This window comes from Hakea prostrata, chromosome 6 (assembly GCF_041222555.1).
Source record: "Hakea prostrata isolate BN-2017 chromosome 6, UWA_Hpros_2, whole genome shotgun sequence".
Lineage (NCBI taxonomy): Eukaryota > Viridiplantae > Streptophyta > Magnoliopsida > Proteales > Proteaceae > Hakea > Hakea prostrata.
Window position 1 is genome coordinate 3,718,503 of NC_142605.1, and position 72,089 is coordinate 3,790,591.

At 39.0% G+C, this 72,089-nt stretch overlaps 1 protein-coding gene across 1 annotated transcript; it reads right to left on the minus strand.

The window, feature by feature from the left end:
- Positions 1-11,402: 11,402 nt before the first annotated feature.
- Positions 11,403-39,163, minus strand: LOC149012125 (beta-casein (DUF760)). Its single transcript, XM_089160069.1, has 3 exons — positions 38,873-39,163; positions 37,805-38,082; positions 11,403-12,669 (listed from the first exon to the last, which is right to left on the minus strand). The coding sequence occupies exons 1-3, from the start codon at positions 39,011-39,013 to the stop codon at positions 11,853-11,855; spliced, it is 1,236 nt and encodes a 411-aa protein (XP_089016195.1). The 5' UTR covers positions 39,014-39,163; the 3' UTR covers positions 11,403-11,852.
- Between the last annotated feature and the right edge of the window lie 32,926 nt (positions 39,164-72,089).

Here is a 72,089-nt window from a genome sequence, read left to right on the forward strand (position 1 = left end):
TGCCTTGTCAAAATCGTCTGTCACCAAGTCAGACCTCTTCAGCGACCAAGAAGGGTGGAACACATCATCGTCCAACTTAGGGCGCTTCCTAGTGGCAAAATCCTCCAGCTCTAGGGAAGGAGTGGAGGAGGATGCCAAACAAGCACTAGAGTTGGAAATAGGAGTAGCACCTGCAGGGACCATGATGAGCACATTTATGTGTGAAATCTTAGGGCATAAAGCATGCATTTTATACACTTAGAGTAGAGTTACCTTGGGTTTTATGTTGTTTTTGCATATTTTAGGACTTTTCAAGATTTAAGCAAATATTTGGAGTTTTGGGCTTTAATTATGCTATTTTACACGTCAAGAAGTTCATTCAAATTCTCAAATGCGAAAATGGGCCTGATCTGGAGCATAATGGGCTAGAGATGTGTGATTATGAGCCAACTCCGAAATATTGAAGAGATAAAGAAGGCAAATCTGATCTACGGTTGAGGTTTTAAATCAAATCTACAGAGATATTATTCAGAGAGTCCAAATGGAAAAGATTCCTTGCATACCTCAATATCTTATTTCCTATCTTGGATTTAATTAAAGAAAGAAAAAGAGGAAAAAGAATTATATTCAGAAAGAAAAAGAGGAAAAATCCCGTTTTTGAATGCCTCTGTCCAGTTTCGATCAAACCCTTCATCGAACGGTCATCCGATGTCTGATCGTGCTGATTTTTTGAGGAGAGCTTCACGACTACTTAAACCTCAAATCCAACGGTGGAATTATGCATCTGATCTCTCTAAGTTGGCGCGATTACTACGTCAAAACCCTAATTGGCTGAGTCAGATAGAAACCCTAAGTTTTATTCAAATTCAGTCGTGCTTCATATCTCATGTAAACTCTATAAAAGAAGATCATATTCCATCAAAGGAGAACATGTGCTAGAGCTTAGTAGAACATTCTTTCTTCTCTCTTTAGTTTATTAAGGTTTTCTCTAGTTTTCTTTGCTTGCATTAGTGAGATTTAAATTTCTAGATTCAATGTTTAGGTTTAATCTTTTTATGTAATGCAATTCAAGTTCAAGCTTCAAGTTCAAGTTTCAATTTTTTTAGATTCGTTTTTCTCTGGGTCTAGCAATTGCAGATTTAGATCATTATAGATCTAGATTTAGTTGTTAAGGTTGGTTGAGATTCGAATCGTTTGTTCAATTCGCAAGTAAGTAACCTTCTTTATTAATCTTCTCTCCTCCCTCCATTCTCGCTTCTATCTACCCCTCCATATTCTTAATTTAGGATTTACTTTCAGCATTATTTATTGTTCTCCCTTCCCCTGGATCCTTGATCAGAGATGCCTACAGTCGTGCCTCTCTTTGGTTAAGGCTTCCTTTTCCTTTTATTTCTTTGTTTATTGCTTTGTTATTTACTTTCTGTTATTTACTTTCTGCCTATTCATTCATTATCTCGGACCACATAACCGGAGCAAGCCTACAGTCGTGCCTCTGCTTCTGGTGATGGGTGGTGTTGCATCTGCTTTTTAGCTATGAACTAAATTTTACTGACTGCTTTAACATACTAACTGGTTTTACTTTTTTTTTTCCTTTTTTTTTTATTGTTCGCAATTTCAATTCCTGTCTTTTATTTATGCATTGATGGTGTTTAATTTATTTTTCGTTTCAATTTGATTGCATTAGACATATAGATTAGGATCATTTAGTTTAGTTAATTAGTTAACAAAAATTGAATCATTCCACTCTCGCATTACTATTAAGAAGTTGAATTATAAGTGGCATATCTCCTTGAGATCGACCCGTTAGCTACACGATACCGTGCGCTTGTGGTTACTTTTAAAATTCACAAACAGACCACATCTTCCACAAATGCCCGAATGGTCTTTATCATGGAAGAAGACTTCAGCGTAGTGCCAGCAGGGGCGTCAACAGTACAAGCAACAACGGAGGGAGCCACGTCCTCCTTGGAAGACCGAACGGTCTCTTCAAGCAGAGGAAGTGGGGGAGAAACACCAGCAGACCTGGTAGGTTGTTTGGACTGCCCAGAAGATTCGGTGGTAACCTTCGCAGTCATGGACGGTCCAGACTCAGGAAGGGAGAAGAAGTCCCAGCTTCTTCTTCTACTTTTCTCTGTTGGCTAACTTCTGCGAAGTCGCGCCAGAGGGCAGTTAGGGTTTTCTTGTCGCTATTTGACTGGTCAGAGGGGACTGAGGAAAAGGCCTCATCACCACTATCGCCTTTACCAGCGCTATGCACAAGGGAAATTTCAGAAGAAACCCTACCGCCTTCCATTATTGTAAAGTCTAATTGTGGTTCTAGAGAAAAAAGAAACTTAGAGATGAAAGTAAGTTGTGCAAAGGAGTCAGTAAACTTACTAAATCACTGAGGCAGAAAGCTCGAGAACTAGAGGATCATGAAGGCGCGAAGAAGATGATGAGGTTTCAAAATTCCAGACAAGGAGAATGAAACCTACGGAGACATCGAACCGCTTTTCAGCACCCGCACGAGTGTTCGAGAACTTGTATGATCTAGATGAATCCAACATCAACGATTGAGATTTGGAGACGGTTCGAAAGTTTGAACTCACGAATCCAAAACAGACGTTTAGAAACCGTCGTTTTGATTGCGTGAGCAATGATAGTTTCGGCTATAAAGGACACATGGCATCACCCCCACAAAAAGTGAGAATATTCACAATGCTCGAGGAAAAAGCGACACAGCCGCATTAAATGTGATATGACATTTAATGGGTTGAGAATTATGCAAAAACTATCATTCGACGAAGAACCCAGTTAAAAACCAAGCCCTCAGGATCGACAGAATGCTTGGTCTGGGGGGCTCGTGATATAGAGAAAATATAACCGAACCTGGTTCAGACCTGGTTCGACCCTCGACCCCGGTCGGGACGAAAGGAATCGACTCGCTTTCAAGCGAGCCGGGTCCAGGAGATAGCTTGCTGAGGAAGAATACTAACTCAGCCACAAGCACGCCCTAATCCGATACGATCGGAATAGGTCAATCAACCTAAAGGCGGCTATCAGTATTCGACGGCTGTCACTCATCGCTATTATATGGATAACTACCATATAATGATCGTATTATGAAAGGAGTCATCTACTAGTCCAACCTAGTAGAGATTTATCACTCAATGGATCTATCTGTTGAGATCCAACAACTATCCGAAGAAGGCTCAACAACATCCAATGAAGAAGATTCAAAGGTACACTCTATATAAGACATCACCTACCCCCAAGGTAGGGACGGACGAAAACACATAGATACATACAATCTAAATCGTATTCTCGTTATTCATTCCTTAGCTCTGTGCTCTAGCAGAGCCATTTGTGATTAAGTTCATCAACTGACTTAGCCTTCGGAGGTGGACTCCCGATCCTAGCGGTCGGGCCACATCTGACGCTTTATTTTGCAGGTTACTCTTAGGAGATCTAAGGGCTGAGCAGATTTTGGACGCATCAGAAACCCAACAACATTTTGGCGTGCTAATGGCTATTAATGATAACTGTTCATGAAATAATAGTTTGCCTCCATTGAAATTCTTCCTTCGGCCTTCAACTTTTCCATAAATTTGGGAAGCATAGCCTCAATTTCAACCATTCCATCAAACCATTTGTTGTCAATGGTCTCTTATTGCAACATGTATGACTTTTTCTCTTGACTAACATACTCATAGGTCACGGAGGGCATTGCAACACGTTCTTCATCCATTCTACCATAATACCTGTTTGTGAAATTAAAAGTAACCGCAAGCGCACGGTATCGTGTAGCTAATGGGTTGATCTCAAGGAGATGCCATTTTAGAATTAACTTCTTAATGAAAATGCGAGAGTGCAATGATTAAAATTTGTTCATTACTTAAATAAACTATAAACAAATGGTCCTAATCCATACATCTAATAGGATCGAATTGAAACGAAAATTAAAGCAAACATAATCAACGCATAATTAATAAAGGCAAGAAAAAATGCGAATAATAAATAAATAAATAAATAAGGGAAGTGATCCGAGTTTCAGCTCTGGATCTAGGGAAGGGGAGTATAATTATAATGACTTTGACCATGGACCCTTTGCCGTAGCTTACAGTCCACCGATCGGGGGAACGGATATTAGAGAAAAAGAAATTGCAGAAAAGAAATAATTAAAGTAATAAAAGGAAAGTGAAACCTTAACCAAAGAGAAGCACGACTGTAGGCATCTATGATCAAGGACCCAGGGGAAGGGAGAACAATAAATAAATGCTAAAAGTAAATTGCAAAAGTAAATAACAGAGTAATAAAAGGAAAGGGAAACCTTAACCAAAGAGAGGCACGACTGTAGGCATCTATGATCAAGGACCCAGGGGAAGGGAGAACAATAAATAAATGCTAAAAGTAAATTGCAAAAGTAAATAACAGAGTAATAAAAGGAAAGGGAAACCTTAACCAAAGAGAGGCACGACTGTAGGCATCTCTGATCAAGGACCCAGGGGAAGGGAAAACAATAAATAAATGTTGAAAATAAATCCTAAATTAAGAATATGGAGGGGAAGATAGAAATGGGAATGGAGGGAGGAGAGAAGATCATTGAAGAAGGTTACTTACTTGCGAATTAAACAAACGATTCGAATCTCAACCAACCCTAACAACCAGATCTAGATCTAGAATGATTTAGATCTGCAATTGCTAGACCCAGAGAGAAATGAATCTTAAAACTTGAAACTTGAACTTGAATTGCATTACATAGAAAAATTAAACCTAAACATTCAATCTAGAAATTTAAATCTCACAAATGCAAGCAAGGAAAACTAGAGAAAGCCTAATAAACTAAAGAGAGAAGAAAGAGTGCTTCTACTCAAGGTTCAACATGTTGGCCCATGTCGCCGTGTTGGACCCTGGCAACTCGGGCGACTTTTGGTTGGGGTTCGATGAAAAATCGAACCCTTGTTTCGAAGGGTATTTCAGGTCATTTTGACCTGAAATTTGACGTGTAGCCTAATTTGAGGCCAATAAACACATCAGGAGTGTTATTTTGACCTAAAACATCACCTAAACTAATGTTCTTAATCGACCCATGTCCTACTGTACGCGGACGAAAGCCCCGAAACTAAAAATCTAAAAACTCATAAAAACCAAATCATATAAAGTCTACAATTCATTGTACAAATACATAGAGTCATCCAACCATATAAAATCTGGAACTCTCAATACCAAGTACTGTGCCTAGGTGGATCGAACTCCTGTGACTCAGACTATCTCCAGTGACGACCCCAACAAATTCACATACTCATCCCATCTCATACGATATTGAAAGTTGTCTAGATAATCATTAACTGCAGTTCTATAGCGGTCATCTTCCGCCGCCATGAGAAATCCAATTTGAGGGAAGTGAGAATAGGGCCAAGGAACGTTCTGCATGCCATCAGATGCTCTTGTTGGTACGAATGACTCTGAATGTGAATGCATGACCTCATCTATAGACAATGGCCTCCTCTCAATACCATAGTCAAAGTAAGTATTCCGACTATCGGCTTGCGAGTGCCCATGATACGAAGAACTAGAGCGGATACTAATTCCCATATCATACTGTCCACGTGAAGGAGGGAGAGGGACACCATAATTACCCATAGGCCAATAACCTGTTGTGGAGCCTACAGACTCATCCAAGCTCATGGACCCCATTGACTCAATCGCCACATCCCAAGGATTAACATAATCATAACCACCTCTATGCTGTTGCTGGCCGTCATGGCCAGCCCCCATCTGATGGTGGCTCAGCCTTGTATCAGGATATTGACGACCACGTTGATAATCACCACCATGATCATAATCCTAGGTGGCATGATCGAAAAGACTCTCCCCAGTGTATCTGAGTGGGGGCTGCTGTGTCTCTGGTAGTGGAACATGTAGACGCTCTCCAATGCCTCCACCACCACCACCATCATAATCATCATCATCTCGACCAATCTGACTAGGCAGGAGTGTGTCATCTGGATCGTCATCTTCCTGCTCCTCTGTGCCTGGTGCCATGATCCAATCCTCATCAGTAGTGGCAGCTGCCTCTGCATGTGCCTGGCCCTCTTGAGTGGCCATAAACTCATCCACATTAACCTCTGCAGCTTGAGCTAGGTCTGGGTCAGGCCTCCCTCCAGGTTGGTCCAATATCGGCTCACCCCTGTCCAACATCCACTAAGTGAGGGGATCTTGCTCATCTTTGCCCACATCAAATATATCATCGAGATTGATGTATTGCCTATCATTCTGAGCCTACTCCCTGACATATTGCAGCTTCAACCTCATATTATGAATAAATACAAGATCATTTAGACACTGGCTTCCCAACCGGTTCCTCCTCTTGGAGTGGATCATGTTGAATGTACTCCAATTCCTCTCACATCCAGAGATAGAGCAAGTCTGAGACAAGATCCTGATCGCCAATCTCCGAAGGTTTGATGCACTGTTGCCATAGAGATACCACCATTCAGTTGCATTATCACAAAAACATTAAGTTAGAAACTTATAACTTTAATACTTAACATCAAATTAACTTATCTATAAATTATAATAATAATAATAACAATAATAATGCATTTATGCATCTAAGGATCTAACTATATAAGTATCTAACCTGGATCACTGGTTTCACTGCCTCGTACAGCAGCATCTCCACTAAAAGACCCAAATGCATCCCTAAACAACTTGATCTGCAATAATACAATCATTAGTATTGATTGGTTAGCTAATTTATTTAAACAATAAATACAACCCACTAATCGTTTGAAATTCCCAATGTCTCACCTCATTGTGGCAAAATGATTGGAGCATCACATCTGGCTCCAACTTCATTATCACCTATAATAGGGCATCCAACAGGTTTGTATCCAACCCTAAATGTTGACTATATTGATATTTAGGGTTTAGAAAATAGGCTGTATAATTAAAAAAGCTTAAAATTAGTACCAACTACCAATACCTACAATGCTACAAGCCCACAAGTCAACAACCCAGAATATTTACTTACTGGCCCTATGCAGAGGATGCATTAGATGTGTTGTCCATCGTGCATCGACAATATCTAAGAAAGCCCGATGTCCTCTAGCTTTTGCTGCCTTTATAGCATCCTTCATACGCTCAAGGGATGCATACAAGTGGGGCATAGTGGGTCCCCTCAAGGAAGAGTCTACCATACGCAAGACCTTTACAATAGGATCTATGGTCTGCAACACCAGAGTAACACATCTCCAGAAATCATCAAATGATATTGTGTACTGTGCCTCGCGCTCGTTGGACATGCTAAATTATCACAAACCCATTAAGTCAATAGACAATAGATATCATACAAGATAATAAAAAACTCACAATATAAATATAATAATTTATACGATGAAATAGTAGATAGTTATCTTACTTGGATCCAGCCCAATCAAACCACTCCTGCGATGCAAACATGGATCTGAGGCCTGACTTCTTATCTTGCATGCTGCTCAAGGCGACGAAATTCATCGCAAATCGTGTTGGACCAGGTCGCACCAACTCACCTCCACATGATCTCCTCATCATTGCCAAAGCAACGTTATGATTGTAGATGAAGTTGGTTTCCTATCTTGCCCTCTCAATGGTGTTGTGGACAATGCTGATTTTTCCAATGTCCTTCAGCATTAGGTCAATTGAATGTGCTGCACAAGGCATCCACAAAAGAAGATAATCAAGTGAAGCCATCAACACTTCACCGGCCTTCTTAAAGTTGGAGCCATTGTCAATGACAATTTGCACCACATTTTTCCTACCAACCTCCTCGATCACATCCTGTAGGAGACCCATGTATATCTGTGGTCTTTCATATGACCAGTAGCACCCACTGATTTCAAGAAGATAGTTCTCCAGTCACAGTATACCATGAAGTTGATGATGGACTTTCTCGTCGGGCCGGTCCATCCATCAAACATGATGGTGCATCCATAGGTATCCCAAAAGGGTTTCATACTGATGCGTCCAAAATCTGCTCAGCCCTTAGATCTCCTGAGAATGACCTGCAAAAACAAACATCAGATGTGGCCCGACCGCTGGGATCGGGAGTCCACCTCCAAAGGCTAAGTCAATTGATGAACTTAATCACAAACGGCTCTGCTTGAGCACAGAGCTAAGGAATGAATAACGAGAATACGATTCAGATTGTATATATCCCTCTATCTTTTGAGTAGGTGATGTCTTATATAGAGTGTACCTTCGAATCTCCTTCGTTGGATGTATTTGAGCCTTCTTCGGATAGTCGTTAGATCTTAACGGATAGATCCGTTGAGTGATAGATCCCTACTAGGTTGGACTAGTAGATGACTCCTTTGATAATACGATCGTTGAATCATGGAAATGCATATACAAGAATCAAAATGAGAGCATGGCATAGGTAAGAATGGAAAGAGCTTATGCATTAGGAAGGAATGAACACATGAAGTGGTGTTTGCAAGGTTGCAGCACCAACTCCAAGGTTACAACAGCAAGAAGAATAAGAGAATAGAGTAGGGTAGAGAGTAAGAGAGAGAAATCATACCTTAGAGATGATAATGGAGGTAAGAGACAATGATTGGCAATGATTGAATGCAATATTCCTTCACCACTACCAAGAGAGTGCCTTGGGAAGCTCTCCCCTCGTTCTTAGCAAGCTAAATGAGTAAAATAAGGTTCAAGACACGAGGCTCACTTAAATAGAGAAGAGAATATCCAAAAAGCATCAAATTCTTGGATTTAGGAATCCTTTGGTTGATTGGCTTGGTCGACTAGCCCAGTCGACCAAACAAGAATAGCAAGCTTGATCCAGGGAATTGAAGGTCTAGAACAACTCAAATTGAGGTTGGTTTTCTCCTACAAGTTAATCAACAAGTCTAAATTAGAGAAATACCTTCAAAACAAGACCGGAAGCGCATCAAGTACTTCAACTAAGCTTCCACTCTTCTAGGTGCAATTTCTCATTGAACACTGACAATGCATCCAAGTAAGGGGCATCACTATCAATATTCATGGGCTCGAAATCATACACCAAGTCTTCAACTAAGAGAGCCCACAAATCTCTCATTCTTCCACTCTGGGTCTTCGGACCTACAAACATCAAAGGTTCCGGGTCAGGGTCAGGGTTAGGATAGGGCTGGATTTCACATAAAACCTGCACCCTCAGGTAGAAAAGTGAGAGAAATCAAAAAATTATCACGAAGGAATAAGAGAAAAGAGGAACTTACTTCTGCAAGTCTTCAACCGAAAGAAATACTGAAATGAAGAGAATCGCGAAGAAGAGCTCTAGAACTTCAAACACAGGTAAGTTCGCAAAAGGAGGAATCAAGAGCTGAAGATCAGCAAATGGGTTTAAATAACCTCAAGAAGAAAGGCATCGCAACATGACCCAATCGAATCAAGGGCAAAGGATGAGTGACGGTTTGAATACCGATCATTCAATCCAAGATCAAAGGCTAACAATCAACAACCCTTCGGATTTGATAGAAGGAAAAATTGAAGCCATCATATACATCCACGTGGAAGTTCAGGTGCCTGTTACGAAGATGCGCAACTCGAGAAGTGAACCATCACCCAAAGCAATAAATGTGAAGGGACATTTTATTTTCTTTGGAGGATTAACCTAGAAATAAATGCGAAAGGATAGCATGTTGAGAAAGAAACCTCGCACGTCCAAAAGGCAAGCACGCTCTCAGGAAACTCTGGATGGATAATCCATCAAAGGGCGGTTATTAACCCTCACAGAAGTGGACGATCGTGCAAGATGGGATAACTACCACGCCCTCAGCAAAGGATCTTGTGATTAAGGGAAGTTACCCACTACTCCACGAAAGAGGTCTAACCATAAAGATCCGACGGCTACCAAGAGAAGGCTCGAAAGAGTCCAACGCACGAGATTAGAAGGTACCACAATCTACGTACAAGGAAGGTAAATGAATCGTATTCCCAATAATCGTATTCAAATTTCTGCTCTGCAATTAGCCAGAGCTTTTGTGATCAGTTCCTTAACTAACTCAGCCTTTGGAGGTGGCCTCCCAACCCCCACGGTCGGGCCACATCTGACAATTGTTTTGTAGGTCATTCATCAGTGATCTAAGGGCTGAGTAGATTTTGAATGCATCAACATCTTATCTCTATATTGGAGGAATTGTAGGATCACTCCTCCCTTATCCTTTCTTGGAGCAGTTGATCAATACAAATATCTTTGAGTTGGCTGTGGTCGAACCGTAAGGTCAATCCATGGTCGAACCTCAAGGTCAAATCATTGGTCGGATAAGTGCTATGAACCATTTATTCATAACATTATGGTTAATTGTAAAGGTTCCCGTTTTGTCCCGTTAGCTTAGACAAGTCTTTTCCCGATTCTATTTTACCACAATACCTTCTTATTTGGGTAGTCATGGTATAGATCTTACATAGACCACTCTTGTTAGCATAATACCTTTTATCCCAATTTAGTGTGCATTTGTTACTTTTTCATAGGATAGTTTATTCATCCATCTTTGTTGGAAACAAATAAATTTTAACTGGAAGGACAGGCGTCATGGTCAATGTATAAGTGAAGTAATCTATTACACTTTTTTTTGGGTGAAAGTAATCTATTACACTATTATACTATTTAAGTCGTAAAAAGGACTCTACAATACTTCTATTCAGTCACTGATCACATTTCATATCAACAATTCCATCATAGATGAATTAATCCAATGCAAAATACATACACTCGTATAACATACATAACAAATTGCCAATAACCATCAACCGAATTATAATTCACCATTACAAACATATTTTTGGTAAAAAATATTCACCATTCATTTCGGCCCTTTCCTTTTACTTTGTATCCTAGCTCATAATGTGTTTTCTTTGCAATTTTAACATACAAGGATAATTCTTCATAGTTTGTAACTGTTATAGCTCAATTTAGTGGTCCAAACCTAGTTAACTTGAGTTGGCTTAGGGATTTTAAGGACTCGACTGAGGAATAGAGATTAGAATTTCAAAACTTAAGTATGATAAATTATCCTCTAATTAAGATGCTCAACTTAATATTTTAACACTTCTACATGTGTGACCCCCTGACTTCGGAAGAATGGGTGCTCTCCAAACTTTTGATTAGGAAAGTGGCACAGACTAAGGGGTAGCGATTGTTTCTTAAAATTACAGGACTCTACTAAGTGGTAACACGATGTATAGAATCTGACACCTGCCTGATGTTGGAAGATCGAAAGAAAAAGTGTCATAAGCTTTGAACGAAAGCCCCCAATAAACGGCGGCAATGTGATATGATCCTCAATTTCCGAATAGGGGAAAAATAAGAGCAAGCTGCTTTGAGGCAACAGACCTCCTAAAAATAAAGAGAAGAGAAGAGAAGAGATTGATTGTCTTTTCCTTCTCCCTCAAAATGCCTTGCCCTATTAGATTTATAGACTAGAGTTACTCCTCTACGTTTATGACTATTCTGACTATGATATTTCCAAACCCTTGACCCATTTATTAAAATGACATTCCAATCCCACCATTCTCTTACAATTCGCTTTCCTATTGACGATACTTGTATCATCAGTGTGTTCATTAATCAAGGTCTCGAGTAGGCCTCCTCTTAAAATATTTTTCTCATTATTTGTTTTTAATATTTTTACAGCATCAGTCTTTAAAAGAAAAATGAAACAGTGTCCACCCCGAGCGATAGGACACAAGCAAATCTAAAGAAAAAGGGTGGATCCATAGGAAAACAGCTAACAGTAGAACTATGAAATAAAGGTACTCTCTCTTAAAAATTGGAACCAGATCTTAAACAGAAGACTCAACTACCACTCTTATCATATTTACTTACAAGCTGATCTATTCATATATATAGGACATATTCATGCGTTTCAGTTTGTGACAAAGTGATATTTTGATTCTACATAACCTTCTGCATCCCATAAAAATGACCCAAATGCGACCGCCTCCAGCACCAGCATGGTCAGACCTGAAAAGGTAATAGCGACCACCTCGTCGTTTGTTGTATCAAGAGAACCATCCTCCTTAATTCTAATGTCAGGCCTACCAAACAGGGCCTGTGTTTGCTTCTCAATCAGGGAAATAGCCTCCTTCGATCTTATGGTTGCATATCTCTGCAATGTCTCTGAATCCAAGTACATGACATAGGACTTCAATTTGTACGATCTGGATTCACCTGAATCGGACAAACTTCTTTCATAACCGCCATCATCATCTGGTAACACCCGGATCAATGAATCAGGGTCCCAGAGCTGATACTTAGGTGATGGATCCCTAAAGGTTTCCTGGTCTTTATCCATACCTTTTGGAAGAGTTTTCATGGTTCTTTCCAATTGGAATCTCTCATCAACTCTTTTGAGGAAATAACCATACATCATAGAAGCAGCATAAAGCTTCCCAAGTTTAAGTTTGCTGATCTGGACACTGGTATCAAGGGGGCCCACAAGCCTCTCCCCAAGAACAAGAGATAAGTGGCTCTCTATCATCTCAAAGGCTTCAGGGGAGTGAACAGATTCTAGTTTCTCTTCTTGGTTTGGCCAGTAATCCACCCTAACTCCCGGATCTGCTTGCACTGATATTGTAGGGATCATCAAGATGTCATTATCCAAGAACTTATGCACAACCATGGAGTATATTATCTCCTCTAATGCCTTCTGTCTCTCTTTCTCCCGGACTTCAGCAATTCTCCTGCAGCATAAATGTTAGTTATGCCGGTTCAATGCTCACCAAGAAAAAAACATAAGCACAACTCATTGCATTTTTTTTTTTCTCTCTCTCTCTTTTTCATGCCATCAGTTAAATATACTGTTAAAACAAACAAAAATTATAGACGAACAAAAACAAAAACAGAGCAAGATGACAGATCTAACATGGTTCACACTCCGACATGATCTTCACAGCAAAACAGACAACGATCTATTATGTAACTGAAGAAACTTACAGTGAAGCCCTCATACAACACCTTGAAATGGAACTGCTAGCTCTCTCTTCTCAATTAACAAATAAAAGAGCTCCCATATTCGACTTTTTCTTTCTTACACGAAAAGAGGGTAAAACTCCCCCAAGCCAGCAGATCAATCTATTAGGTCAACCCAAGCAATTCCCAAGACTTCACATCATGGACCTCAGAATTCCATTCAGGTCACCACCAAAGATGTTGGAGCTGGTTAGGCATGGTGATGGGTACACTTGAGACCCATATAAGATAATGATAATTTACAAGAAGATACCATTCATTTGAAATTACTTGTGCTTTTTAATTTCATGCAGCTAGCTACAATCCATGAGAAAAAATTGAGAGTTTTCCTGCATTGAGTTATCTATCTAAAGAACATGTGCTTCCTAACCAAAAGGACCACAGAAAGGGGGGGGGGGAATACTTCTGACATTTAACACGATGCAGCACAAAAAAGACCCACAGCCCTGGTGCCTGTAGCTACTTAACTGATGACATAATAAACCAATCTTAACTGATGACATAATAAACCAATCTTAATCTAATTAGCTAACAAAAAGAGCATCCAGAAGAAGGAAACTGAAACGGCAAACCCAGTGCCGAAAGCTTCTGCATAAGCAAAGTCCCGGGGGGGTGGGGGCTCCAGGCAGCTTTCTTACACAGCCTTACTCCAGCAATTTCTGCTGGGAGTCCATTTCCCCGACTGGACTTCAGGCTTAACTGTGGTCCACTGAGTCACCGAACATTGTGCCAAGGCCCACCGCTTAAAGAATCACACCAGTAACAATAACAAAATAAATCAATCTCTTATCTAAAAACCCCAAGCATGACATAAAAATTTCCTAAAATCTAGGACTAAAAGAGGAGGTAATCCTCAAAAGACTTCCTCATGCAATGGCTATGAGGCGCATGAAAATCTGAAGAATATATTTTGCTTGACAGGCTGTGTGATGATTAATCTCTGGCAGAATTTGATTCCAGAAATATCTCTTCGAATAAGGTTAGTTGACATTGCCAAACACCTCCCAAAAAAAAGCTGGTTGATCATATGAGGTAAGCACAATATAGGCTTCGCATGCTAGACAATATCCCATTTCAAATCTAGAAAATATGCTGATGCAGAATCTATTTAAACCTGAAGATAATCTTACACAAATATGATGGAACAGTGGAGGTTAATCAACTTGAATGATTCTCTCTTCAACCACCATTAAACTACATCACTTGATGTTGAATTCTCTTTCTTCAACCACCATCAATTGACATCACTTGATCCTGAACCATCTGCTATTAGGCATGCATATTCTTTAGATTTTTCTGGTGTGATGCCCTTCATGCTACTACCTTGTCAATCAACCACAAGCTCGCCAGATTTTCTGGTTCAGAAGCTCCTTTGGAAATTCTCTCTTAAAGATTCTGCCTTCTTTCTCTGAAGTGGGTGGGGATACCAATTATCCGTAAAAACATGACATTATTCAAATAAATTGTCGTCATCTTCATGGATACTTGCCCTCCAATCAATTTCATTCAAGGTCATACTTGATACAAGGTGTCACACCCCACCCTGTATGGGCTGGGCTTCCACACATGACCTGGTGTCTGTCGACACTGATTCCCTTCTGAATTATGCAGTACCATAACCATACAACCACTCAAGGCACAAATCACAGACAATGAATATTGAGAACTGAAACATAACGACATATATATTCAAGGGAAATTAAGAGCTAACTATATATATATATATATATATATATATATAGTTTGTGTGTGTATGTGTGTATATATTGATCTGTGTCCAAGTGTGAACAATAGAGTAGCAAGCACAAAATGCGTCATGCTCGGTACCATCAGCTCAGTGATCTCCGCACCACCAGCCCCCTCATATGTAAGTGCTCCTACTCCATGGGAACTCCTATACCAGCCCCATCATCTAATAAGAAGAATCTCCACTAGGGTGAGCTCCACTGAACTCGTGAGGGGATAAACACGCAACAAATAATGGATTATCAAGGAACAAATTTCTATCGAAACTGAAGTTTTGACCCAGAGAAAATGCGAGATCTTCAGGTCTTGACCAAAATTTCGGTCGAAATCAATGACTTTTTTCTTGAAGCCGAACTTCAGTTTTTAGCCTTATATGGACTCAAAATGACATGGATTTTTTGCATCCTACCTATTTCACACATAAGAAACACAGTGGAACTACTAGTTTACCCAAAAAAAAATTTGAAAATGTAGCATTCAAGTATATAATATATATAAGAAGAACTGAGACTATTACCAAAAACAGTATGCCTAATACATGTCTCCATCTGCACCCCATACAGATGACAATACATGTCCCATGATGTTTACTCCATATAGTTGTCAACGAAGTCAACCATTGCAAATCTGTATGTGGCCTCATCCACATGGCTAAGACATCCTGATCGTGGGAAGTTGGAAATATCTACATAATGAGCTAATGAAATGGCTCGTGGTGGTTGTGGTATAGAGTGGAAATCTGCTCTACAAATGAGGAAACACCCTATTCATCGACAAGGGCAAGGACACTATAAGCTCAACAACCATAGCAAGGTTCCAATGGCCAACTCTGATAGGTGGCAGTGGGAGGGACACCATAAGCTCCATAAGCTAAGGCTCCACTAGCGGTTGACTCTAAGTTTGATAACCAAAAGGGACACCATAAGGTCCACATAACCAAAAGCTCCATAAGTCGACCTTGTCACATCCACCCAACCGGAACCCTATCTAGCATACCCGAGTGTGTGATCCACAGTCCCAAGGATTCAGTATCCAGGAAATCAACCTCCCACATTTACAATAATATAATCGAGAACAAGATTAAACCAAAGTTAACTATATTAATCGAGAGATTAAGATATGGTTCAAGAATACAATCAGAGTGCGGAAAAATGATACTAATAGAATAAATCAAATGTAGAGTGTAGCGGAAAATATACTCTACAGTAGCAGCAGAAAAGTAGATCAAAAATTAAAAAAAAAAAAGACTACAATCGGTTCCCAAGATGAAAGGGAAAACAAAAGTAAACTAAGGTCTCTTCGAATCTATATAAAACATAACCATAAGTAAAAGAGATTATGTACCATCACTGGCACACAAGCGCTAGAGCCGAACAAATTCTGATAAGCTCCAGTCTCATACTAGTAGTCTTCATCGTCGTAGTCACCATAGCCAGTACTTAGGGTACCGTATGATTCATCGGCTTGGTCTTCATAGTATTGACCATCATAATCATCAGTTCTTGCAGATAAGTCTAACAAAGGTGTAGCAAAAAGGAGTGAGTTCAAAAGAACTCAACAAGACAGTTCATTCCATAATAACATAATAACACATGATAGCAAATTATACAGAATGCAATATGATATGAAACAAACAATGCAGATATGCTTCTAACTCTATGTATGCTGGTCTCTATTGGCAGACATGCTTTAAGTCATAGCACCAAACTCCTCTAGGTAGGGTCTGAATCACTCTCCCTCAACCATCTCGGTATCTTGGGTTCTCCGGTTGGTAATGGGTCCTGCATCCTCTCGGACATTCCATGGCTGGGGTTTAGGTCAACACTCTCTCACGCCTCCGTTTGGTTTGAGTACTAGTACATGTCAATGTTAAACCTAGCCAAATGCAAGTCTTCTACTTAGTTATATCAACTTAGATCCAGATACTTCCATTCCTTCCCTCTCAGGATCCTTTCAGGTATCCTTCACCCTAGAGTCAGTGTATCCTATGGCTACAACCAACTCGGACTACGGACTCATCAACCCTATTGGTCATCCACAAATAGTAAACAGATAGCTCTCACATCCTCTCACGGGTTAGATACCAGTCTTGAGCGCCCATGAGCCCACGTCTACCACTACAACCCTACCAATGAATGGCCCCTCACAATGTGATCCATGTCCTCTCATGGGTTGGTTACCGGTCTTAAGCGCCCACAAATCCTCATTGTTACCATGGGTTGCTCGGTCTCAATACCCTTTCGATCGGGTCTGATATAACAGGGACATCCTAGCCAAACACTTCTAGACATGCCTTAGGTATGTCAACCAGTAATCAGGGAAAGTGCCAAGGGGCACCATAGGAAAATGTCTCATACCACCTCCACTAGTGCCCAAAGACAGAAACGCCGAAAGGGCATTTCCCATTCCCCAATCACAACCTAAGCAATCATAATCCCAATTCCGTCATTCACAAGCACAACTGATAATACAAAACATAAGTAAGATCATTCATACATAACTGAAATAATAATTGAATTACATAAACAAGAACTACTATAGTTGAGAAACTACAACAGTAATATAATTATAAGAAAACTAATATGACAGTAGTATGATCATGTAATCCAATCAATTACAAGTAAACATGTATTAGGTTATTAGGGATCAGTCGTCCTTACCTTGAACAATCTTCGAAGAATTCCGGAGAAATAAGAGGAGAGGTCCAAGACTAGCAAATAAACCCTAAACAAGCATATAACAATCATTAGGAATAAGCCCTAAAAGATTAGAAGTCAAAAGGATGAAATCGAACGAAGAAACAAGCTACTGTCAGCATTGGCAGCTTGGTTAGTCAATTGGGTTAGTCAACCAACCAGTCGACCAAAGGAACAGTACGAGGTATAAAACCCTAAATTGGTCATAACTTCTTTATTTGAAGTCTGATTGCTCCGAAATTTGGAGGGGAGTTCCCCAAAAACATACTAAGACTATCTATAAAAGTCTAGGCATCAAGCATGGTCCAAAAAGTAGAATCCTAATTGAACCATAGGATTAGGGTTTCATCATGGACAGTCCATGGATCCCATGAAAAGACTAGAGAGAATAATGATTCACTCTAAGGAAAGAAGAATAGAAATTCACAATCAAGAAAGGTGTTAAGGAGGATCCAATAAATAGAAGATAAATCATGGTTTCCAATTTGGATACCCTCTCATGAGGGTTACCCAAGAGTTTCCTCCCAAAATCAACCACTAATAGATTCCCAAGGTAGAAAGGGAAAAGAGAACCACCTAACAATCCTGGGGATACAAGGAAAGGTTGTAACACTGATGTGAGACCTTTCCCACAATCACCAAGATAAGTAAAAAAATAATGAGGGAGTAATCAAGATCTCAGGTAAGATTAATTTCAAGAACATCACCAAATGGATTCAAGAACATAGAGTGAATTGGGGGATTCACTCTAGGGCTGATAGAATCAGAGAAGAGACCATTACAGTAGTGTAATACCTTTCTCATAGTCAAGAGATCAAAAGAATTGAAGAGAGAATAGATCAAAGAAGAAAAAAATAGATTACTAACCTTTTTAGAAGAAGATTCAATAAAGAAACTCGAACGGATGCTTGGGGATCTTCTTTGGGTTCAAAGAAGAGGTTCTTGGGTTCTTCCCACGTTCTCCAGAGGTTTAGAATTGATAATGAATGAAAAACACGGAGTTCCCCTTTAAATAGAACAAAAACCCTTTAAAAAATTAGAGTTTTTACACTTTTGACCTTACTATCACTGTTGGTCGATTGGTTGGTCGACCAATGTTGTCAACAAGTCCAATTTAGGGAAATCAAGGTCCAAACCTCAATATCTTTAGATGGGCTTCTCACAACTCATCAACAACTTACCTAGCATGGAGGGATGCCTTCAAACCATGTCCAAATAGGCTTTAGGTCCAACAAACCAGGCTCTCCTTCATTAATGTGCAATTTCTTCTCCAACTCAGACAAAGTTTCCAAGTATGAAACACCATCATCAATTTCCATGGGTTTAAGGTCAAACACCATGCCTTCCATTGAGATGGCCTATAGTTGCCTTCTACCTTCACTTTGGGTCTTCGGACCTACAAACAACAAGGTTTCCGGGTAAGGGTTAGGGCTGGATTTCACAGACCTAGTAGTTACAACACTCTCCACAACAATATCATATGAGGACTCTGCGGGCTTATGCCATCTGGATCCTTTAGAGGTGGAGTCTTTGGGATCATTTATGTTCATCAATCTCATAAAACCCACCAAGCTCTCCGCATCAGCCGAACGGTGAGAACCATGTGATGGTGTGTCCTCCATGTCATATCTATGCTATCTCCCCTTCCTCGAATATGTTGACGAAACATTTTTGCCTCGAGATGCAGATCCACTATGGTTTGAATCGTGTGTTGCATAGATGAACTGACTCTCACCTGTGAATCTTGATGATCGTCCTCCCCCTCCCTGACTCTCACATACTGCTAATGGTGGTCGTTGCGGTGGTGGTCTATCCTTAGGATTAGCTGAATCCTGATCATGAGGTCCAACACCCTCCTCATCCCTCACCATCATCATCACCATCATCATCGTCATCGTCGGGGATGCCTGAGTCACGTCATCGTCGGGGGATGCCTGAGTCACATCATCCTCGGTGTTGGACCAAACAATAAAATCCTTAGTGTGGGTCGATGCACTAGGGTGTGGCACGATTGGACCGGTAGGTGCTGCATGTGTACTCCCCTCCTGGGCCATAAAGTCCACATCAGACCCCATCTCCTCTGCAATCTGTCTACTGGGACGACCTCCCTCCTCATCCATCAATGGCTCTCCCGACCTCCCTCCTAGTCCAGTTAACTACTAGGTTATCATCATCATCCATCTCAAATATGTTGGCCAACTCAATCACATTACTCTTTTTGTCCATTCCCTGTCTAATATGATCCTCCCTTAATCTCATATTATAGGGTAAGTAGACAAGGTCTTCTGAACACTTCACACCCAATCAGTTGTGCCTCTTTGAGTGGATGAGGCTGAAGGTACTTTAATTTCGCTTACAACCAGTGGCAGAACATGTTTGGGAGAGCATTTTGCATGCAATCGTACTCAAGTGAGGTGAGTCACGATTAAATTACAACTACTATTCAACTGCAACAAACATAGACTCCAAATCATTTCAATACTTAAGTAATTCATTCAAAGATACAACATAATAAGTAATTAAATATATAATGAATTAAGTTACACCCATGGGCGGATTCCTATCCCGATATGGCCACAGAACAACCGAAACTCCTAGTGGCATCCCTAAATGCCTTCATCTAATAAATAAAGAAAAAAAACAATAATTGGGTTAATACTAATAACTTAGTATAAAACTATAAATTGTGAATATCAAATCACAATCTCACCTCCATAAAGATGACTGCCTATTTAGATGGATCCAATTCCAACCTCTCCACTACAATTTGGATGGTATCTATCAAATCTTGCTTCATCCCATGCATGTCTTTGTAATGGTACTTGGGATTTAGATAGTATATTGTGTAAGAAAAAGCATAAATAAGAGGGAATAGTCAGTACTTATTAGTGGATAATAACGAAAATTAAATTGATTAGTAGACTTAACAACTCACCAGCCTTGTGTAGTGGATGCTGCAACAAAGACTCCCATCTAATTTGGATGACGTCAAGGATTTTCTTATTGCCCTGTGGGTAGACCTGAGCAACTTGTTGCTTCATCTTATCTACTACAGCCCATATGTGTGGTAAAGTAGGTCTTCTCTGTTGAACTACCATCCTTAACACATGCACGACAGGCTCAAGCATCTTCACCACTATCCTCACATTATTCCAGAAACTGTCATCGAATATGGTCAATTATGCTCTCCTTCCTCCTATGAATAAAGAACCCTCTCATTAAACCACTGCTCTGATGCAAACATGCTCTTGAGGCCAGTCTTCCTACTCTCAAAGATCTGCAGTGTTATCCATTTTGTAGAAAATCTAGTTATATATAGCATCACTAAGTCACCCTGACGCTTGTCCCTCATCATCTTTAATGCATGTGTGGTTATAAATGAAGGTGCTAACTTGTCGGGCTTGCTCCATGGTCTTCTTCACAAGCTAGACCTTCCCTATGTCCTTTAACATATTAGTCAATGCAGTGAGCAGCATATGGAGTCCAAAAGAGTTATTTGTCCATTAAGGCATCAATATAAATTCATAATGTGTATATGTAATGTGATATGCATTTAAAAATTAAAATTAATACTAGAAGTAGAAGTATGTTTTGATACTTGGAGTTCTTCATCATCTTCAACTCAACTTTCTTGTAGTTTGAGACATTATTGGTCACAATTTGGATCACATTTTCCACTCCAATCTCCTTCACCACTTGCTTTAATAATTTATAAATGTATTTTGCATCCTTCTTCTCATTGGATGCATATACTGACTTGAGGAACACTATCCTCACATCACAATTCAACATGAAATTGATGATGGACTGTCTAGTGGGACAAGTCTAACCATCAGTCATCATAGTCACTCCATAATGAGCCCACATAGGCTTTAATCCATTAATATACACATTCAAGTCCTCTTCATGCTTCATATTATATATCTCATATGGGGTGAGCCCCTGCACACCATTCCTAACCCTACCCATCTCCTCAGTCATATCCCTATAGTAGGGCCATTGCGCTATATGTTTTGGAATACTATGATACATAGCCAATTTGGAGAAAGTCATCCCCACTTTCTCCTTCACACTCCCCCTTAGGCCTCCTAAATAGGGCCAGATCATTATGAAGAATCTCAAGATCCGAATCTATAAGATGTGTTCGTGAAGCTCAACCCCTTGTTGAGGCCTGTGGGATAGGAATCTCCTCTCTCACACTATGATTCCTCCTCATCAGGACTTAGGAGCTGTGTGTGCCTCCCATACCTGCTGGCTCTCCAGAGAACCTACAAACCCATAGCTCTCTGCTACCTCCTAATGTCATTAATCCTCACCCGCTGCCTACTCATCATCATCACCCTCCTCATCTATGCGGAATCTAGATCAAGGTCACATCCATATTGTCCTGGCTCCTCTTGATCAAAATCCTACTCTCCTAGCTATAGAAGGTCATCTATGCATGCATCCTTGAACTCCTCCCTCTATGTTCTCTTCTCTTTCCTCTTTTGCTTTCTCCCCAGCCAAGTATGAGGTCTTTGCCTTCTTAACCTCTGAGGACACCCTTTGGCATCCTACTATATCCCTACTTCCCCCAGCTAAATGCACCTTCAATTTAGTGATCCCACCTCCTCCTATCTATTTCTTGTAGTAATTGCACTCACTCTTCTTCCTGTTGGTTGTGAATGGCTTCCCATATTACCAAGCTAGTCTGACATCTTTCAAAGATAGTGCCTTATACAAAAAAATACACACTAATTATCTTAAAAAATAATACAATAAGCTCAAAAAATTACATAAATGCTACTATAAATAATCTTATATTTTTAAATATATAACAGAAATTAATTAATATTTTAATATTATTCAAACAATTAAAATTAATAATTAGCAACAAAAAATATGATTTAACACCATCACAACATAGATGAAGTGATGGTATCTCACACTCATCAATTTGAAGCTCATGTATGAGTATGTAGATGTGTATTTTAGGAATATACATATTATAGAAAAATAATTTTTAAATACAAAAAAATAAAAAAATAGTAGCAATATGCAAAAATTAATTTTAACTTCACATAATCATAGATCAACACTCTAGACTAAATATAATTTAATTTGAAAGCAATCTAAGTTGATTTGAGCTATAAACAAAACAAAAATAAAAAAACGGAGAACTTAATTAACTCACCTTGTTTGATTCTTAAAAACCAAACAATGGAGGAGCAAGAGTCAAGTAGGAATGCAAAGGAGTTGCTACAATGAGGTGAAATGGGGGTAGAATTCAAGAGAAAAGAGAAAAAAATTCGTTTAGGCTTGAAACTTGAAGAGGCGGAATGGGTTGAAATTGGCGGAACATACGTTATTTCGTAGTTTCCGCTCGAAATAGAGAGGTTTTATAACATAAAAGGTCATGTTGATACCAAATTTCGTGTTGTTCTGATCAAAACAATTGAATTCAACAAAATTTTCTGCATTTCGTTTCGATTTGAAAAAATGCAGTATTTTCGCTCGAAATTTTGAGCGAAGTTTATTCCATGCATATAACTACTTATCCTAGTCGCTGCAACACAAACCTCAAGTGCTTTGCATGTTCCTTCTCAGTCTTTTCAAATAAACGAGAATACCATTGATGAATACTATGACAAACTTGTCAAGCACATGGTGATAACGGTTCATCAAATCCATAAAATCTATCAGTGCATTAGTAAAACCAAAGGACATAATCAGAACTCAAAGTGCCCATACCGAGTCCTAAATGTTGTCTTATAGATATCACTCTCCCTCACTCTAAGTTGGTGATACCCCGATCTCAGATCTATCTATGAGAATACAATGGCTCCTGTAATTGATCAAATAAACTATATATCCTACAAAGTGGATATTGGTTCTTGATGGTTAACCTATTAAGCACTCTATAATCAAAATACGCATTCTCATGCTACCATCCTCCTTTACAAACAACATCGGTGCTCCCCATGGTGACATGTTAGGCTGAAATGCTGAAAGAACCCCTTATGGATTAGATCTTTCAATTGACTTTATAGTTCTTGTAGTTCACTTGGTGCCACGTGGTATGCTGCCCTTAGGACCAGGTTTATCATGAACTCCATATCCTACTTTAGTGGTAGTCCTACAGTCCTACTAAGTCATCTAAAAACACTTCAGGAACTCCTTCACCACTTTGATTCTCTCCATTGGGCCCCGGTCCCACTTTGTATCCACCATAAAAACAAGGTACCCTTGGCATCCATCCATCAGTTTCTTTGTCTTAAGCATTGAGATGAACAATTTTCAGTCCAACCTCTTCCTATCACCCTGGAACCGGAGGCCCATTCTTTGGTCTAAGTTGTATCTTCTGATCTGAACAAAGAATGACCACTGATCTGCCATTGGCAATCCATCCCTCAAATCAAACCAAAGTCTGATATATCTAGCACTAGTTGAGCTATCAAGTCCTGCCCCACTATCTGGACTAAACATGGCTCGTTTACTTTGTCTAGCCTCACAGATGACCTTGTAGTCGTCATCCCCTACAAGTTCCTTAGCTCGGATGTACATGTTCCTTGAAAAAGAATGAGAGACAAACAAATGTGTTGCACCAGTGTCAAACAATGTATATGCTGGGACTGAAGTGATAGAAATTGTACCTGTGACCATAGTCTAGCTGACCTTGGGCTCGGCCTCCATCAGACTATATACTTTGCCAGCCTGCAGGGCCTAAGCTAGTCAAGCAGCCGATGGAGCTGGTGCGGGAGGTAACGGTGGTCACCAGTGGCATGTTTTTGAGATGTGACCTGCCTGGCCACAAGTGTAGAAGATAAGATCTCTGAGGGCTGTTGGGGTTTGCTGGTCTAGGGTTGCATAGACTGATTGGGAACTGGTGGTAGGGTTATGTGGAGTGTAGAGGACTCAATCAGCAGATTATTCCTGAAATGAAAAAACAAAAAACTAGTTTTCATCCTAGGTTATTGGAAAAAGGATCTTAGGGGAATCTAGGGTTTCTAGTGGTCAGATGAGGCTGCAAATAAAATAGGGTATCCAATAGCTGTGGGCAAGATTCAATCAAAACATGGAGGTAAGATGGTTGATTTGGGATCGGTGAATTTCAGGTTTCCTTGGGAAGAACCAAAATACAAGGTTTTTTATAGTTTGAGAAATGATTTAACTTACTGTTAGTCTTCACCCTGCAAACCAACAAAAAGAATAAGAAAGAAAACCTGCTTACTAATGGTGATTGTAAATAATGGTATAACAGCAGAGGAAGACAGACTGAGATGAAAAAAATGAAGGAAAAAAGTTGCAGAAAACAGAGGAAAAAGAAGAAGATTGAGATTGAGAGAAGCCTCAATCAATTGAGGAACTCCAACAAAATCACTTCACTATTTATAATAATAGTCCAATACTTACAATCGCATAAGGAAAGAGGAGCCTACTTTTTGGTTCCCAAAATGCCTTCTAACAGTCCCCCTCAAGCTAGAGAATAAACATCAAACATCCCCAGCTTGTTACAAATATACCTCACTCTTTCTGCACCCGAAGATTTTGTAAATAAGTCAGCAAACTATTCTCCGGTTCAAATAAGATAAGTGGAGATCAGTCCCTATTGAAACTTCTCTCGAACAAAATGGCAATCAACTTCTATATGCCTTGTAAGCTCGTGAAAGACAAGATTCGATGCTATGTGAATAGCTGCCTGATTGTCACACCCCGAAGACATAGGAAACTCATGACTAAGCCAACCTCACCCAAAAATTGCTTGATCCACATCAGCTCACAAGTGACAAGTGAAATGGCCCAGTACTCTGACTCTGTACTAGATCGAGCAACCACTGTCTGCTTCTTACTTTTCCAAGACACAAGATTTCCTCCAACAAAGGTACAATAGCCTATAATAGACCTTCTATCAATTGGTGCACCAGCCCAACCTACATCAAAAAGTCCTTCAACTCTCCTATGACCATGATCTGTGTAGAAGAGCCCACATGCAAAAATTTTCTTAAGATACCTCAATATGTGCACAATGCATCCTAATGAATGGTACAAGGACTAGATAAAAACTGACTCACAACACTGACTGGAAAAGTAATGCCAGATCAAGTCATAACCAAATAGTTTAACTTTCTAACCAACCTTCGATACTTCTCTGGATCTTCAAGGGCATCTCCATCTTCAACCATTAAGTTTGATATTTGGATCCATCAGAGTATCCAAAGGCTTTCAACCAAGCATCCATGTTTCAGATAGTAAGTCAATCACAAATTTTTGCTGGGACAAAAAAGAATTCCCTTCCTGAACTGGACACTTCTATCCCTAAGAAATACTTAAGTTTTTCCAAATATTTGGTCTGAAATTTTTCTGTAAATAGGTCTTCAATACATTAATACTAGCTGAATCATCTCTAGTAATGATTATTTCATCCACATACACAACTAAGAATATGCTCCCTGAACCAAATTGACATTAGAGCATAGAATGATCACTCTCATATCTAGTCAAACCAAACTCTGTCACAACTCTAGTAAACCGGCCAAACCATGCACGTTGGAACTTTTTCAGCCTATGTAGCGATTTCTTCAAGCGACACACCAAACCATTATCCCCCTCAGCAACAACCCCTGAAGGTTGCTCAATATAGGCTTCTTCATAGAGATCCCCATTGAGGAAAGCATTCTTGACATCCAGGCATCTAGCTAAAATAAAGGCCAATGAAATGTAACAACTAAAGAGGCCAGGATTCGAATAGAAGTGAGCTTTGCAATGGGAGAAAAAGTATCCAAGTAGTCCACTCCAAACACTCAAGCATATTCTTTTGCTATAAGTCTAGACTTCAATTTAATAAGTATACCATCAGGATTTACTTTCACTACAAACACCTAGCAACATCCAATAGCAGTTTTCTCAAGAGGCAAGGGAACAAAGTCCCAAGTATAATTTTCCTCTAGGGCTGCCAACTCCTCAATCATCACGGCCATCCACCCAAGACTTGACAAGGCTTCAGACAAAGTCTTAGGAAGAGGGTGAGTCTCAATGATAGATAAACACACACAAAAAGTAAGAGAAGCGGCCTATCTGTAACAGGTGAAGAAATGATAACAGGGAGATCCACATCCATGGAAGAGAAATGCATAGTGTCAAAAGAATAGGGAACAAACTTAAAGAATGAAACATTAGTAGTAATTAAATATTTTTGAAGTTCAAATGAATACCAACAGTACCCCTTTTGAGTACAGGAGTACCCAACGAACATACACTTAAGGGCTTGTGGATCAAGTTTATACAACCCAGGTCAGTGATCATGAATAAAACAGACACTCCCAAATATGCGCGGAGGCAACTCATGCAAAAAACTACTAGGAAACAATAAGGAATACAAGACACAACCATTAAAAACAAACAAAGGCATTTGGTTAATATGATAACAAGCAGTCAAGACAGCATCAGCCCAAAAGGATTTGGGGACCTGCATTTCAAACAGTAAAGAGTGGTGGGCGACTTCTATCGATGGCAACCCATCTGTTCTGCCACACCATTCTGTTGGCGGTTGTCGACATTGAGGATTAATAAAGAATGTCATGTGATGTCATAAAACTATTAACGGACTTAAAAAATATTCTTTTGCATTATAACTCCGGAGGATTTTGACAATTACCCAAATTGTATATGAATTTCAATCACAAATGCAGAAAAGATATTAAATAATTCAGAATGACTTCTCATTAAAAATTATCTAGGTAGCTCTTGAAATCATCCACAAAAGTAATAAAATATTAAAAGCCCAAAGTAGAAGCAACAAGACATGGTCACCACACATCAAAATGAACAAGAGAAAAAGGTTTGTGTACCCTATTATTAACTTGAGGGGGATAGCTTACACGACGAGCTTCCCAAACTGACATTACTCGCAATGAGAAGAAGAAATGGAACTAAAATGTTTATCCAAAATTTTCAAAGTATCTAATGAAGGATGGCCCAAATGGCAATGAATTCGGTGAGGGGTAGGTGTGCTAGAGTAAGCAATAGAGGGAATGTCATCAAACACGTACAGCCTTCCCGACTTACAACCTCTACCAAGCGACCTCTTCCTCGTAAGATCTTGAAACACATAATAACAAGGAAAGAAAGTCACAGAACAATTGTAGGTGGTGGTTAGTTTATGAACAAATAATAAGTTAAAAGGAAACTCAGGTAAATGCAAAACGAAAGACAGAGATAAGGTGGGGGAAAAACTAATGATTCCTACACCTTTAACATTGACATAGGAACCATCATAAGGGTCACAATGGAAGAAGATGGGGAAAAAGATGAAAGTTACCTAAGACACCAGTCATATGATCAAATGCCCCTAAGTTATGGGAGGTAAAAACACAGGCTATAGCATTCCTATTTGAACAAAGGTGGTAATGGGAGGTGAAGACTAAAGTGCCTGAAACTGGGTGAAGCGGACATATTCTTCATCAGTCATTTTCATAATCTTCCCTTTTGACTATGAAGTGGCAGTAGTCGAGGACTCTAATGATGCAATGTTAGAGGCCAATGGCTATTCCATGAAAACTATTTCTCATCAAATTCAAAATCTTATTTTGCTGCTATATGATATGAATTAAGGGGATTTGAAAAATGATAGAGGCTAAGGCCGATTAGGGGGAAGAGTTTTATTCCGATAGCTAGCAACCTAAGGAGACTTGCTGTGAAGCTTCCCACAAAATTTCTGCATATATCCTGATCGACCACAATGATGACAAGTCTTGACATTTCCATTAGTTTCAATGCATCCCTGAGTACTGGGGTTTCTACCTGATCCTCCATTCCCAAGCCCATGAGTACCTCCAAACCCTAACCCACCCAAGAGCCATGGTTTAGAGTAAAAGATGTCAATGCAAAATTGTTGGAGGAACTAGACTCATGTGTGTTTTCTTTGGACACACGTAAGTACACAGGAAAATGTTTCAGACAGTGAGGGTACCTTATCTCCTCCTAAAATTGGTGCTCCAATTGAGTTAAATTCTTCCCAAGTCCTCTCAAAAAACCCATAACTACAAGTTCCCGCTGGTTTTAAATTTCAATAACATCCGACAAAATGGGTATAATAGAATTCAACTCTTCATACATTTTCTTATACTCTGCAAAATATTGGATCATAGGTTTGCCCTTCCTATTAGCCCTATAGAACACTTGTGAAACCTTATAGTACAAGAAAGCTTATTCTACCAGAAATACAAGATATTTTAGTGTAACACCTGTGACTAAAGTATAAGGGAATTTTAGGCATTTCGTATTGATATTCAAATAGTTATGCTTATGGGTGAACTAATATGGGATTAATAAACTTACTAGAATTAATTTGTCAAATTTAATCATAAGTTGATGACTAACAAAACGGTCAACATTTACTTTGATTAAAGAAGGAGGTCCAAGGTTCATTTTATAAGTTTTGGCGTTATTTTGACCCCAAACCACACTTAATTTGGAATCTAAAGAATTCATGCATGGGGGATAAAGGCTGTATAGTCAAAAATTGGGAAGGGATAGTCAAAAATTGGGAAGGGATGGTCAAATATGGAGGGAAAAAAAGGAAATTAAATATATAGAAAATCAAATATGGGAAGACAAGACAAAACTTAGATTCAAGTATGAGGAAGAGATAGTCATATATATATAAAATCAAATAGGAGAAGACAAGACAAATCGTGGGAGAATTGGATTCAACTATGGGAGACAAATCAAGGGAGATTTGGATTCAAATATGAAGAACTGGGGGAATTCGGAAAATTATGGAGGTCGAAGAATTAAGGAAAAATGGGGGGGCGGGGAAGAGGAAATCATGGAATATTGAGATTATAAGACAAGGGTGATAAGAACCCAATATTCTGAGGAATAGAGACAAGAGACTACAAGGAATAGGAGAAGAACAGTAGGATTAGAGTGCACACTGAAGCTCCTCTATCTAAGGGTGAAAACTATTCGCTTTTCTTTGACTTCGCTATAGTAAGTAAAAACCCCATACTTTCAACATGTTATTGTTTTTTTTTTTTTTCTTCTACAATCGGATTATTAGATTTACATGATTTATCAGTAATTGATTCTTTTTCATTTATTTAATAATTTGATTGTTGAGTATGAATACGTTTTGATTATGTTTTATTTGATTATCACGATTTATTAGCAGTATGAATATGTCTACGATCGAATTATTAGATTAATATGATTCATTAGAAATTGATCAATTCTTTAATGTAATACTTTGATCATTGAGTATATATATGTTTTTTTATTATCTCTTATTTGTTTATTATGATTTATTAGTAATTGACCAGTTTTTTAATTCAATAATTTTATCTTTGAGTATGAATATGCTTTTGATTATGTTTTATTTGATTATCATGATTTACTAGTAGCATGAATATGTTTAAGAACGGATTATTAGATTAGCATGATTTACTAGTGATTGATCATTTCTTTAATTTAATAATTTGATCTTTAAATATGAGTATGCTTTTGGTTGTCTTATTTAATTGTCATGATATATTAGTAGTATGTATATGTTTCTGATCATATTATTAGATTCACATAATTTTATTAGCAAATCATCAGTTCTGTAAATTACTAATTTTGATATTTTGTGGATAAGTATGTTCCTAGACTTTGCCTTATTAGATAATCTCTTATTGTATTTTGTATTAATTTAACAATGAAATTATAGTTGTTAGAATTCAAACTATTACGAAATTATGGCAAGCTAAAATATATAGTACTTTCATCTTCACTTATGATCTTGCATTGTTTGCATATGATTCATTCAGGCATACCACGGTCATACTTGCATTTCATATCCATATGATGTTGAGTTAGCATAGGAGTTTTGGATGAGAATGTATGTAAAGGTTGTGCAATGTGTGCAAGCCATGTAAAAGCATGGAACCTACATTGATTTCAAAACATTTGGTTAGGGCAAATGGACGTTGCACTATGTAACGCGCATGCTATGTAACAACATTGGACATCCTATTGATCCTATACCAATAGTTGCATAGGATGATGGTTGTATTTTGGATGAGAATGTATGTTAGGGCTGTGTAATGCACGCAAACCACGTAACGTCATAGAACATACATTGAGTTTGAAACATTTGATTAGGGTAGATAGATGTTGGGTTGTGTAATGCACACAGGCCATGTAACATTATAGGGCATCCTATCGATCCTAGACCAATGGAGAGGTGGTTTATTTATGTCTTGTTAGCGTCTTTGAATCTCATCCATATCATTGAGCATGTCATGCCTATTTTTATACGTCAATTATGTATTATTTATCTAAATTGAAAAATAAAAAGAAAAGTGTTGATCTGTATTAGGTTTTACTTGCTAAGTTTCTTCCCCAAGCTTACCTCTTACTCTTACAAATGATGGACTTGGTCAGGGGGAGGATTGATATTTCGAGGATGAAAACCAAGACAATGTCTATTTTATTTCTTAGGATAGTTTAATTTTGGAGATTTTTAGTGAATGTAATTCTTGGGGTTTAAAAGTTTATTTTCAGATTTGTCAGAACTATGAGACAATTCATGACAATATTTATGACATATGTTTGAATAATTTTCTGCTGCAATCTATTGTGCTTTCGGTGGTTTTGACCTATTTACTTTGTCTATGGAGAAATACCTCGGTGTGTTTGAGTTCGCTACCTAAGTAATGTCGATCCTTGATCAATGAAGACTTTCTCCTCCACATGGAAATTGAGGCATTACTGGTAGTCCCATAAACCCTAGCGGACATAGTAAGATGGCCTTGCTGTCCACAACCCAATGAACACAACCTCGGCTATCTTTGTCCACTAATAGAAATTGATAGCCCCTTGAAGTTCTTGTTCAGAAATACGATGGGATGTGTAATAGAACTCTTAGGTTCTGACAAGATGATTGCAACTCAGAAACCGAATAAAGATAACCCAGAAATTGGATCACAGCTTGAACCACAAATTAATATAGAACCAAACAAGAAATCAAATCAGATTAGGACCATAAACTTAAACCAAAAAACCCAACCAGAATGAAACCAAAGCATATCTGAACCATAATCTTAAACCAACAAATGGTGAACCAAACCAAAAGTTCAACAAAACGCGACCAAAATAAGGCAAGATCAAAACCAATTTCACAGAAAGTCACACAAAACACCAGTAAAGGTTCGTCAATCATGCATAGCAAAATAGGGCATTCAATCTATTGATTCTCCAGCAAAAGTCGACCAAAATTTGATGTTCAAGCAGATCGATCAATACTACTCAGTGTATTCAATATCACTCGAAGCCTTTAAGAAACAATGCTGAAAGAAGGTTCTTACCTCTCAAAACCAAGAAACGGTGTTGTGCAGCCACTCTTCCATCAAAATGAACGAAACCTTGGGTGCTTCTTACTCCATTGATTCCAGAAAATTTCAGAACTACAGCGTAAGGTGTGGTCTCCCCCTCAAAAGAAACCCTAAATCTCCTTCAAAGCGGAAGTAATAGGTCTCTAAGAATTGCAGGCATGTGTGTGATGGTTATTGTGTGTGAACTTCAATAGTTTTGAAACAAAAGTAATCTAGAGCACCTGTTGCTCTGATACCATGTAAATTGTGGTCTAACAGCAGAGAAAGACAAATTGAGATGAAAAAGACGAAGGAAAAGAGTTGCAGAAAACAAAGGAAAGAAAAAGAAGAAGATTGAGATTGAGAAAAGCCTCAATCAATTAAGGAACTCCAATGAAATCACTTCACTATTTATAATAATACTTCAATACTGACAATCAAACTCAAACAAGGAAAGAAGAGTCCAATATGGACTCAAAACACTCCAGATCTTGGTTCCCAAAATGCCCTCTAACAGTGATGAACAAGTTGGAATTCCAACAATTAGAAAGATTCTTTAATGGAGATCGACCACGGTAGAATTAGGGTAAGCTTGAAGAATTCAACAGAGGACTAGGGAGGTGAACTTCTGTGTCAAATTTATGCTCGCAAGTAAACTTAACTAATCAAATTATAGGCTCAAGTCGCTCAACTGACAAATTACATCAATCTGTACATCCACCATGGAAGCTGTAACTTTCAAAGTTAAGCTAGGACTTAAAACTATAATTATGACTCATAGTAGGATCAAGAACATTGGTCATTGAGTAGTAACTTCAGATGTCCTATGGGAAGGACTAAACACAAATAATTACTAAATTCGTTGGAAAAATTAACCACATTTACTATGTACATGATTTTGGTGCTGGTGTGAGAGTTTACCTAATGCTGCTCATGTAAGGAGGAACCCCTACACCTGAGTCTGGTTTTGGCAGTCGAACTATATCAAATGGTGAGTCAGTTTATGCATGCACCCAAGAGTGAGCCATTGGATGCTATACATTTCATAGTCAGGTACTTGGAATCCACACCCAAGAAAAAGACTAAAACATGTCAAGCACCATCATTTGCAGACAAAAGGCTTCGCTTAATGCCAATTACTAGTTCAATTTTAATGGTTTACATCAAGTTATTGCATGTCAGTGAGTGGTAACTAGTCATCCGATGGAGCAACAAAAAAACCTCTTGATTCGAACCTAGTGTAGATGCAGAGACAAGAGCAAGTCCAATGAAGTATGTGAACTCCTATGATTGCGAAGACTAGTACAAGATTTGCAAGTGGATGCTGAAGACCTATGAGGGTTTTATTGCAACAAATTGCTGTAAGTATAGCCCCCAATCTTGTGCAACACAACCAGACAAAGCAATTGAGGTGGACAGACATTCTATTTAAGAAAACAAATCTCTTGGCTACATATGCACCACTTTTATGAGGATAGCAGACCACTTGGATGTTATCTTTACCAAAGGATTCATCCCCCATCAATTCAATACCCTGAGAGAAGTTGGAAACATACGACATTTGTTCTCTCGCATGAGAAAAAAGGGAGATGGGGTTAGAGTTCATGTAATAACGGAACCTTCAGTAATAGGACACTGTATTATATTGCTTTCCACTTTTACTTATTTATCTCTCTTTTCTATATTATATTACGAATAAATAAACAGTAAAAGGAAAAAAGAGACAAGCAAAAGAAGAAAGGAGAAAGGATTGTGTAACTATGAAAGTCACAACCCTTATGTTGAGACTTGAGACTCACTCTTTCCATTCAATATATATAGGCAAAATACAATAGAGAATAAATAAATAAATAAATAAAATAAGTGGGCAAGACCACCTCTGGGAATCGTGACTAAGTCCATACTTGGTAATTTCTAATATCCCACCTCTCAAGATTAATAATGTGTGGCTTGTTATAAATATGGTCAACCCTACTACTCTTAGGAGACATCATAAAAACATCTAAACATTATTCTTCTTTTGCAATCATGATTTGGGGAAATAATTCCATTCAGTAGTTTTTCTGGAATAAAGTGACAATAAACTTTAATATGCACTGTTTTCAAAAGGAAGACCAACGGCCATGTTGATGAGATGAGATGAGATGGACCTATTTCCCCTAACCCTAGTCATGGTGAGAGAGTGGCGACATATCCTAGGACCCCCAATCATGGGCACCCAACAGACAGTTAGGAGTCATGAGGGGCCAGTTGTGAGTGTGGACCTACCTAGAGGAGATTGGTGGTAAGTTAATGCCTGTTTATCTAGATAGAGACCGGAATGGTTAGCACATTAGTATGCATCTTAGGACTTCATTGCATCTTGCACAACCGGATTTTACGTAATATGAATATCAGTTTGGTTATCACATCATAACTACATGAAACATACTTTCAAACCCAACTTCAGTCAACGACTACTTCACCGACATCAATGCACAAGTAAGATGAATTATGGCTTAATATTTAGCCTTCATTCTAGAACTACCCACAGTAGTTTGTTTCTCGCTCTTCCAAGATACAAGGTGCCCCTCCAAAAGAGAAGCACAAAAACCCACACTTGGAACACCTCTCAATGAGAGATCCAGCCCAATCAGCATCACAAAAACATTTTATACATCAATGTCCACAGTAAGAGTATACTAAACTACACTCTGTAGCCTTCTTAAAATACAGAAAAGTAAAAACCATTGAATTCCAATGAGATGTATGAAAATGATAGAAATTGACCCACATCACAGATAGGAAAAGTTATGTTAGGTTACGTCAGTCAATCACCTCCCAACTACCTCCTCTACTTCTTCAGGTCAGCTAGAATACCACCACTTATAGCTGTAAGCTTCATATTTGGATCCATGGAAGTATCCGGAGGCTTGGACCCCTAGCATCCTTGTTACCGTACATAAGTTTATACATAAAGCAAATTCCTCTCATTGATAAAACAACTTCAATACCCAAAAAGAGACTCCAATATTCCCAAATCCTTCATTTGAAACTTCTATTGCGAGTGACTCTTCAAAATTGGATGCCTTCAGCATCATCACTAGTTTTGATAGTATTTTCAACATAAACGACAAAGGATATCCACCTCATACATGGAAATCAATAAAATATTGAGGGATCATTATCACATCCTAACAGAACAAACTCAAGAACCACTTCAATAATGCATAGGAGACTGCTTCAAACCATATAGAGTTGCTCCATAAATTGATCAATCAAGTCTTCATTGCTGTAAAAGTGAAAATCAGCAAAACAGGGGGTGAAAAACAACCCCTATAAGTGCAGCTGTGACCTGTGAGTTAGATCAGGAGCGACGAATGAAGAAGAGGACAGTAAGTTGGATGCATGAAGATCAAAAGTCAATTTAGTGTTCAAGGATTAAGCTTTGAAAAATCAATTGTGCAAGTTAATGAGCCAAGAGAAGAGAGATGCCTGCATAACTATGGGAGTGGAAAACCTTGTGTTGAAACTCCTCTCTCCATTCAATATATAGGCACAATACAATATGGAGAATAAAAATAAAAAAGAGCACAAGAATGAACCTGGAAATTGCACCTAGCACTAGCCATGATTCCCTCTCCCTTGATAACGTCTAACAGATAGTATGAGGGTAGAAATGTAATTTTCCTTTGTAGTTAGTTTAGTGAATCACCATCTCCCGGACAATTTCTACCCACTTCTTATTCTACTTCATCACTTCTACTTCTTCACCTTCACCCTTCTACTCTCATCTTCTCTCTTGCCCACTTGTTCTCTTGTAGCATCTGTATTCCAACTCATGGATCAGGCCATATCCAATCAAAAACCCAGACAATAACCACATCCAGATCTGGTAAGATAAACTAGACTTATTTCTTTATCAGGATGAGCCAAGTTATTCTTTATTAGGATGAGAAGTAATCTTTTAATTATTCCGTTTCATTTTCTTTGATAGGAGATAACTACGTAGAGGAGGTAGTAATTTCTAAATTTCTTATAGTCTCTGTTAGGAACCCTCCCACTAGACTAATCTTGAATTACTTGGAAATAAACTACAGCAAGAAAATTAGGATAAAACTGGCTTTGATGGTGCCAATCACCCCCTACAGCATTGCCCCCTCAGCCAAAGGCTGCCGGAACCTCACACAAAATATCCCACATCCTTTTCTCACTCCTTCCTCCCTATTTATAACCCACCAACCAACAGTAACCCTATCTATCTCCTCCATGTGGCATTATACCAAGGCCCTAACAGTCTCCTATTGGGAGTTGGTTTCTAATTTTTATGGGTTTTAATTTATTATATAAGCTATAACAACAATGGAGTTTCCAAATTCTAATGATGGAAATTGTCTCGCAGTCGTGAGGGTGGTGCAAGGCCAGTGGCCTCCTTCTTGTTCCCCGTGTTTCAGAACCTTACATTGTACAAGTCTTCTTCTACCCTATTTCATCCATCTTAGACCTTCTTCCTCTACCACTATTATTCTCCTTTGTTCATTTTCTCTTCTACTTTTCTTACTTTCCTTTTCCCTGTTTCCCCGTCCCTTCTATCCCCTGTTGCTGATTTCTTCTCCTTAACAGACTGACAACCTGAGAAGACTTCACTGGAACTCTAATTCAATACTTTAGATTGACCCCAAATTATAAGGGATGACTCCATCTAAGCAGAACTTAAGCCCTACATGCCTAGCCCCAAAACAATCCCCTGTGGAGAGACCCTAAACCCAACTCAGAAATGACTTGGTTCTTACCTCCAGAACATGGTTCAGACCCTTCCAGTTCTGTTCTGCTTGTTCCTTCAAATCCGATATTTGTTGCAGTTGAATGCTATACTACTTAGGTCATTGGGTGGGCCCATCATTCACAGCTGAAAATCTGAGACTCTGTCCAGGATACTCATCCACATAGAGTGACGGATAGCAGTTAATGGATGGACAGAGTAGCACCAGCATTACAATCAATGGCAATGGCACCTGGCACTTCCTTGAAATATGAAATATTTTTCTTATGCCACATGGCTCCTTACATGTACTTAAAGGTGATTGAACTTTTGACATTAATGGTATCCAGTGGCATTCCTTGGTTGATAATTAAGTCTAATTAAGACTATCATTGACCTATCATGTTCTAACTGAATAGGACATTTCATTCACATAGAAAATGGGCAGCAGATAATGAGTGACAGAGTAGCAAGAACACTACAATTATGGAAATAGCACATGGCACTTCCTTCTTCATTAATCAGTGCATTTCAGTATCGATCTTGAGGCCAATATTGCCATCCCGAAATAGAGACATGACTTATGATCTCGGCAAGTTGGTGGATTTTTTCCTTCAACTTGAGGCTCCATCTTGAGAGGCATTAGGGATCATTTGGGGCTGAAATTTTCTGTTCAGCCTATTTAGGCCTTCTAAACAAAGGTGCCGTCAGAATTATAAAAACAAAAACACTAAAAAATTGTATAATGTGAGATCCACTTCAGACACCAAGATAGAAACTGCATTGAAGTGAAACACTAAAATGGCCTATTGTACGCATCATTACATCAATACATCAAATACACATATATTAATGCTCATACCTCTGAGTTCTAACAACTGCTATACATTAGACATGTTCAACTTACTATGTTCAAATGAAAATCCAATTATCAAAGTTAAAACTCAAGAGTCAACAGTCAAGACCTGAGATTCTACGTGCTAGGCACATCATCTCGTCTGCTAAATCAAGAAAAGCAAGATATTTGATGAGATCCGATTGAGGTCTCACAAGATATCGCACAAAATTCCCTCAAGATCTCACGAGTTATCGTACTATGACATTGCACTGTACCCGGTTGAATAGTTTACACAGATTTTTTTCCTTCATAAGTGCAAGTAATTTATTAAGAGATACACATGATCATGAAGTTAGTCCTGAATTTTAAGATTAGCAACCCCTAATAAAAAATTGACTGAATTCGGCAGTTCGAACAAAGCCAACAGAAAGCAAAAGCCATGACTCAAATGCAGAAAATTAGCAAATATAACAAAGTAGAAAATAACAAACATACTTGTAGAGGGGATCTTGAGAAGATAATGATGCCTCATCTTTCTGTGCATCTCGATCAGTTTGAAGGTGCTCAAGCTGCTGATCAATTGCTGCAGGGAGCAGATGTGGATGGGTTTGCATTATCTGCACTAAAAGTTGACCCACCGGAGATTGCAGTTGAAGAGGTGCAACAGGTGTCATGTTATTGCCAGAATTTCCAGACGCTCTCACTGTGAAGCCTCTGGTCCGGCACTTCTCCATTCCACTTCCTACCCTCAGGATACTAAAAGATGAGCATTTCTGTAGAGTAAATAAGTATGTAATAAATTCAGAATAAGATTTCTAGAAAATAAGTGAAGCACATATGGGAGGAAAAAAACAGGAAAAAAAAAACAATGAAGAATAACAAAGAGTCATGCAAACTAGTACATGTTCTTCCTTTCTGCTTTTCCATTTTCCCTGATGTGCCTGGTCTATGCTTTAGCCTATTGGCATTGTTATAAAACTTTATATTGTTTCTTGGTCTTATGCTTGTTTCCTACAGCCACAGGCAGGTGAAACCCACCAAAAAGGTAATATGTAAATGGACAACTACCACAGTCTGAGCAGAAAATTGAACCAAATGCAGTCATTTAAGTATAAATGAGGTCTATAAAAAAATATAAAAAAAAGAAGTCTCAAGAAACAGCTATCCACTCTGAACCTAACCCTTGCAATAACAAAATTTGCACAACTAAAAAGAATGCAAAAAGCCGCGAAGCAAAATATAACGTGACCATTGCAATCAAATTATCAACGGCTTATGGGTATTTTATGGAACAGAATAAGAATAGCTCTCCATAATGGACACGATTAAGCCCTTAAAACCAGTAATTAAGTCTGTGAATGACACCGAAAGTGTGCAATCAACTTCACTTGTCAACAACTATGTTTACAACAAAGTGTTTACAAGTCATTCTGTAGCAGTAAGGACAGACCCATTCCATCCAATTAGCTAACCCATGTTGCCATGGCCGTGACAACAAAGTACAAGCATACCAAATGAAAGAGCACCCTCTCAGTCAACAAACGCAGAGTTCAGTTTGAATACCTTGAGCATTCCACCGGAAAGAAGAGAATTGGAATCTGAAAAGGCCGGAAAACTCTTAAAATCTAGAGACTTGTTAACCCCAGTGCAGGGGGGAAATACCAATCCATCAGCAACGACACCTGAAACCTGCAGCATCGTCATCCCTACGTAATTCAATCCTTCCTAACTCCTCCAGCCAGCGAAAATGCAAAACAGGACGAGGCAATGGGAGAAAAAGAGAGAAAAGATTGTGAAGGTCTCTAGACAAGATATTAAGTTGGAACTTGGATGACCAGACCCTATTACCAGAGGATTTACATGGAAATCAATAACTTATACATCTTCAAGTGCCACGTGGATTTTGTAGCTTTGGGATATCTTAATTTTTAGATTTTCTAGTTTTTTTATTTTTCACAGGTAAAGAGCTTCTGATATTTATTTCGTTGAGTAAAGCAAAACCGTTCAATTTAGGAACCATTTCTGTGGGCCGTCTGATTAATGGAAAATGGATGGTAACGACTGAAGGACGCGGGTTAGCCCTAGAATTTAGGGCTTGTGAGGATTTTTGAGACAAAACAAACCTCAGTTTTTTTTTATTTTCTTTTTTTTTTTTGTCAAGAAAAACCTATCAGTTTTACTGTTGGCACAATGTTAGTTAGCTAAGAACACTAACATAAATAAGATTAGTATACTATATATGAGGATGTCAAGAAGGATTGGCTACTTTAAACACACACACACACCCGCCCAAGGAAAAAAAAAGGATTAGCTTCAAGATCAAGCAATGATCATTGTATTAATTGTTACATCCACCAGCCAGAACCCTAACTGCGATACCGGAGTGTAAGGGTGTCAATACGGTACTGAAACCGTTTAATCATACCGTACTGTTTAAAACCGCACCGTACCATACCGATTCCAATTCGGTACGGTATGTACCGCAACCGTTTTCTGGAATTTAGTACGGTACGATTTTTGTTTCAGACGGTATACCGTTGGTACATACCATATACCGTATACCATACCGAATTACCGAATTCCATTTTTAAGGTTAGTTTTGTTATTTTACTTTAACCTTTAAACCCTAATAGGTGAATAACCAAGGTGCTAAAGGACTATAGTTGTAATAGATGGTTCTTCCATTTTTGTAGATCTTAACCAGTTAGTCTCTAAACAACTTGTGCTAATTTGGGATTGTATTTCTATTATTTTTGTCCCCACCAAAAAGGTTGCCTACTTGCCTAATAACCATTAACCTCCTAGCAGCAAGAGCCAAGAAAGTATAGCTTTTCATTTGTATTTGCAATTTTCCAAGCATTTCATGAAATTTACATGGGTGTTTCATTATATTGGAAGCCTAAAAAATGTTGTCTTGTATTGGAGAGAACAGACAAACATGTAGGCAAGTTTGAATTCCAGAATAGCTAATGTTGTCTCCATTTTTTTGTCTCATCCATGTCCTTTAGGCTATCTTAAGGGTATGTTTCCCCTGGCTGTTATTTGGCTTAATCAATCACTTTTCTTTTTCATCTATTGGGTGCCCTTCTAAATTAAGGTTCATTAGCAAAGTGATATGATTTTATACCAAATTCATATTGTACCATATACTGGAACCGTTCCGTTTTTTCATACCGATTTCATATCGAAACCGTACCGAACCGTTTTTAAAATACCGTTTTCATACCGTACCGAATTTATATGGTATGGTACGGTTATGGTTGGACATTTAAAATGCGGTACAGTACCGGACCATTCCAAATTACCGATACCGTACCGTATTGACACCGTTACCCGAGTGTATGTTCCACATCCCCAAAGATCAATTCATGACAATCATCCTCCCACATTCACAATAATATAATTAAGAAAAAAACTAAATCAATATATAAATATTATTAAGAAAATAATCAACGAATGATTCTCAGAAAGATTACAATATCAAATCAGAGGGTGGAAAAATATGATACGAAAAGATAATCAAAGTATAGAGTATAGCGGGAAAATCACTCTATAACACAAATGCGGAAGAGTAGATCAAAACTCTAAGGTAGATCTAAAGTATAAACTATTACAACCAAAACAACTAAGAATAAGAATAAGATTTAATCTAAACTCAAAGACTTCAATATCTCAATGCTGGTGCACTAGCTGCAAAGCATGACTAATCTTGGTATGCTCCACCGTCACACTGGAAGTCTTCACCATTATAGTCATAATAGCCAGTATCTTGCAATCCATACAAGTCATCTGTCGCGGTCTTGTCTTCCTAGTTCTCGAAGTCATCAATACCTGTAATAAGATCTAACAAATGTTGTCCCCAAAGGGGGTGAGTTCAAAAGAACTTAGCAAGTAGTTCATTTGCAAATAACACTTACAATGATTCAAAGTAGTGAGTATGTAATATGATATGAAACATGATGTGAGTATGCTACTAACTCTATATATGCTAGTCTCTAGTGGCAGACATGCTTTAAGATAAAATATCATACTCCTCTGGGTAGTCTAGTCAATCTTGTCACATCCACCCAACTGGTACCCTATCTAGCATACCCAAGTGTGTGATCCACAGCCCCAAAGATCAGTTCGAGGAAATCAACTTCCCACATTTACAATAATACAATCAAGAACATGACTAAATCAATGTTTAAATATTATAAATGAATACTCATGGAAAGCTATAAAGAAAGATTACAATTCAATCAGAGTGCGGAAATAAGATACCAATAGAATAAATCAATTATAGGGTATGGCGGAAAATACTCTATATTAGCAGCGGAAATGTAGATCAAAACTGAATTCAGATTACAACTATTTCAAAAGTACTAGAAAAGAAATAAACCAATATCTAAACTAATTTCTCTTCAAACTTAATTAGAACCGTTCTAAAAGTATAAGTCTATATGTCCAAGTGCCGTTGTACTAGCACTAGAGTACAACTAATCCTGATACACTCCACGGTCACCTTGGTTGTGAAACCCAACCCTAACCTAACCCTGACCTTGACCCGGTAACCCGGTTGTTTTTAGGTCCGAAGACCCGGAGTAAAGAAAGAAGCCAACTATGGGCCATCTCAGTAGAAGACATGGTGTTTGACTCTGAACCCATGGATGTTGTTGATGGAGTTCCATACTTGGATGTCTGTGTAGATTTGGAAAGGAAGCTGCAGTTGTCTGAAGATGAGATTAGTTGAAGGACTTGGAGTATTATCTGACTTGGTTTGAAGGTAATTCTTCACACTTGACTTGTTACTTGATGGGTATGCAAAAGCCCATAAGGTTTAATGCCCATTTGATCCTCCAAATCCCTGATTATTCCTTATTGTCTGCCTTGGTCGACTGACTGGTCGAGTGGGCCACTCGACCAAGCACTCGACCAAAGGAAGGTGAAATCCGAGAAATTGAAATTTTAGGGTTTTTCACTCTTATTTAAACCCTACTTCGTATTTCCTTGTTACGGCTGCCTCCTAAACACTTTGTGAACGTGAGAACACCTCTCCGAAACTCTCTCTGGTGATTTCGAAGATTCCTCTGCAGATCTGAAGCCTCTCTTCATTGTTCTTACAATTCAAGGTTAGTATCTCTTCTGAATTATTAATTTTCTTTTCTTGATCTTGTTCTTGATTGAGATCAGGAAGTTGATGCTGCATCCTTGCAACCATCCCTTCGTGATCTCCTTCGTTTCTTTCAGATCTATGATCATCATCATGATCTCAACCCTAGCCGAAGATTTTCTTGAAACCCTAACCCTTGCTGGAGTTCTGGAAACTCTTGTTAACCTCCCATGCGAGGGAAACCTCATGGGTAATATTTCTAGTAACCTAAATTAGTTTTCCTATGATTTTCTTATTGCCTTTGGCCAATTATTTAATTTCTTTCATTCTGTGATCTCAACCTTTTTATGGGAACCATAAGGTTGAAACCCTAAATTCTTGGGTTAGATCAAGAACCCAAATTTTCCCCATGACTTGATGTTTTTATCTTCCTATATGATCCTAATATACCTTAGGAAGTTCCCCTTCGAATTTCGGATCATTCCGACTTCAAACAAAGAAGTTATGGCCAAAGCAATCAGAGACAATTCCGTACTGACTTGCTTGGTCGACTGTTTGGTCGACTGGGCCAGTCTACCAAGCACTCGACCAAAGGAGTCAGTAGCTTCGTTTTTCGCCCGAATTGATTCGTTTGCTCTCTGATCTTTTAGGCATCTTTCCTAATGTTGTATCTATGATTGTTAGGAGTCTATTTGCTAAGTTTGGAGTTGCTCTCTTTGATCTTTGGATCATCTTCTTCGATAATCAGGTAAGGACAGTTAATTCCTTAACTACATAGATTACTTGTTCTCTGGTTTCTACCTTATGAAACTATGAGATTACTTACTGTTATTATAATTTAATTCTGATCTCTTACTGTGAGATCAGTAGCACTTGTTTATATTATCTTTTTCATTTTTCATGTTATATGAATTACCTATTATTGCCTAATCTAATTTTGCTTTTACATTCTCTTGTATATGATGAATTGTTGGTTGTATATGTTATGACTGATCTGAGAATGTGTTTGCTTAAGTTTGGTTTGGGATTGGGAAGTTGTCCTTTTGACACTTCTGTCCTTGGACATCGGAGGGAATAGTATGGGATGTTCTCCGAAGATGACCATCAACGCTTTCCCGAATCAATGGATGTCATACCTAGGGCTGTCTAGCAGTGTTTGGCTAGGATATACCCCTGTTATATCAGACCCGAATCGGAAGGGTATTGAGACCGAACGACCCGTGGTAGCAATGGGGATTCGTGGGCGCTCAAGACCGGTGAAAAGATCCGTGAGAGGACATGGATCACATTGTGGATACTCGAAAGAGGCCATTTATTGGAGGGTTGCATATGGCTAGACTGGGCTCATGGGCGCTCAAGACCGGTGAAATGATCCGTGAGGGGACATGAGAGCTTCCCGTTTACCATATGTGGATAACCAATAGGGTTGATGAATCCGTAGTCAGGGACTATTAGGACTCTAGTGGAAAGGATACCGAAAAGGATCGTCAGGGACGAGGAATGGAAGTATCTGGACCTGAGTTGATGTAACTGAGTAGATGACTTGCATTGGGCTAGGCTTTTCCTTGACATGCGCCAGTACTTATGCCAAATGGTTGTGAGAGAGTGTGTTGACTTAACCCCCTGCCATGGTTTGTCCTGAGGGATGAAGGACCCATTACCAACCGGCTGCTCAAGACCGGTGAAATGATCCGTGAGAGAATCCAAGATATCTTAAATGGTTGAGGATGTGAGCGGACCTTCCCAAAGAAGTACGGTGCTATGACTTAAAGCATGTCTACCATAGAGACCAAGCATACATAGAGTTAGATGCATACATTCATTACTTGTTTCATACTGCATTGCATCATGTTATGTTTTGCCACATGTTATCTATGATGTTATGGATTAACTTGCCTTACTGAGTTTCTTCGAAACTCATTCCTTTTGTACATTTTCTTGTTAGATTATCATGCAGGTACAGAGTATTATGACGAGCAAGATACAAATGGGCACAAGCTGATGAAGCGTATTACACGCAAGGTGCTGGCTACGATCAAGCTTACTCTGATGATCCCTCGGCGGATCAAGCTGCGTACTACTTTTGAGAACGGCATAGAGTTAGAACGGATTCATTGGATTGATGAAGTTCATACTTATGAAGACGTTATCTATAAACTTGAAGACGCTTAATCTTAGTTTATTTCTTAGTACATTTGTTTCAGTTGTAATCCCTTTTGATTTTCATACTACGTTCCGCTATTTTGGTAAAGTGAGTTTCCGCCTCACTTTACTCCTTTTTGATATCATTGGATATCTGGTATCTTTCCGCACTCTGATTATACTGATTGTCATTTCTTGTTTTGAACCTTGTTTATAATATTAAAACTTGATTTATTTCCTGTTTATGATTATGTTATTGTATATGTGGGAGGATGATTTCCTCGATACTTGATCTTCGGGGCTGTGGATCACACTCCCGGGTATGCCAGTTAGGGTACCGGCTGGGGGGATGTGACAAGAGGACATGGATCACATTGTGGATACTCGAAAGAGGCCATTTATTGGAGGGTTGCATATGGCTAGACTTGGGCTCATGGGTGCTCAAGACCGGTGAAATGATCCGTGAGGGGACATGAGAGCTTCCCGTTTACCATATGTGGATAACCAATAGGGTTGATGAGTCCGTAGTCAGGGACTATTAGGACTCTAGTGGAAAGGATACCAGAAAGGATCGTCAGGGACGAGGAATGGAAGTATCTGGACCTGAGTTGATGTAACTGAGTAGATGACTTGTATTGGGCTAGGCTTTTCCCTGACATGCGCCAGTACTTATGCCAAATGGTTGTGAGAGAGTGTGTTGACTTAACCCCCTACCATGGTTTGTCCCGAGGGCCATTACCAACCGGTTGCCCAAGATACCTTAAATGGGTGAGGGAATCCAAGATATCTTAAATGGTTGAGGGTGTGAGTAGACCTTCCCAAAGAAGTACGGTGCTATGACTTAAAGCATGTCTACCATAGAGACCAGCATACATAGAGTTAGATGCATACATTCATTACTTGTTTCATACTGCATTGCATCATGTTATGTTTTGCCACATGTTATCTATGATGTTATGGATTAACTTGCCTTACTGAGTTTCTTCGAAACTCATTCCTTTTTGTACATTTTCTTGTTAGATTATCATGCAGGTACAGAGTATTATGACGAGCAGTACAGCGAAGCACAAGCTGATGAAGCGTCTTACACGCAAGGTGCTGGCAACGATCAAGCTTACTCTGATGATCCCTCGGCGGATCAAGCTGCGTACTACTTTTGAGAATGGCATAGAGTTAGAATGGATTCATTGGATTGATGAAGTTCATACTTATGAAGACGTTATCTATAAACTTGAATACGCTTGATCTTAGTTTATTTCTTAGTACATTTGTTTCAGTTGTAATCCCTTTTGATTTTCATACTACGTTCCGCTATTTTTGGTAAAGTGAGTTTCCGCCTCACTTTACTCCTTTTTGATATCATTGGATATTTGGTATCTTTCCGCACTCGATTATACTTGATTGTTCATTTCTTGTTTTGAACCTTGTTTATAATATTAAAACTTGATTTATTTCCTGTTTATGATTATGTTATTGTATATGTGGGAGGATGATTTCCTCGATACTTGATCTTCAGGGCTGTGGATCACACTCCCGGGTATTCCAGTTAGGGTACCGGCTGGGGGGATGTGACATTGGTAGTCTTCATAGTCGTAGTCATAACCGCTAGCACTTTAGGTATAGTATGAGTCATTCGGGGCAATCTCATATGCTTGTCCTTCATAGTCTTCGGCACCTGTATAAAGATCTAATAACATTGTTCCAAAAAGGATGAGTTCAAAAGAACTCAACAAAGCAGTTTATTCCACAATAACACATAAGACATGATAGCAAAACATATAAGATGCAATATGATATGAGGCAGTGATGCAATAAGTATGCTTGTAACTCTATGTATACTGGTCTCTAGTGGTAGACATGCTTTAAGTCATAGCACCATACTCCTCTTAGTAGGTCTCAAATCACTCTCCCTCAACCATCTTGGTATCTTGGGTTCTCCGGTGGTAATTGGGTCCTGCATCCCTCTCGGACATTCCATAGCTGGGGTTTAGGTCACCTCTCTCTCCAATCACCATTGGTCTGAGTATTGGCTTATATTAGGGTAAATCTTAGCCCAATGCAAGTCACCTACTTGGTTATATCAAGTCAGGGTTAGATACTTCCATTCCTCACCTCTCGCGATCCTTTCTATTATCCTTCCTACTAGAGTCATCGTATCCTATGGCTACAACCAACTCGAACTATGGACTCATTAACCCTATTGGTTATCCACAAATAGTAAACGGGAAGCTCTCATGTCCTCTCACGGGTTGGTTACTGGTCTTAAGCGCCCATGAGCCCAAGTCTACTAATGCAACCCTACCAATGAATGGCCCCTACTGTCACATCCCGCCCTAAATCCACAAAAGGGGGTACCCTATCTGGATTACCCGAGGAGTGAATCACGGTCCCGCCGATCAAGTTTAGGAACGATTATAGCCACTTAGCACAATAATATAATCCAAAGCAAGAATAATTCCTTGTATTCAAATAGTTTAATAATAAAAGTCTAGAAAAGATCTCAGAAGGGTTTTACAAATAATATCAGAGTGCGGAAATGATACAACTAGGACAAATTGTCAAAGTGTGAAAAGGAGGGGAAAACCCGTCCTATAATAATAGCGGAAGGTAGATCGACTAAAATTAAGGGTTACAACCGATTCCCAACATGACAAGGGAATAGACTAAACTACAGTCTCAACAAATTAACTAAAAGGTTAAAAAGAAAACGGGATAATATCCCAACACTAGCACACAAGTGCAAAGGCCAAACTGCTCCAGATAAGTCCTAATCTCGGACTACTAGTCTTTATCAACTTGTACACCGTGACCAGTGGGGTACGGGTCATCAACTTGGTCTTCAGAGTGTTGACCATCATAGTCAACAGTGGTGGTACATGCAGTAGAGTCTAACAAAAATGTTGCAAAAAGGAGTGAGTTCAAAAGAAATCAGCAAGGCAGGTTATTCCACAATAACATAGATACATGATACAAAAAATAGCATGATGCAATATGATATGAAACACATGATGCAATTATGATTCTAACTCTATGTATGCTAGTCTCTATGGTAGACATGCTTTAAGTCATAGCACCATACTTCTTTGGATTGTCAGTCACTCCCCCCTCAATCATATAAGATTTCTTGGGTCTGCCAGGGAAATCAGGTAAAGTCATCTCAAAAACCATGGTAGGGGAATCGGTCACCACTCTCTCACATCACCGTTTGGTATAAGTATTGGCGCATGTCAAAGAAAAGCCTAGCCGAATGCAAGTCATCTACTCAGTCATATCAAGTCAGATCCAGATACGTCCATTCCTCGCCCCCGGCGATCCCTTCCGGTATCCTTCACACTAGAGTCAGCGAAATCCCAGATTACGGACTCATCAACCCTATTGGTCATCCACAAATAGTAAACGGGAAGCTCTCACGTCCTCTCACGGATTGGTTACCGGTCTTGAGCGCCAGTAAGCCCAAGTGTAGCTATTTGCAACCCTACCAATAAATGGCCCCTTTCGGGTATCCATAGCATGGTTTATGTCCCCTACTGGATTGGTTACCGGCCTAGAGCGCCCATCAAACCATACACTACCACGAGTCGTTCGGTCTCAATGCCCTTCCGATTAGGGTCTGATACGACAGGGACATCCTAGCCATACATCTAGACAAGTCCTATATATGTCATCCAATAATTCGGGAAAGCATCGATGGGCATCTTCGGAGAACATCCCATACTATTCCCTCCGATGTCCAAGGACAGAAATGTCAATAGGACATTCCCCAATCCCAAATCATACCTATTCAATCACATTCTCAATTCCATCATATCATACATAAATGACATTTCATCGTATAGAAAGATACATACCATAACATGATCAGTTACATATGAATTTATTAAGAATACATAATCATGATAACAAAAGAATATGTAAACATGGCACTACTATACTTGAAGTACTTATAACAGTCATATACTGTAGGAAATACGATAAAGAAGGTAAATCTACTAAGTCTCTAACATAGAAGCAAGAATCACATAATCTATGTAGTTATGGTAACAACCGTCCTTACCTTAAGTCGCGATGATGGTAATCCAACAATCTTAATAGAATGATCCAAAGATGGTAATAAGACCCTAGACAAACATAAATGAAAGGTTAGAAAAGAAATCGGGAAAATCGGAGGTCGAACGGGTCAAAACGGAGCAAGGTTGCTGTCAGCAACAAGTTTGGTCGATGGTCCTTGGTCGATGGCATAGACCAAAGAGGATCAACCAAAATTGTCTTCGGGGCTGCATAATGGGTTTTGGGGATTTTGGTCCGAAATGGGTCTTCCGGGGCTCGGATCGATCTGAAACTTGGAGGGATGATTCATAACAATGTAAGAACACTACCTAGCAAGTATTATCACAATTCAATGGTCCAAATGAAAACCCCCAAATTGAGGTCCTATGTTCTAAAGACAAGAATCCTAGCATTCATGAGAAATTGATGTAATTGAAAGGGAAGCTAGAGAATTAGTTGGGGAATAGGTTAGGAACAGTAGCAGGAGACTATGTAGCAAGAATTAACATGATCCAATGGTCAAGTTGAAAACCCCCAATTTGAAGCCTTAGGTTCAAACTTGCAAGAATCATGTTCTTCAATGAAATCGATTGCAATTGCAAGAGAACTTAGGAATTTAATCAATAGAATGATGACAATAGAATATAGACAATTACTAACATAACAATCAGACCTAATTGAAAGAGGAAATCAGATTAAGAGATGAATTCATGTTGTAAAGAAGATAAAAATCAAAATAAGAAAGCAAGAACATCATGTATGAGAATCATAGCATGGAAAGGGTGAAGAGAGGTTTAATCAAAGCAAAAGAGCTTGTAGAAGAGGTGGTTGCAAGGTTGCAACACCTTCTTCACGAACTCAGTAGCAAGAACAATATGAGGTAGAAGTAGATTAGAGAGAGAGTGAGAGATTACATACCTTGGAGAAGAGATTAGAGAAGAGAGACAATGATTCTTGTAGAAGATCATCACCCAAGCCAAGGAGGAGCCTAAGAGGAGCTTTCCCACGTTCTCAGATGTTGAAATGAGTGAAATATGGTTCTAGGTTCGAGGTTTCACTTAAATAGATGAAGGAATATCCAGAAAGCATCTTTTTCTCGAATCTGGGTAACTTTGGTCGATGGTCCTTGGTTGATGGCATCGACCAAAACAGTAACCAGGTTTCAGCAGAAAATCCAGAAATAGTTCAACAACTTCGAACAGGGATTCGGAGGACTATACAGGGTCAAATTGAGTGAGGTTTTCTCCTACAAGTCAATCAAGAAGTCTATTTTTCATAAATACATTTGGATCAAGCATGGGATATCATTAGGTTCACCAACTAAGCTCACCTTCTTTGATGCGCAAGCAGGATTTGCCAGACATAGTTCAGCAACTTCGGACATGGATTTGGGGGGCTATATGGGGTCAAATTGAGTGGGGTTTTCTCCGACAAGTCCATCAAGAAGTATAGTTTTCAGAAATACCTTTGGATCAAGCATGGGAGATCATTTGGTATTTCAACTAATTCACCCCTCTTCGGTGCGCCGATTCAAAGCTAACACTGACAATGCTCTCAAGTGAGGGGCATCATCGTCAATGTCCAAGGGCTTGGGCTCCGACACCAAATCAACAACCAAAAGGGTCCACAAGTATCATTTTCCCCCACTTCAGGTCTTCAGACCTACAAACATAACAGATTCCGGGCCGGGTAAAGGTTAGGAGAAGGCCAGACATTACAGGTCTACCCTAAGGGAAAGGTCTGGCATGACTCCTTAAGGCTTTCAAAGATAATAACACTGAAATAAAGGTCCAACTTTAAGGTCTAATATCAAACAAGTCTTTTTTTATCCCAAAACAAATAGGGTGTTGATAACTCTATGAAATAGAGTTAAGATTTATAACTTTTATACTTGAGATGGCTTGATTTAGGAGTATTTTGTCTTTGTTTTAGTGATAGCATTCATTAGGTGTTGTCTTATTTAGTCTTAACATGTTGCATTTTGTTTAGTTCATTTTTGTCACCATTGCATGAATTTCCCTTCTTTTTATGGATGAATTTGACTGTTTCTCTTTCTCTTGAACATGTAGGTGAAGATTCATAATAGAAGAACATGTCCTCTAACTTTGTTGTAGAGTTGTTGCTGCATTGCTACAACAACGGACAACGGAGCAGAATATTCTCAGATCCAATTCAAATGGAATTGACCAAAAAGGGCTAACTTAAGTGGACTAAATTCTTGTAAATACATGATGGTTTTCAGCCCTTGATCTCAAGAGGAAAGTTCTAATCCTATGGCCAGAATCTAACCTAATGATTGAAGACATTTATGGAAGAAAGAGAAGAGAGGCAAGGAGAAAAAGAGGGGAGATAATTCGACCAAGGTTGGGAAGAGAGACTTGGCTGAGAGGAGGGAAGATAGAACCAAAGCTAGAGCTCTTGTGGAAGCAAGGAGCTGCTGGAGTTGCTGATTTGCTGGAGAAGAAAGCTGGAGCTCATGTGGAAGCATTGAAGCCTTAGTTTCTTCTTGTTTTTATAACTCTATCTTCTTACTTTCTAGTCTCATGTCAACTATACTTGGTTTTATGCATTTGAATTCTGTTATGGGCTAAATCTTAGCTGTGTTGGGATGATAGTAGTACCTAAACCTGAATTTTGATATGTAACTAATCATGTGTTCTTTAGTTTTATTGCAATCCACTTTATTGTTAATGAATTCAGCATGTTATATTGACTAATTTCAGTTCTTGAATGATCTTTCTTGAATGAATGTTATGATTTCATTAATTGGAAAATTAATGAAGTCTAGGTGTTTGTTGAATTGTGTGAGTTAGCATCATCTTTAATTAGGTTGTGTTAATTAGTAGGTTGGGTAGGAATACCCAATTACCTCACATTACCATTGATTGGATTGGGTTCAAATTGCCTTCTTAATTCAATTCTTCATAGGAATATGCAGATGTTGATTTAGGATGCTAGCTTATGTGTATTGGAAAATACCATATTGCCATTCATTCCAAGTTCTTGATTTATCTTGGGGTTGTAGTATTGCTTTAGTATTTGTGTTATAAAATTCAGGGGAAGGGAAACTTGATTCCTAACACACTTGTCACTCAATTAAGTTTCTTCCATTGCTCAAATCTACATTTTAGTTCCTTAGTTTTCTTTACCTGTCATTTGGTTAATTAGTTAGACAAACACCAATCAACCTTGTTAATTTCATTTAAATCAATTTTATTTTTACATTGAAAGTTAAGGATATAATTCTCCGTGGGATCGATACTTTACTTATCATTTATTACTTGATTGCGATACGTATACTTGCGTGATATCTTGAGATACAAGCAACAGGTGTCCTGGCTAGGTTTGGGTTGGATGTCACACCTACAATGTGATTCATGTCCTCTCACAAGTTGGTTACTGGTCTTGAGCACCCACAAATCCCCATTGCTGCCATGGGTCACTCGATCTCAATTCCCTTCCGAATCGGGTTTGATATAACAAGGTAATCATAGCCAAACACTGGTATACAAGCCCTAGGTATGTCAACCAGTAATCAAGAAAAGAGTCAAGGGGCACCATAGGAAAGCATCCCATACCACTTCCACTGATGTCCAAAGACAAAAATGTCAAAAGGACACTCCCCATTCCCCAATTACAACTTAGCAAACACATTCCAAATCAGTCATTCATAAGCACAACTGATAAACCATTCATGAGAGAATAACCAATCATTCATAATCAAAATAAAAAGTGAATCACATGATTACAGTTCTACTGTAGTTACAGTAACTACAGCAGTAATGTAACCATAAATAAGTCATAAAAGCAGTAGTATGATCATGAAATTCGAATCAAATATAAGCAATCATGTATTTTAGGTTATTTGAGAACAAACGTCTTTAACTTAGTTAATCTCGAAAAACTCCTGAGAAAAGGATGAGGATAGGTCCAAAGTTACCAAATAAACCCTAAACAAGCATAGGTTAAGCATTAGGAACAAACCCTCGAAGATTGGAAGTGAAACCCACCAAAACATAGTCACCTTGTTGTCACTAGCTCTGTTGGTCGGTTGGGCTTGGTGGGTTAGGTGATCGACCAAGCCAGTTCTGTACGGACATAATCCCTAACTTGTTATCCAAAACTCAACTTTCGGGATTCGAAACACACTGCAATTTTAAGGGAAACTCTAGAATAGTAAACTAAGATTATCTAGCATAGATTAGGCATCAACAATGGTCATTAGAGTAGAATTATAATTTAGTCAAAAACTAGGTTTTTCCGAAATCAATTTGTGAATTCTACGGAAAGGCTAGAGAGAATGAGAATTCACTCTAGGAAGAAAAGAACAGTAGATCATAGATAGCAATAATCATAGGAATGAATTTAGCATGCTTTAGAAATCAAAAACTTAGAATGGATATTCAATCATGAAGGTCACACTTGATTTTCTTTCGAAATCATCATGTGAAGATTCACAGAGTGTATGGAGATCCACTCTAGAACTACAGAGATTGGAGGATCATTCATGGGAATGATAATAGATCATCCTCTTAATCACAGAGAATAGAAGAATTCAATAGGAGAGTAGATTTAGTGAGAGTAGGAGTGAATACCAACCTTAAGGAAGAAGATTCACCGAAAAACTTTGAGAGTTTGTTGAAGATCTTCCAAAACTCCAATGTGAGTGCATGAGAGAGGCTTCCCACATTCTCTAGAGGCTTAGGAACATAATGGGGGCAGTTTACCACGAAGTTAGAATATATAGAGCATCAAAACCCTAAAAATTCAAATATTTACCAAACAGTCCCTTCATTGTTGGTCGGTCATGGTTGGTTGGTCAAGTGATCGACCAACACTGACAGTAAGGGCCAAAAATCAGGTTTTCTAACTCCAAACGTCAAAATTCCAAAGGGGCTTCTCCCAACTCAATCAAGAGACTTACGTAGCATTGAGGGACCTTCCAAAATATGTCAAACTAGGTCTCAAGTCCATCAACAAGCTCTTCATAAAAAATTTGCAGTTTCTTCTCCAAATCAGGTAAGGTTTCCATATAGGGAACTCCATCATCAATCTCCACAAGGTCAAACACATGTCTTCCACTGAGATGGCCCACAATTGTCTTCTACCTTCACTTCGGGTCTTTGGACCTACAAACAAATGGATTTTCGGGTTAGGGTTTGGGCTGAATTTCACAAATCTTCCCTCAACCATCCCGGTATCTTGAGTTCTCCGCAGTAATCAAGGTCAAGGCATCCCTCTCGAACATTCAATGGCTGGGGTTTAGGTCAACATTATCACTCACCACCGTTGGTATGAGTATTTGTGCATGTTAGGGTTAAACCTAACCCAATGCAAGTCATCTACTGAGTCATATCAACTTAGGGCCGAATACTTCCCTTATGTGCACTAGATAGTCCGTTCCGATATCATAACCTCTCTTCCGTGCCTAAGTTGTCCGTTCCAGTACCTTTCCCCCTAGTGTCATTGTATCCTTTCACTCCGATCAACTCAGACTACGGACTCTTAACCCTGTTGGTCATCCACACATAATAAACGGGATGCTCTCATGTCCTCTCACGTGTTGGTTACTGGTCTTGAGCGCCCATGAGCCCAAGTCTATTAAGTGCGACCCTACCAATGAATGGCCCCTCACAATGTGATATGTGTTCTCTCATGGATAGGTTACCGATCTTGAGCGCCCACAAATCCCCATTGCTGCCACAGGTCACTCGGTCTAAATTCCCCTCCGATAGGGTTTGATATAACAGGGTTTTCCTAGCCAAACACTACTAGACATGCCCTAAGTATGTTAACCAATGATCAGGGAAAGCGCCAAGGGGCACCATAGGAAAGCATCCCATACCACCCCACTAGTGTCCAAAAGACAAAAAGGCCAAAAGGGCATTCCCCATTCCCCGATCACAACTTAGGCAATCACATCGCAATCCAATCAATCATTGTCACATCCACCCAGTCGGTACCCTATCTGGATTACCCGAGGGAGTGATTCACGGTCCCGCCGATCAAGTTTAGGAATGATCATAGCCACTTAGCACAATAATATAATCAAAAGCAAGAACAAATTAAAAATTTCAAGTAACTTAATAATAAAAGTCAAGGAAATGATCTCAGAAGGATCACAAAGAACATTAGAGTGCGGAAATGATACAAATAGGATAATTAGTCAAAGTGTGAAAAGAAGGGGGAACCCATCCTATAATAATAGCGGAAGGTAGATCGACTAAAAATAAGGGTTACAACCGGTTCCCAAAGTGACAAGGGAACAAACTAAACTACGGTCTCAACGAATCAAATAAAAGGTTAAAAAGAGAATGAGACGATATCCCATCCCTAGCACACAAGTGCAAAACCGAACTGCTCCAGATAAGTCTCAACCTCAGACTGTTAGTCTTCATCAACGTGTTCACCATAACTAGTGTGGTATGAGTCACCAACTTGGTCTTCAAAGTGTTGACCATCATAGTCAACAGTAGTAGTACCTGCAGATAAGTCTAACAAAAGATGTTGCAAAAAGGAGTGAGTTCAAAAGAACTCAGTAAGGCAGTTATTCCATAATAGCACAGATACATGATACAAAGCATAGCATGATGCAATATGATATGAAACACATGATGCAATATGATTCTAACTTATTGTATGCTAGTCTCTATGGTAGACATGCTTTAAGTCATAGCACCATACTTCTTTGGGTAGGTCCGCTCACACCCTCAACCATTTAAGATATCTTGGGCAGCCGATTGGTAATGGGTCCTGCATCCCTGTGAAATCCAGCCCAAAACCTAAATTAGACACCCTATTTGTTTTGGATGAAGAAGAACTTGTTTGATGTTTGACCTTGAAGTTGGACCTTGAGTATGGTGTTGATATGTTTAGAAGGTCCTAGGAAGTCAAGTCGGACCTCTCCCTTAGTGTAGATCTAAAGGCCCGAAGAGAAGTGAAAGTCAACTATGGGCCATAGCAGTAGAAGACATGGTGTTCGACTCCGAACCCATGGAGTTAGACAGTGATGCCCCATACTTGAAGACCTTGGCTGATTTAGAAAAGAGACTACGCCTTGATGAAGAGAAGATTGGTTGATGACCTTAGAGCTTGGTTAGATATGATTAGAAGCCATTCTTACATGCTAGGTAAGTTGTAGTTTATGTGTTTAAAGTTTCGTTTGATTCCAAGTAGTGGAAGGCCCTCAAATCCCTGTTTCCGGCTAAGTTGATAGCCTGGGTCGACTGCCTGGGTCGACGGGGTCAGTCTACCCAGCCAATCAACCCAAGGATGTTGAACTCGAGCAGAATCTTCTAAATAGGGTTATATTGCAATATATACCATAGGACTTCGTATTTTTAGTATCCCTAGCCTCCAAAACACCTAGAGAACGAAGGGAACTCATCTCCAAGCCTCCATTGGTGTGAAAGAAGATCTACACTCAACTCTCAAGCTTTCTCTCTCTTGTTCTTCAATCAAAGGTTAGTAATCTTACTTCTATGTTATTGATTTATTCTTTCCATGATCTTTCTCTTCTTTAATCTGAGATTATGAAGAAGATGTTGCATCTTTGCAATTGTATCTCCTACAATCTCCATTCATTCTCATACTATGATCATCATAATCAATTCTTACCATGATTCTTATCTTTTCTACATGCATCTATGATCATATTCTTATTTCGATTTCTTCTAGCATTATAGATGTATTCTTATGATTATTCATACCTCTGATTTACTGTATTCATATACTAGAATGAGATCTCATCATCTCTACTTCATCTCTTTCATTCATAGCATGTTTTCAATGAAAACTATGATATTTACCAAATTAGAAAGTATGATTCTAAATTAGTAAGTATTGATTTTGATCAGTGTATGATGTCTAAACTATGCTTTTTAGTCTTAGATTATTGTTTTAGAGATTCCCTCCAAGTTTCGTAGCATTCCAGATTGTGTAGGATAGGTTTTTGGATCAAAAATCAGATTTTTGACCCGTACTGTTCATTGGGTCAACTTGTCACATCCACCCAGCCGGTACCCTACCTGGCATACCCGAGTGTGTGATCCACAGCCCCGAATATCAAGTATCAAGGTAATAAACCTCCCACATAGACAATAACATAATCATGAACATAAATAATCAATGTGCAAAGTATCACTGAGAGATCCAAATAAGGAAGGAATAAATCATATATCATCAGAGTACGAAAGACAATCAAAATGTCAAAATTATAAAGTAAAGTGAGGCGGAAATCTCACTCTACTAATAGCGGAAAAGTAGTTCCAAAAAGAAAAGAAAAGGAATGAAAACTAATCCCAGTAGCAAGTACAATAAGTAACTAAATTGTTCTCAATCTTATAGACGACATCTCTATAAGTATAAATCTCAAAAATGGCATAAGGACACTTCCACTCTATGGTCAAACTAAGCATCGTACGTAGCATAACCACCAGCGGAATCTTCAGTGTAATTGTCGTAACCGTAATCACCTTCTTGGAGATATGTCTCTTCTCCTTGCACTTCTTCATACGAGCAGTCATGATACTCAGAACCTGTAGAGAAATCTAACAATACATAGCACAAAAGGAATGAGTTTCAAAAGAAACCCAGTAAGGCAGTTAATCCATAATAACATAAATAGCAGGATTTCAAAGCAAAGTAAGATTCAATGTGTTATGAAACATATGATGCATTATGATTCTAACTCTATGTATGCTGGTCTCTATTGGCAGACATGCTTTAAGTCATAGCACCATACTTCTTTGGGAAGGTCTTAATCACTCATCATCAGTTGGTAATGGGTCCGGCAGCCCTTGGGACATTCCATGGCTGGGGTTTAGGTCATCGCTCTCTCACATCACCATTGGTCTAAAGACTGGCGCATGTCAGGGTCAAAGCCTAGCCAAATGCAAGTCTCCTACTTAGTTACATCATCTTAGATCCAGATACGTCCATTCCTCGCCCCTGGCGATCCTTTCTGATATCCTTCACACTAGAGTCCTCATAATCCCTGACTACAGACTCATCAACCCTATTGGTTATCCACTTATGGTAAACGGGAAGCTCTCACGTTCCCTCACGGGTTGGTTACTGGTCTTGAGCGCCCGTGAGCCCAAGTCTATCCATATGCAACCCCACCAATAAATGGCCCCCACAATGTGATTCCTGTCCCTCACGGGTTGGTTACCGGTCTTGAGCGCCCATGAATCCCCATTGCTACCACGGGTCGTTCGGTCTCAATACCCCTCCGATTAGGGTCTGACATAACGGGACAACCTAGCCAAACACTACTAGACAACCCTAGATATGTCAACCAACAGTTTAGGAAGGTGTCCAAAGGGCATCTCCAAAAACATCCCATAATATTCACTTAGGTGTCCAAGGACAGAAATGTCAAAAGGACACCTCCCCTTTCCAAACCATACCTAATCATTCACAACCATAAATCAATCATATCACATATATAGTAACTTCTTATATGGAAAGAAATCAATAACAATATCCAACTTGTATATAATTGGTAAGTAAATCATACATGAATTAACTATCATAAACAAGTAATGCTACTGTAATCAAAGTAGTTGCATCAGTATTCAGCCAATATATGAATCTATTTATAGAAGTAAATCAAGAGATTCAAATATGGAAACTAAATCATGCAATCTATGTAATTAAGGAAATAACTATCCTTACCTTAATTACTTCGCAAAGGATCTTGGAGATCAAGTAAGATCTTGTCTAAACTTGGAAAGAAAGTCCTAAACAAGTATATATAACATATTAGGAATGATACCTAGAAGGAAAGAGATCAAATCATCCAAAACAGACCAAATATGAGGTTGTTGTCCTCATTGGTCGATTGATTGGTTTACTGCCTCAGTCGACCAAGCAGTCGACCAACTGAGACAGTGGCTTATAAAATCAGAGGTTTCTGATTACAAATCCGAATTTGGTGATTCAAAAGGGCACCAAACAAGAGGAAATATACATGGATAGTATATTGGTATATAGAGGACTTCAAAACCCTAATAATATCAAGTCTTCAAGTTACAAATTTGGAAACAAAAACTTACCATAATTAGATCAATCATGGTTCTTGAAGAAATCATATCAAAATCATGGACAAGAAACTATAGGATGATGGATTACTAATTCAATACAGAATTCATGAAAAGCATGCATAGATCTTCTAGAAAAATAGATCTAAGACTGAAGAACATTGAATCTAAAAAGGAAAGAAAATGAATACATGGTTTCCTTCAAAAGCGAGTGATGATCTTGATGAAGATCATCCACCAAGTTTTAGATCCTTAGGAAAAGAGAGGGAATGAGTAGAGTGATGGTTGCAACAGAGATGCAACATCATCTCTACTGTCCTCAAACAGAAAAGGAAAGAAAAGTAATGGAGAATCAAAGACGAAGCATAAAAGAGGATGATCACATACCTTTTTGTGTAAATGCAAGAGATTTGACGAAGATCCATCAAGAAAATCACCAAGGATGCAGAGGAGATGACTTGAGGAGAGCTCTGGTTCGTTGCAAAGAGTTTGGAGGCACAAAAGACGAATTAGATTCGAAGTTGGGCTTAAATAGAGAAGCCAAGACCTAATTCAACAAAACAGGACCCTTTGGTCGATTGGTTGGTCGACTGGCCCAGTTCGACCAAGCGGACATCAATTCCAAAATAGGGAATTGAAGGCTCAGATCAAATCCAAACTCGAAGGGGTTTTGCACACACACCAAGTGGCTTACCTAGCAGATAGAAATGCCTTCGAACCAAGTCAGAGAGTACTCCAAGTCCATCAACTAATTCCTTCTTCATCAGGGTGCAGTTTCCATAAATGGAACATTGTCATCAACACTCATGGATTCTAAGCCAAACACCAAGTCTTCCACTAATATGGCCCATAGTTGACTTCTTGCCTTACTTCGGGTTGTCGGACCTACAAACAACAGGGTTTCTGGGTCAAGGTTAGGGCTGGGTTTCACACGACTGGTTGGGTCGACTGAGTCAATCAACCCAGCCAATCAACCTGCAGTGACAGTAACTCTGTTTTTGATCCGTTTTGACTCCAATCTTTTGGAATCGCTTCTTATGACCTATACATGTTTTGTCAAGCTTGTTTAGATGATTTTGGACCTGTTCTCTGATCTCTTATTTGAAGACTATAAGTTCGGATTACGAGGTGAGTATTCCAACTCACAATATGCCTGTTTACATGTCTTTATGTATTATGATATGAATGCATGATTTAACTACTGTTGTTTGGTTTCTTTTACATCATGATACTTCTGCAACTACAGTAGCTTGTCCACATTGTGAATTACATATTAGAATTGATTATTGATTATGAGAATGTGATATGGACTATGATGTGGATATGAGTGTGAATATTATATGTTTGGAATCATGATGTGATGTGGGTGCCTAGGTCATAGTTGTGGAATGGGGAATGCCCTATTGGTGTTTCTGTCTTTGGACATCAGTGGAAGTGGTATGGGACGCTTTCCTATGGTGCCCCTTGACTCTTTCCCTAACTATTGGTTGACATACCTAGGATTGGTCTAGCAATGTTTGGCTAGGAATACCCCTGTTATATCATACCCGATTCGGAAGGGTATTGAGATCGAACGACTTGTGGTAGCAATGGGGATTCATGGGCGCTTAATACCGGTAACCAATCCGTGAGGGGACATGAATCACACTGTGGGGGCCATTGATTGGTAGGGTTGCATATGGATAGACTTGGGCTCACGGGCGCTCAAGACCGGTAACCAACCCGTGAGAGGACGTGAGAGCTTCCCGTTTACTATATGTGGATGACCAATAGGGTTGATGAGTCCGTAGTTTGGGACTATGCTGACTCTAGTGAGAAGGATACCGGAAAGGATCGCCCGGGGCGAGGAATGGATGTATCTGGATCTGAGTTGATATGACTAAGTAGAAGACTTGCATTTGGCTAGGCTTTACCCTAACATGCGCTAGTACTTAGACCAAACGATTATGTGAGAGAGTGGTGACCTAAACCCCAAACATGGAATGTACAAGAAGGATGCCTTGACCCAATTATCACCGGCAGACCCAAGATGCCAAGATGGCTGAGGGGGAGTGATTGAGACCTACCCAAAGAAGTATGGTGCTATGACTTAAAGCATGTCTGCCAATAGAGACCAGCATACATACATAGAGTTAGAAGCATATTGCATTTATTGTTTCATATCGTTGCATATATGTTTGCTTGTGAATACATGTGAAGATGCTTATTGTGTTTGGTTTACTTGCTAAGTTCTTTTGAGCTTATCCTTCGGGGGACTTGTTTTTAGATGACAATGCAGGTACGAAAGAGAACCCATGCCCCAGTATGGAGGACCTTTCCATATATGGTACAGCTCCGGATGTCCTTGGACAAGGTAATGAACAACGTGGCGGCCAGTACACAGACTTGGGCTGCATTGATGGCTCCTATCGATGGCAGCCGGCATCGTCTTATTCGTCGATGGGATTGTGCGCTAGATGCTGATCTGAAGCTTCAAGAGCATGACCCTAAAGCGAAGAAGATGAAGACTGAAGAAGAAGAAGAGCCAACTAAAGATGTGGATTAGATTCTCTTGTTTCTTCTAGACTTTTATTTTACTTGTATTAGCGTAGAGCTTGCTTTAGATTTCGATCTACCTTCCGCATATGTTGTGGGGTATATTTTCGCTATACTCTACAGTTGTCTTTTGATTTGGTATCTTGTTATTCCGCACTCTGATATTATTTAGTGATCCTTCTGAGATCCTTTCTTGACTTTTATTAGTAAAATACTTGAATACAATGATTCATTTTTTGCTTTTGATTATGTTATTGTGCTAAATGGATATGATCGTTCCTAAACTTGATCTTTGGGGCTGTGGATCACTTCCCGGGTAATCCAGATAGGGTATAGGCTGGGTGGTTATCTGGCGGGATGTGACAATCCCTCTCGGACATTCCTTGGCTGGGGATTTGGTCACCACTCTCTTACATCACCATTTGGTATAAGTATTGGCGCATGTCACGGTAAAGCGTAGCCCAATGCAAGTCATCTACTCAGTCGTATCAAGTTAGATCCGAATACTTCCATTCCTCCTCAACCATTTAAGATATCTTGGATCCTTTCCGGTATCCTTCACACTAGAGTCAGCGTATTCCCTCTCGGACTACGGACTCATCAACCCTATTGGTCATCCACAAATAGTAGATGGGAAGCTCTCAGGTCCCCTCACGGATCATTTCACTGGTCTTGAGTGCCCGTGAGCCCAATTCTAGCCATTTGCAACCCTACCAATAAATGGCCCCCACAATGTGGTTCATGACCTCTTACGGATCATTTCACTGGTCTTGAGTGCCCACAAATCTCCACTGTTACCACGGGTCGTTCGGTCTCAATACCCTTCCGATTCGGGTCTGACACGACAAGGACATCCTAGCCAACACATCTAGACAAGTCCTATGTATGTCATCCAATAATCCAGGAAAGCGTCGATGGGCATCTTCGGAGAACATCCCATACTATTCCCTCCGATGTCCAAGGACAGAAACATCAATAGGACACTCCCCAATCCCAAATTATACCTAAGCAAGCACATGCTCATTTCCATCATACTATATATCGATGATACATCATCATATTGAGAAATACGTCATAACATCACATGATCAAGTGTATAAGTAAATGACAAGTATAAATAGACGTGATAAATAAAGTAATTAAGCATGGTGCTATTGTCATAACTACAAAAGTCATATGATGTCTAGAATCAACTAATAAATTAAGCCTACTAAGTTGCCAATATCAGTGTAATATTCACATAGTCTATGTCATATGGGTATAACCATCCTTACCTTAAGTCGCGATGATGATAATCCAATAATCTCAAAAGAATGATCCAAAGATGGTATTAAGACCCTAGACAAACATAAATGAAAGATTAGAAAAGAAACCGAAAAAATCGGAGGTCGAATGGGTCAAATTGGACGAGAATATAGTTCAACACCTGCTTGGTTGATGCTCCTTGGTTGATGGGATCGACCAAAGAGCATCGACCAAACAAGCTTCGGGGCTGCAAGGTGGATTTTTGTGATTTGGTCCGAAATCAGTCTTCCGGGGCTCGGATAGATCCGAAACTTGGAGGGATGATTAATAACAGTATAAGAACACTACCCAGCAAGTATTATCATAATCCAATGGCCCAATTGAAAACCCCCAATTTGAAATCCTATGTTCTATATGCTAAACATCAAGTTTCATAATGAAATCAATGCAATTGTAAGGGAAATCAGGGATTCAATCAAGAGAATGATAAGCAATAGATTAGGAATGATTACTAACATATAATCATACCTAGCATACAATAGGAATCAGTTTAGGAGATGAAATCATGTTGCTATGAAGGAATTTCATAAGGAAGACAAGGTTAAGAATCCATATGAGATGCATAGTATTGATAGAATGAATGGGGGTTTATAGGAATCAAAAGAGACACTAGAAGAGGTGGTTGCAAGGTTGCAACACCTTCTTCATAGCCCCAACAACAAGAATAAGATGAGGTAGAAGTAGATTAGAGAGAGAGTGAGAGATTACATACCTTGGAGGAGAGATTAGAGAAGAGAGACAATGATTCTTGTAGAAGATCATCACCCAAGCCAAGGAGGAGCCTAAGAGGAGCCTTCCCACGTTCTCAGGTGTTGAAATGAGTAAAATAGGGTTCTAGGTTTGAGGTTTCACTTAAAAATATGAAAGAATATCCAAAAAGCATCTTTTACTCGAATCTGGGTAGCCTTGGTCGATGCTCCTTGGTTGATGGGATCGACCAAGTAGGATCGACCAAGCACGGTTCAGCAGAAAACTCAGCAATAGTTCAGCAACTTCGGGGATTCGGAGGGCAATACGGGGTCAAATTGAGTGGGGTTTTCTTCTACAAGCCAATCAAGAAGTCTAGTTTCGGGAAATACCTTCGGATCATGCACGGGAGTTCATTAGGTACTTCAACTAGTTCACCCTTCTTTGATGCGCAGATTTCACTAAACATTGACAATGTACTCAAGTAAGGGGCATCATCATCAATGTCCATGGGTTTCGGGTCAAACACCATGTCTTCCATAAAGAGGGCCCACAAGGACTTATTCTTTCACTTCGGGACATTGGACTTACCCTAAGGAAAAGGTCGGACATGACCTCCTAACGCTTTCAGAGACAGCAACATTGAAATTAAGGTCCGACTGCAAGGTTTAACATTAAACAAGTCTTTCTTCACCCAAAAACGAATAGGGTGTCCCGGCTAGGTTTGGGCTGGATTTCACAGTCATAATCATAATGAATAATAATTCACATAAGTAATATCCAATTATTCATATTCATAATGGATAAACAATTCACATGGATAATATCCTACTGTAGTTACAGAGTTACAACAATGATTCAATTATAAACAAGCTCTAAGAAAAGTAGTAAGATCATGCATATCACTTCTAATATAAGTATGAATGTAAACTAGGTTATTTGCAAGCGAACGTCCTTACCTTAACTTGATTCGAAAACTCCGAAGAATAGATTACAGGGTAGTCTTGTGAAATCCAGCCCTAACCTTGACCTAGAAACCCTGTTGTTTGTAGGTTCGAAGACCCGAAGTGAAGGAAGAAGACAACTATGGGCCATCTCTGTGAAATCCCCCAGATTTCTACCCTTTTAACCTGTGGTTTTAAGACTGAGAACCTGGGCCTTGATTCGGCGACAATTGTGGACCATTCAATTCGAGCCTGAAGGATTGGAAATTAAACAAATGTTGGTAGATGACCCTTATAATGACTCAAAAACTCTCTTAGAGTTTAAGTGAAGAGAGAAGATTAGTCTCGATAGTGTAAAAATGATAATTTTGGAATATCTATAGATCAGTGATGGAGAATCCGATTGACGTAAATAAGATATCAAATCAAAGATCGTCAAAAGACCTTTCCAACGAGCCAAAAATCATCAAAATCGAAGTTCGTTTGGGGGTCCAACCATGAGCCAGAAGTTTGAGCCGTTTAGGTGAACCAACCCCCACCCTATTTTCTATTTAGGGGCAAAATTGGAAATTCGGATTTTAAAACCCTATTTATGTTTTATCTCATCCGTAAATGCATTTTTGGAGGCTAGAAAGAGGCGGAAACTTTGGAGAAAAGGAGAAACGAAAGAGAGGAGCAACTTCCATCCTTCCGAAAGTTTTTAGGATCCGAATCTTCGCAAAATCATTAGGAAAGGTTAGTTTTCTTTAATCCTTCTCTTACTCACAATTTTGTGAGTATTTTCTCTCCTTTCCTTTTGAGGAATCTTGAAAGGGAAGGTTATTAGGTATCTTGGATGCTTTCCTTTATTATTTTAATGTCCCTTCGTAGTTTGTGGAAGTAATATCTTTTCTCTTCTATTGAGGGATCTATGAAAGGGAATAATGATAGGTACACTAGATGCTTATATTTTCTTATATTAATGTTTCCCTTGAGTTTGGGGGTATTGGTTTATCTCCTTGCAAAAGATTTTAGAATTTGACTCCCCGGGTCACACACGGGTGATTTATGAGAGTCAAATTTGGGGCTTTTTGAGATGGGTCAAATTTAATAAAATTGAAGATACCCGTAGGATCCTTTTGTTTCCAATTAGATTTTTCCAAAGTTTTGCTTCATTATAAACTTCGAGTTGATGGCAAATTAGTGACCATTCACTAGTGAGGTTGAGAACTACCCTTTTTAACCTAGTTTTCAGATTTGGGTTTTTGTGGGAAGATTTTAAGATATCATTTGAAACCCAAATTGGCTCTAATTTGTGATAATTATTTCTTTTGCATGAATAGGTTAATATATCTTTAGTCACTAATTTGTGAGAAGGAATTATTGATCATTGGAGGAAGAATAAAGTAAAAGGTGAGGAATATACTTAACTTTATATTACATATGTAATGATGTTAGTTACTTTTCATTATTGATATCTTGTATTGCTTTAGTATTATCTTGTGGTTATTTTATGTCTTTTGTTAAATATGAATTGCTATAATTTATGTTTATTATTACTTCTGATGTTGCTCCTTGCTTTGAAATCTATTATTGTTGTTATGAAATGGAATGTGATTGTATGAGAGGAGAAATATTATTATTTCTTCTACCTTGTATTTTCTACTAGGGTTGTGGGTTCACCCATTGCCCTAGTGATATTATATGATTGCTTATATTGTGGTTGGGAATGGGGAATGCCCTTTTGGCATTTCTGCCATAGGATACCAGAGGAGGCGGTATGGGACGCATCCTATGGTGCCCTTGGCTCTTTCCCGATTACTGATTTACATATTTAGGGCATGTCTAGAAGTGTTTGGTTAGGTGACCTCATGAGTATTACTACCCTTTCGGCAGGGGTATTGAAGCCGGTTAACCCGTGATGTTAGTGGCTGGGTCCTGTATGTCAAGCAGGCCCACTATCATCATAGAGAGGTAGGGTTGCATATAATAGATAAGGGCTCATGGACGCTCAAGACCGGTGAAATGACCCGTGAGAGGACATGGAGATCATCCTGTCCATTATATGTGGATGACCACTGGGTTAATGAATGGGGTCCAACAGATGCCTCCATTGAGGATTCCATTCATAGGTGGGAAGGTATTGAACCAACAGAGCACTAGGCGTGAGGGGAAATATCCGGACCATATGTAGTACGAGACCATATGACTTTGCATTGGGCCTAAGATTATCCTTGACACGCGCCAGATCTTATACCAATGGTGATGTGAGAGAGTGGTGACCTAATCCCCAACCATGGCTTGATAGGACTTTACACAACAACCGCGGAGAACCCAACAGACGTGCATCAGAGCCGTGAGGGAAGAGTGATGAGACTGCCCAAAGAAGACTGGTGTGTGACTTAATGCGTGTCTACCATAGAGACTTCATGATAGAGTTAGGAGCATAATCTTTCACATATCATATCATTGTCATTAATTACATTATTGATATTCATGTTATATGTGTGGTGTGGAATCTTGAGAATGAATGTGTGATATGATGTTGAGTTGACCTCACTGAGTTCTGTTGAACTCATTCCTTTTATATGTTTTTTTTTTCTTTTAGATTATGCTGCAGGTTATGAGGACTTCTTCCAAATGGAGGATGCGTTACCAACATATCTTCTTGAAGGATTGATTGAAAAAGAAGTGGACGCACATGGAGCTTCATGCCAGTATCAAGACTATTCTTTTGGGTGGGATTCCATTAGAGAACTAGTCTAGTTTAGTTTTCCGCTGCGTTGAAAATTACTCTCTTTTCTTTTCAAAACTCTGATGTTATATTTTTATTTTGAAGTAATGGATGATTGTAACCATTATTTCGGTTTTGATAACTTAGTATGATAAACTTGATTTATTCTTGTCCATTTAATTATGCTATCATGTTTTGTATGGATTTGTCACTGAACCTAGATCTTGCGGTGTATCACCCCCACGGGCATTCGGGTATGACCAGATCCGGCTGGGTGGGGTGTGACAATCTCAATAGAAGACATGGTGTTTGACCCCGAACCCATGGAGATTGATGATGGTGCTCCATACTTGGAAGCTTTGGCAGTGTTTGATAAGAAACTGCACCTTGAAGAAGGAGAGATTAGTTGATGGCCCTAATGCACTATTGGACATGGTTTGAAGACATTCCTTTGTACTAGGTAAGTCAATTGTTGAGTTGGGAGAAGCCCACTTGAATTTGAGTTGATTTAGGCCTTCATTTCCCTGTCTCAGGCTTGCTATCCTAGCCTGGTCAACTGCCCTGGTTGATTGGCCGACTGTCAGCTGCTGAAAGAATCCGAGAAAATTTTCTGTTTATGTCTTTTGGTGTTCTATTTAAGTAGACTTCATGTTTCATAGCCTCTTTTGTTTATAAAACCCTTAGAGAACGTGGAAAGCCTCTCTCAAAGCCTCTCCTTGGTGATTGTGAAGAACTCTTGCAAGATCTAAAGATCCTCTTCTCTTGTTCATCTTCAAGGTTAGTAAACTCTATGTTTCTCTTTGATTTACTCTAGTACTGATCTAATCTCTTTGTTGTGGTTATGAAGAAGGTATTGCAACCTTGCAAACACCTCTTCTACAATCTCATATGATGAGAATAAATCTCCATTCGCTCCATTAATGCTATGATTTTCATACTTGATTCTTAGCCATGATTATATGATTTCTTCATGAAGCCATGATCATTCCTCTAATCTGATTTCTCTAGCATATTAGATATGATTTTATGTTGGTATTTATCTCTGATCTATTGCTAATGATCCTCTTGAGTGAAGCCTTAATTCTCCTTTGCATCCATGGTTGTTTCCATTGAAAACCATGTTTTTGACCAAAATTGAAAGTAAAGTTTTCAAAATAGAAAGTCATGGTTTTGCTCATTGATTGGTGTGTAATCTATGCTAGTTAGTCTTAGATTACTGTTCCTAAGATTCCTTTGAAATTTCGGAGTGTTTTGAATCCCGGAAGTTGAGTTTCAGATAAAAAATCAGCTTTTGGCTATGGGTACTGTTCACCTGGTCCACTGCTTGGTCGACTAGATCAGTCGACCAGCCAGGCTGCCAAGCATGGACATCATTGATTCCTTCATCCGATTTAATCCATTTGACCTCTGATCTTCTAGGGCTTTTTCCTATTGTTGTATCAATGCTTGTCTAGGGTTTATTTGCTAACTTTGGACTTGATCTCTTGTTCCTCCGGAATATCTTCGAATCTAATTAAGGTAAGGACAATTGTTTCCATATTAACATAGATTGTGTGAATCTTAGTTTCTAATTTGGAAATTTCTTAGATTTACTGCCATTCTTATATTTTCTTAGTTGATGCTACTGCTGTAAGTACTTCAAGTATAGTAGTACCTTGTTCATGTATTTCTTTATTACTTGAATCATGTATGAATACTTATTCTTGTCATTTACATTTTCAATTGGTCATGTTTATATGTATTATTAGTTGTGTATGATATGACTGAATTGGGAATGTGATTGATTAGGTATGATTTGGGATTAGGGAATGTCCTTTTGACATTTCTGTCCTTGGACATCAGTGGGAATAGTATGGGATATTTTCGATGGTGCCCTTTGACGCTTTCCCAGATTATTGGTTGTCATACCTAGGGATTGTCTAGCAGTGTTTGGCTAGGATGTCCTTGTTATATCAGACCTGATTCAGAAGGGTGTTGAGACCGAGTAACCCATGGTAGCTATATGGGTTTGTGGGCGCTCAAGACCAGTAACCAACTCATGAGAGGACATGGATTACATTGTGGGGGCCATTCATTGGTAGGGTCGCATTTAGTAGACTTGGGCTCATGGGTGCTCAAGACCTGTGAGTTATATCCGTGAGAGGACATAAGAGCTTCCCGTCTATTATTTGTGGATGACCAATAGGGTTGATGAGTCCGTAGTCCGTGTTGGTTGTAGCCATAAGATACGCTGACTCTAGTGAGAAGGATACCAGAAAGGATCCCTTGGGGCGAGGAATGGAAGTATCTAACTCTGACTTGATATGACCAAGTAGATGACTTGCATTTGGCTAGGCTTTACCTTGACATGCGCCAATACTTAGACCAATGGTGATGTGAGAGAGCGGTGACCTATACCCCAGCCATGGAATGTCCAAAGGGATGCAGGACCCAACTACCACTGGCAGACCCAAGATACCAAGATGGTTGAGGGGGAGTGATTTGAGACCTACTCAAAGAAGTATGGTGCTATGACTTAAAGCATGTCTGCCTATAGAGACCAACATACATATAGTTAAAATCATACATGCATTGTCCGTTTCATATCGTATTGCATCTACTATGTTTTGCTATCATGTTATTATGTTGTTATGGAATAAATTGCCTTGCTGAGTTCTTTTGAACTCGCTCCTTTTTGCAAATATCTTTGTTAGACTATCCTGTAGGTCCTGACGAGTATGACGACCAGTACTATGAAGCGCAAGCCATTGATGCATACTACTCTCAAGGTGCTAGCAGTTACGAAGATTACGGTGAAGATCCCTCATATGATCATGCTGCGTACCAAGATCAGCCCTACCTTGGAATGAAGACGTTATTTATAAGATGGAAGAGACCTTAGTTTAGTTTGATTATATTTTCTTTCCTTTCTTTTTGGAATCGGTTGTAATCTTTTTCCTTTTAGTTTCGAGCTACATTTCCACTATAGTTGTGGAGTGATTTTCCGCACACTCTACATTTTGATTATTATATTGGTATCATTCTTTCCGCACTCTGATTATATTGTCATTCTCTCTTCTTATCTTGATCTCTTTGTTTATACAATGTTATATTGATTACATCTTGTTCATGATTATGTTATTGTATATGTGGGAGGATGATTTCCTCGATACTTGGTCTTCAGGGCTATGGCTCACACACTTGGGTATGCCAGGTAGGGTACCGGCTGGGTGGATGTGATAGAGTGGCATCAGAGTCCAAAGTTCAAGGAAATCTTAACACTAGAAAACAATGACGGAACATTCCTGAGTCATAGATCCAAAAGTGACTCAAATATTATTAGATGTGAATAATAGATAATTTGGACTAAAAACTTAATTAATGAAGCATAACTTGTTGAATAATACACAATAACTATGATTTAACAAACATCACTTAATGCAATAAAAGAAGTGCATAATACACAATAATAAAGTGAAACAAAAAATGATTTCATTAATATTAGAAAGTTTTTACAACAAGTTACGTTTCTGAAAAGCATAAAAGGAATACCTAGTACAATCTATCTAGGAGACTGTCTCTGCTCTCTAAGTACTCAGACATCCTCTGCGACCTGTGTCAATTGAGACTACATCTGCTCCTGTCTCAACTCTATTTGCACCTGTCTGACCACCATCCTCTCCAAAATGGAAGTCATACAAAACATCTGAGCATACAAGTCTGGTGTCTCCGAAGCTGTGTGTGATGGACCTCTGACCTCGAAATGCGATGGTGTAGGAATCCCACGATCATCTGGATCAGCCTCATGCATCTCCATGTCATCTCCTGCCTGATCATCAGTATCTGGACTAGCATATCTGATGAGCACATCCATGTGTGAAATCTTAAGGCATAAAGCATGCATTTTACACACTTAGAGTGGAGCTACCTTGGGTTTTATGTTGTTTTTGCAGATTTTATGAATTTTTAGGAACTTGAGCGAATATTTGGAGTTTTGGGTATGAAACATGCGATTTCACATGTCAAAAGGTCTGTTCAAATTCTCAAGTGCAAAAATGGGCATGATTTGGAGCATGATGGGCTAGAGATGCAATTATGGGCCAACTCCAAAGTATCTTACAAAATTAGATTAGGATTTTTGTTTTATTTTGTTCTTTACTGTAATTGAAAGAACGTATGGAGCCCACAAGTAGTCAAAGATTAGGATTTCTATTTTTTTTCTAGAAGATTTCATTTTTTTTAGATTTTATTTATTTCTCTAATTAGTTTTCTCTCTCTCTCTCTCTCTCTCTCTCCACTTTCTATTTCTTTCACTACTTTATTTTATTTTCTTTCCTTAATTAATCCAAAATCACTTTTCTAAAAGTGTATATATATATTTTCTTTCCTTCTTCCACGCTTTCTCTTTCTTCTCCACCTTCTCTACGTGTAACTCAAAGTTAAGTTTTTATTTATTCTTTCTCTCCACTTTCCCTCTTCATGTGTTTCTTTTTTTTTTCTTTCTCCACACATTCTTTCTCTCTCTCTTTTTATTCTAACGAATTTTGCTCTTTTTTTTTCTCTTATTATTATTATTATTTTATTTATTTCCTTATTTGTAAATCATTCTCCTTCTCCTATAAATATTACCCCCCCTCTTAGATCTAGGACACTTTATTTTTCTCTTTAGTTTATTTAAGTCTTGCACCTTCTATTCTCTCTAGCTTGTTCTAGGTTTTCTCTAGTTCTTTGATTACTTTGTGGGTTCTAATTCTAGATTGAATGTTTAGGTTTTAATGTTTTGCAAGAGAGATTGAAGTTGTGTAATTTTTTTATGCAAGTGTATTTCCTTTATTTTTATCAAGTGTAATTTCAAGCCGGTTTGCTCCGGTTTTAAGGCGATTCGATTGGTTTAAGCTGATAAGACGAAATCATCAATGGGTCCGCCCAAAAGTCAAATAAAGGTCTGATCATGACCATTCAACTTGTTATTATGATCCAATGGTCACAATCAAAAGGAGATTAGGTGGGAAAATCTATAAAAGGAAACGAAGCTCTCTTTCAACAGGTAACATACTCTAATTCACTAGAACTCTCATTCTATTCCTGGATATCTCCATTAAAGCTCTGTAGGAGCTCTGAAACCCTACCGGAACTATTATCTGACAAGAACGTCGGAGACGCGACGCCGATCAAGACTATCGGCTCCTTTTCTAACAAGTTCATTGTTTCGCAGGAAGTGAGAGCACGATTCAATCCAGTGAAGATAGATTCAAATCGGTCCAGATCTGCTTGGTTCGGTGTTAGATTTACG

What these genes read in the sequence shown, in the direction of transcription:
- LOC149012125 (XM_089160069.1), bottom strand. Translation starts at nt 39,013, where the DNA reads ATGACGATGCTGCAGGTTTCAGGTGTCGTTGCTGATGGATTGGTATTT. An exon ending in TTTCCGGTGGAATGCTCAAG is followed by an intron (nt 38,083 to 38,872) that starts GTATTCAAACTG and finishes TTTACTCTACAG; the next exon opens with AAATGCTCATCTTTTAGTAT. An exon ending in TCTCAAGATCCCCTCTACAA is followed by an intron (nt 12,670 to 37,804) that starts GTATGTTTGTTA and finishes TTTATGCTGCAG; the next exon opens with GAGAATTGCTGAAGTCCGGG.